At 40.4% G+C, this 72089-nt stretch overlaps 1 protein-coding gene across 2 annotated transcripts; it reads right to left on the reverse strand.

Moving 5' to 3' along the window:
- Positions 1-9985: 9985 nt before the first annotated feature.
- Positions 9986-55517, reverse strand: NCEH1 (neutral cholesterol ester hydrolase 1). Of its 2 annotated transcripts, XM_081829683.1 has the most exons (6): positions 55148-55517; positions 28648-28876; positions 26552-26621; positions 15595-15766; positions 13181-13664; positions 9986-12812 (listed from the first exon to the last, which is right to left on the reverse strand). In XM_081829683.1, the coding sequence occupies exons 1-6, from the start codon at positions 55283-55285 to the stop codon at positions 12763-12765; spliced, it is 1143 nt and encodes a 380-aa protein (XP_081685809.1). In that variant the 5' UTR covers positions 55286-55517; the 3' UTR covers positions 9986-12762. The 2 variants fall into 2 exon arrangements, with proteins under 2 accessions (XP_081685809.1, XP_006733659.1); XM_006733596.3 differs by having other exon boundaries at positions 9986-13664; positions 55148-55515.
- Positions 55518-72089: the final 16572 nt, after the last annotated feature.

Consider the following 72089-nt stretch of genomic DNA (forward strand, 5'->3'; position numbering starts at 1 on the left):
TACTTTGAAAAGTATGGCACAATTGAAACCATAGAAGTTATGGAAGACAGGCAGAGGGGAAAAAAGAGAGGATTTACTTTTGTAACTTTTTTTAAAAAAGATTTTATTTATTTGACAGAGAGAGAGCATGAGCAGGGGGAGGGGCAGAGGGAGAGGGAGAAGCAGGCTCCCCGCCGAGCAGGGAGCCCGATGTGGGACCCGATCCCAGCGCCCTGGGATCATGACCTGAGTGGAAGACAGACGCTTAACTGACTGAGCCACCCAGGTGTCCTGTTCTTGTAACTTTTGATGATCATGATACAGTTGATAAAATTGTTGTTCAGAAACACCACACTATTAATGGGCATAACTGTGAAGTGGAAAAGGCCCTTTCTGAACAAGAAATGCTGTCTGCTGGATCACAAAGACGTGGTGGATCGGGCAGCTTGATGGGTCTTGCAGGAAACTCCAGGGGAAGGGGGGCTCTGGGGGGGGTGGTGGCAGCAGAGGTGGTGGGAATCATAAGGATTTTGGGAATTACAGTGGACAACAGCAGTCAAATTGTGGACCCCCAAGGGGGGGGCAGTTTTGGTGGAAGAAGCTCAGGCAGTCCCTGTGGTGCTGGTTATGGATCTGGCGGTGAAGTGGTGGATAGGGCAGCAGAAGGTTCTAAAAAAAACTCAGACTAAAGGGGCTACGGTTCTCAGGAGCAGAGAGAGCGAGGACTTGTCAGGACAGCTGCAGGTTACTTTGAGACAGCCGTCCCAAATGCATTAAAGGAACTCTAAAAATCAGCCACGGAAGGAACGGCGACCCATAGTCAGAAAAGTTACTGCAGCTTGAACAGGAACCCCTTCTTAGTCGAGGTCACAGCCGCACTTTGCAAACAGTGCAGCTATTGATTAAAGCAATGTGGTTATCAATTACATGTACATTCCTGAGGTCTTTTAGTGCTGTGACTGTTTCTTTTTCTTTTTCTTTTCATCACATCTGATATATTGCCCTGTAAATTGTGGTGGTGGTACCAGAAATTAAAAATTAAGGAATTTTTAACTTTTCTGAAAGAAAGAAAGAAAAAGAAAAAGAAAGAAAGAGTGAGCCAGCTGATCATCTTATCAGTATGCCTGGAGAGATACATTTAAAAATATCTAACATTTGTTTAACTTACAACTTTTAAAAATGCCCTTCTATAGCTTATTATTTATAAAATAGTCCTTGGAGGCGTGCAGTAGGGCAAACGCTGTAACTCATGGATTTAAAGTATGGATATACTCAGGTTTAAAATTATGTTCTCAGTTTTCATTGAGGCTCATTAAATAGTTACGTGCAAGTTCCTATTGGACTTGCTTTAAAATATTTGAAGACATTATCCATAAGCACACATAGGAATTTTCTTTTAGAATTTAGTGCTAGGGAAAGACCGCCACCCCCGAGAAATTAGAATGCTTCATTACATAGCAGGCTGAATCACTGACCATGGTTTTCACTTTTTGCCTCAACCGCCAGGGTACTTGGAATCAAATCAGAAATTAACCAAAGCAACTGATTTTTCTTTTTTTTTTTTTAAAGTGTGCCCCATGCCCAATGTGGGGCTTGAACTCAGAACCCCGAGATTAGAATCAAATGCTCTACCGACTGAACCTGCCAAGCGCCGCAAAGCAACTGATTTTTCTAACTGGAAGATTTTTATTCTTTTCCTTGGCTATGAGCTCCTATTTCTATGTCACTATATCATTGTATATTTTGTTTAATTATAAGCTGCTCCAAGTATTTTTGTGAAATTGTTACGGGCCTGACGGAAGAACCAAGGGGCACCCAGAGATCTTGGAGGATAGGAGGTTTATTTAATGCCGGCGGGCTCAGAGGAGAGTGGTCTCCAAAGGTCTGAGCCCCAAGCACAAACAAAGGGGGCAGTTTATACATTTCTACTTCCACATACTTGGCACTTCTGGCGCGTGTGCAAAGCGGGGCAGTGAGAAGGACCCAGATTGGTGCGCGCGGGAAGCAGAGCAGGGAGAAGAACCCGGAAGAGCCCCGGGGCAAGGACTGGGACTCTCTCCCCGGCTCGGCTGGCCATCTTAGGACATAGAATTTCCTTATCAGAGTAAAGAAGAAGTTTAGATAAATATAACCTTTTAAATGGTAGAACCAAGGCGCAAACGAACACTTACCTATATTTGCTGAGATATTTGCTGGCAGAGCTGGAGATGGAATTGTGGTTTACTAACTGCTATTTCATGCAATTTCCTCTGTTCCATGTGAGCTGAGTGAGTGGCAAGCTTTTTCCCCTTAACCATAGAACATATTATGTTTTTAAAAGTATGGCAGTCCTGCAAATATCACTGCTGAATGTTCTTTGAATTGAAAATGTGCTTTAGCTTTTGAAGGCCACCTGGCTTGCCTTAGGTGTTGTTTTCAAAGGCAGTTTCTTCACATCTAAGGACCCATCCAGTGCTGGGTGCCTGGGGTTTGCCAGCAGGCACAACAAAAGATAACGGTCCTATATTTTCTGCTGAACTAAATGGTCTTTCAAAAATGCAGAACACCATTTTTCTGTCAGCTTCTTTCCAAATGGATGGCAAATACCTACCTTGAATAAAAACATGTAAGAAGAAAAGATAAACACTTTGGTGGGCCGGGAGGTGAATCACGCTTTAACAAAGATCAATATAAGTCCTTTTTCTGTTTTGTTTTGCTTTGTTTTGAGAATTCAATCATTCTCTATCAGGTACTTAATGAGGATTTTAAAATCTCTCTACTTTAAAAAACTACCCAACTTAATTTATTCTGTTATGAAACATAGCATGGCTTTTTATTTACCTTTGATAAGTATAAAATGTTACAGAAAGCTACTGGGAAATCTTTTTTTTAAAATTCCAGGTGAAACACAACAATGTGGAGGATGGTTAATGCCATCTACTTTCATGAGTTGCCTTGAATTTAAAAATATTCTATGGTAGGCTTCAGGATTTCATTTGTTGACCAAGTAAGTTTTGTTTGTTTGTTTGTTTGTTTTAACAATTAGGCCTGTACATCTTTATTTTATTTTATTTTATTTTATTTGTTTGACAGAGAGAGAGAGAGCACACAAGCAGGGGGAGCATCAGAGGGAGAGGGAGAAACAGACTCCCCACTGAGCAAGGAGTCCTACGGGGACGCGATCCTAGGACCGCGGGCAGAAGGCAGATGCTTAACCGACTGAACCACCCAGGTACCACGACCAAGTAAGTTTTTAATGCGTTACTAAAAAGAAAAAAAAAATCTGCAGAAAAACAAAAACAAAACAGATTTTGTCTGAAGGATATCAATAAGCAAATATATTAAATATAACAGTATCAGGCATAATTTTATGTTAGGAAGAGAACACTGTTTTACTTTGTAGAGCATAAGAACATTTGTTCAGCAAAGATTTCTTGCGTGGTATTCTGTGAGAGGGACTGTGTCAGCCATTGGGGTGACGAAGGTAATGCTGGCATGACCCCACATCAAGGATCCCACAGTCCTGTGAGGGAGTCAGGACTGCTAACAACTACCACGCGCTGTGGGTTGAGTGCAATGTGAGACTGATGAAGGATATTGGAAGGCAGCTTCCCCCGCCCCCCCAAGAGGAAACAACCTTTGAAAGGATTTTGCCCCACCCGGGAAGGAGCCCTCCACCCTTTCCCACGTGATAGATAAATGACGAAAACCTAATTGGATGAGAGGTGCAGGGAGGGTTAATCAGATTATAACAGCCTGTCAACAAGCCCATAAAACCCCCTAGACTTACAAACTCTGGTGGCAACCCCTTTGGGTCCCCTCCCTCCTCCGGAGCTTGGTACTGTCACTCTGCTATCACGCAATAAACTTTGCTTTGCTGCCCACCACTGTGTCTGGTCTACCACTTTATTCTTCGAAGCCGTGTGACCCAGAACCGCAGGCATTCAGCGAGGGAGAAAAAGAATCCTGCAACAAAACCAAGGAGGAGGGATGCCTGAATCATCCCGAGGAGGGAGGAGTTAGGAGAGGTACTCTGGAGGAGGCTGGGAAAGGAAGATGAGGAAAGGACAAAGGGAAGAGAACACATAGCGGGTATTTCGAACCATGATAATAAGTTCAGCATTGGCGGGCTTATAGCTTAGCGCAACATACAGGGCTTGCCAGGAGATGAGGTTGTACAACAGCGGAACTCCAATGTTTTGGTCTCAGGACTTTACATTCTTAGAAATTATTGAGGACCCAAGGAGCTTTTGTTCCTATGGGCTTTATTTATTGATGTTTACCATATTAGGAATTGAAACAGAAATTTTAAACATAGTTATTAATGTATTTAATTACATGTTAAGTTTAAAGTATATTTTATGGAAAACGAAACGCTAAATTTTCCCAATACAAATGAGTGAGGAGTGTGGCATTGTTTTACATCTTTGCAAAAACCCTTTTCATGTCTGGTTTAATAGGAGCAAGCTGGATTTTCATATCTGCCTCAGCATCCCACCTGTTGAAACACTACATGTCTAGTAGCAGCTGGGAAACTCCACTCATGAAAGGAGAACAGTGGTGAAGGCAAGTAACATCATAGTATCATTATGAGAATTGTTTTGATTCTGTGGGCCCCCAGGTGTGCCTGGACCACACTTGGAGAACCGTGGCAGCACAAGTCTGCAGGGGCGGGGCCATGAGGGGGAGCGGCCATGAGGAGGCGCTGTGCATGTCACATTTGGTGCCCTGAACCTAACCAATGGCCTGAAGGACTTTAAGCTTGGAACTAGAGCAGAGTGTCCAGGCATGGAAAGAAGGCAATGGATTTTGCATGATTGAGATATACATATCTGATATATAAGTATATTTTTATACAAATATCTTATAAATATTAAATACATATATTTTACCTACAAAATATTTGGGAAGTAGAATTGATTGGACTTGGTGACTGACAAAGTTGAAGGACTAAGGGGCGCCTGGGTGGCTCAGTCAGTTAAACATCCGCCTTCGGCTCAGGTCATGATCCCAGGGTCCTGGGATCGAGCCCCATGTCGGGCTCCCTGCTCAGCAGGCAGTCTGCTTCTCCCTAGGGTCCCCCCTCCTGCTGCTCGTGCACATGTGCTCTGTCTCTCTCTGTCTTTCTCTCTCTCTTTATAAAGCACTGGGTGTTATATGAAAACAATGGATCGTGGATCACCACATCAAAAACTAATGATGTATGGTGACTAACGTAACATAATAAAATAAAATTTAAAAAAGAATCTTAAAAAAAAATTTGAAGGACTAAGGAGATAAAGGCAACCCGCACAGTCCTAGCTTGGGTGACCAGAGAGAGGGCACTGTGACCAGTGAAAGATAGGCCTAGATAAGGCTGGCCGATGCAGAGGGAGAAGGCAACGCAGGTATTTAGTCTGGGACTTGTGTACCAGGGCTATCAGATGGCCCAGGAGAGGCATTTAGAATGAGGGTGAAAGCCTGAATCTGAATCTTGTGCAGGGGCAGATTTATCATAAAACTTGAGCTTAGGGCTCCTCACATGCATGGGTCCCATTCAGGGAACTAGAGGGACCCCACTCATAAGTGCACAAGATTATTGCCTTTTTTAAATACACAAAAGTTAAAATACCTTTAAACTGCAGTTGGTTAGTGTCAGTGACTCCACTCCAGTTTCTCCATCACAAATTCCCTAGGTGTTAGATGCTTAGAGCGGCTGCAGACATTTTGGGGGATCCAGTCAAGGGGAAAATTGAGCTGGCGGTGCATTTAGCTTGGGTTTAGTGGGATATATTTATGTGATTCTCAGCTTCTTCAGCTATTGCTGACTTATGCAGTAGGGGAGTAACTTCCAGGAATATCCCTGCCCCTCCCTCTGCTGAAGTACGGGGCCAGATGTATTAAAATATGAACTATTGCACCAGCACCAGAAGTTCAAGGGGTAGTGGAGGAAAAACAAGGTTAAAAAAAAAGAATGTACGGGGTCAGAAGTAATCTATGGAAAATTCTCCCCATCATCCGATGTACTATAAATGTAAGCAGAGGATTTTGTTCTTGTCAATGACTTGCTGAAATGAAAATTCTCTCCAGGCAGGAACTGTGGTGCATTAAAGATGACTTTAATTCTTTGTCACTCCTTCCAGTAAGCAGTGGTGTCTGCTTCCCCTCCCCTTGAGTCTGGGCTAATCCTATGATTTGCTTTGACCAATGGGATATGGTAGAACAATGCTGGGCAACTTCCAAACCTGGATCTTAGGAGGTACAAAGCTTCCCACTTTTGCACACTCAGAATGCTCCCATCATGAAATCCGTATGCCATGCTTCTAGAATTCTAATCCAGGAGGAAAGGGCTTGTACAGGAGAACCGAGTCACCCAGCTAATGGCCGGCAACAAATGCCAAGCACGTAGGGAGCCATCATGAGGTTCCAGCTTAGCAGAGAGCACTCTGACTACAGCCCCAGCGGATGGTCCGCGGGGCTAAGCTTAGTCAACCCAGAATCATGCAGTAACAAATGGCTAGTGTTTTAAATTACTCAGCAATAGGGGCACCTGGGTGGCTCAGTTGGTTAAGCGACTGCCTTCGGCTCAGGTCATGATCCTGGAGTCCCGGGATCGAGTCCCGCATCGGGCTCCCTGCTCAGCGGGGAGTCTGCTTCTCCCTCTGACCCTCCCCCCTCTCATGCTCTCTCTCTCTATCTCATTCTCTCTCTCAAATAAATAAATAAAATATTAAAAATAAATAAATAAATAAATAAATTACTCAGCAATAAATAACCAAAAGAGTATTGCAGTGTTTGGATCGGAAGGAAGATAAAATGGAGATAAAGGACCAAAAGAGAGTTTCTTCTGGACAGGACAGATTTGACTATCTTTATAGAGCTAAGACGAAGGAGTGAGTAGTTCAGTGAAGAGTAAAAGGTCCAGGAGAAAGGGGAGGTACTTTAACATGTCCTTGAATGAGACAATAATGAATTGGTCAAGGAGGCAAATTGAGATACTGGCTTGATAGAAGACGGGGAACTTCATTCTATGAGAATGGTAGAAATGAAGTCAGCAGGGGTGATATGAAGTTACTTAGCTTGGTAAACCTTTTATCTTCCAGAAGATAACTTAAAATAAGTTTTTTTTTTTAAAAAAAAGATTTTATTTATTTATTTGACAGAGACACAGCGAGAGAGGGAACACAAGCAGGGGGAGTGGGAGAGGGAGAAGCAGGCTTCCTGTGGAGCAGGGAGGCTGATGCGCGGCTCGATCCCAGGACCCTGGGATCATGACCTGAGCCGAAGGCAGATGCTTAACGACTGAGCCACCCAGGTGCTCCAAAAAACTTAAAATAAGTTTAATCTGTGGCCAGCAAATAAATATTATTTATAGCATGATTTTTTTTAAGTTTTTAAATTTTTTTTTTTAGTAATCTCTACACCCAATGTGGGGCTCAAACTCACAACTCCGAGATCAAGAGTTACATGCTGTTTCCAGCTGAGCCAGCGAGGCGCCCCTATTGCATGAATTTAACTGGAATAAAGAACATAGAATTTGATTCCCTATTAAAAAATAATGAGACCAGAAAGAAGACAATCTCCTAAAAGTGGTAGAATTGCTGTAAGTGGTTTAAACTTTCTCAAGTTCTTAAGTTGACTTCCATGGAACACTTGGTGAAATGTGTTATATGGATCATTCTTTAGGGCAGTTTGCAACAGTTTTACTTAACACAGTAAAAACCTCAGTCAGTATCTGTTAAGAAAAACACAGGAAGGACTTGAGCTATGGAGGGAAGGAAAATAAAAAGACTTCATTTTAACTGATGTGATATAATGTTCGGTGTCCAGGAGCGAACGGTCACGAAAGAATTCTTGGGACACTTTCAGTGCAAAAAACGTGGTTTTAGTAAGGCATGGGGACAGGACCTGTGGGCAAGAAGAGCTGCAATGGGGTTGTGACAGGTGACTGATTATATACTTTTAAGTTGGGAGGGGGTTAAGGATAGTGTATGTCTCTAAGGAATTTGGAAGCAAGGTTTTCAGGACCTTGAGGGGCTAGCTGCTGTTTAAGATAAGGTCATTTGCTACCGTCTAGTAAAACCTTAGTCTTCAGCGCCTTCACATATATATCAGCGTCATATGTTAGGAAGATGATTGCTACATGTATCTTGGGGGAGGAGGGTAGAGATAAAGCAAGTTTGCAAAAGGATTTTTATATGTTAAAGAAGACTCACAGGATCCTGGAGGTCAGGCTAATGTCAAGCTTAGGTTGCCCTTTGCCTCTAGCAATGTATTAATATTGAGGCAGTTGAGTTCCTGCAGGAAGGTCGCCCTGCCTGTCTTTTAAGTACTTGTCAGTGGGCTGCAAAGGAAATTTAATTTTTTTCTACATTTCTTCTGCCTTTGTTCTCCACATCATTAACCATGCTCTCAAAAAATTTTTTTTGCTTTAAAATTTAGTGGTTAAAAACAGGTATGAGATTACTTTGAATTATTTAATTTTTCTTGGGAATGTTTAGTTTTTATGATAAGTAATTTTAGTCTAAAGTAGTTTTTTATATTTGACATAAACTTAATTTACTTCTAAAAGAAACACATGAACAATAATAACCTAATTCTTATAAGCTCAATTTTTCTCAGTGAGGATTTATTTGTTCAAAAATGCTTCTTGAGGGGCACCTGGGTGGCTCAGTCGGTTGAGCATCCAATTCTTGATTTTGGCTCAGGTCGTGATCTCAGAGTTGTGAGACTGAACTCGCAGCAGGCTCTGCACTGGGAATGGAATGGAGTCTGCCTGGGATTCTCTCTCCCTCGCCCTCTGCACACACCCCCCCCTCTTTAAAAAAAACAAAAGCAACACATTTTGATAGTCCACTGTGTGCTCTGTTCTAAGTGCTGAGGAAACAGGAATGAACAAAATAAAGTCCCTGCCTTCATGGAGCTTACATTTAAATACGAGGAAAACAGAAAACAATCAAATACCGAGAATTGCAGATGGAGAAGTGAGATGGCAAACGGGCAGCAATCGACAGCAATCAGAAGGGGCTGAAGAAAGCCTGGTGCCTGGAAGGGTTGGGTCTCGTTGGGGCAGACAGCCTCTCCAGAAGGTGGGGCTCTCAACCTCCTGTCAACAGTGGGCCAGCTGTGAGAAAATCTGGGGGAGGAGCCTCCCACACAAGACACAAGAGATGCCAGCCTCTCTAATGACACAAGATGCTTGTTCTAAAGTGACATGGCTACGCAGCCCATGTATGCCTACCAGAAATCACATTTATGTTGCCAATCTCTGAGATCTGGGGACATTGGTACTGACACCAGCATCTTCTAGATGTTTAAATACAGGATCTATTGGTAAGTAGGAGAGGGTATTAAAAAAAGTGGGGGATAAAAAAATGCCAATCACAAGAGAAACAATACTAATACACACAGAGTACATCTTCAATGCTCCAAAGAACTGCTGGAACTGTTAGTGGGTCTCTCCAACAAAATACAGCCCTACCCCAGAGATTTTGCTGGAGAAGATGAAAGAAACTATAATTGAGTAGAAAAACATAATTTACACACAGGTATGTGACCGTTTAGAACCAATATGAACAATTCACTTTGAATTTTAAAACATTCCTATAACATTGATGTAAACTCAGCGTAATAAACTCAAGTGTGAAATTATTAGATTTGCTTGTAATGTCAGGGTCAATTTGAAACCTTGCCTCCAGTGAAAGTGATACTTCTGTGGCTAAACTACTTCAAATCTAAATTCATTTGCACCGGGGTCATCCCCTTCTAATATGTGTACTAAAAGTCCCCAAATAGTCTCAGGGCCTGCCTCACTTTGGAAAAGATTCTAGCCAGTCCAAAAGGATTCCCCAACATGAGCAGCACATACTGGATCCAGACACAAAATGAATGTCATCAAGGAGGCCACTGACCAACCTCTCAATGATCAAAAGGCAGCTGGGGGACTTCGGTGGGCAGAAGATTTGGGCAGAGCTGTGCCTAGGGATCCGAGATACAGAGAGAGAGATAGGAACCAGAAAAGGAGACGAGAAGAAGTAAAAGAGGCACATTCCCAGATGGAGCCATTTTATTTCTAAACTTGAGTCGAAACAGATACAGACTTTCCTGCCTCCACTGTGGATTTTCACCTTATAAAATAGATTTGCTACCAAAATCCTTCATAAAATCTGCCTTCCTCTTGGCAGTGGGAAATAAGCAAAAAGTCAAAGGTTAAGAGGTCATGCATAAAATATCATAGCCAACAAGATAATTATACAATGGTCTCAAATTCTTCACAAATAAATGATAAAACGTTAAGACTAATTTACACTCCACGATATTCGCAGCACTTAAAGGTTTTTTTCTTCATATATTTATGTTCATATATCACAAACAACAATACTACAAAAAGACTATCAACTTTTCCATAAAATAGGAAAACAAAACAAAGCCATCATACTATAAAATAAATCTGCAGAGCATAAACTTTTTAATATGAGAACAAAAATTAAAAGACAGCGAATTCACCCCAAACTAGGATATCTTCACCATAAAATCTGTAGGCTTCCCAAAGGAGTCCTTAGCACTCAGATTTTTGGTTGGTTTAACCTGTCCTGTACCTACTGGTTTTTGTGTATCCTGATCCCAACTGTTATTATTCCAGGAAGAATTTCAAGAAAGAACTTCAAGCAAGGTCTGAGGTGGGATCCAGTGCAAGTCATTAGACAAATTATTCACACACATAAAAGCTTTAATGAAACTCAAGTGTTTCATTCGAAACAGTGGTTGACCCTTTTTCTTTCACTCCCTTCTCATCCAAGAGAACCCTTTAAAGATCTAGAATCATTTGTTGTCTGTAATTACTATAGCATTTGACTCATAATTCTGGGGGAAAATATGCCATTTAAAGAAACTCTTTGCGTGTATATTTTCCTTGCTTTCTAGAGGTAGATAACCTCAAACTAAGGCCCAGACATTGGTCCCTTCAAACGGTATTAAAAAAACCAATAGTATTAAACGAGGAGAGTAGCTGTCAAAGAGTAAGAACCAAAATCCTGGCTTTTTAGAAAAACAAAATCTTTGATGAGATTTGTGTCTATGTATATGAAAAAATGACCTACAAAAAAAACCCCTAGAAAACAAACAAACAAACAAAAAACCACTGGAGAAGAAGCCAATACAATTTTCCAGTCTGACAAAATGGTTGGAATTTACAGTTGGAAGAGACCTCGTAGATTAAGTAATTCAAATCACTGATTTTAGAGGGAAGGGGAAAAAGGCCCAGAAATGGTCAATGACTTGTCTCCGGCCATTAGCATGTTAATCGGCATGATTATTTTTTAGACATACACAGGCACACATGCATACACACATATTTTGTACATAAAATGCTACTGGCTTGTATAATAAATGAAAAATAAGGGTGCACATTTTCATTGATTTCATTGCGGAAGTGGGAAGTGCCCCCCTTTCAAACAAGCTAAAAGGTTTCACTTTCTCTCCACTCCATCCTGTCCACTGATGGATGGGCCGTATCATGACCTGCTGTCCTGCTCCCTTCTGCAACCCCTGCAAAGGGCAGGGGTGGGGGGCCGGGGGGAGCGTGGTCAGAATGGCAGGAAGGAGGGCAGGGGTACTCAACCCAGAACTGGAGTCCCTTGCAATTCTGAAGATGTTCCCACTGGCAGTGAAGGCTTTACATGAAGTCAAGGTTGGGCTATCGTAAATTTGAGACCAGGTTGGAAGGAGATAAAAAGAGGTGAAGGCACCAGGTGCAGATGTATGTGTCACCCAGGAGAATATGAGTTAGTGTTCCTCTGACCATCGAGGGCAGAAATGAGCAGTGTGTGTCTTACCTAAGTTACTGAACTATAAACTTAGATGACTCTACCAGGTGTAGTCATAGTTTCTAATTATTTTAATTTGTGATTGCTTGTGAACATCAAAATATTTAAGCCTAATGTGCAGTAGTATTAATAGCTACTTTACCTCTTTCCATAAAATTACATGTGGATCTAATTCTAAGGTAGTTGTTTTAAAAAATATTATTTTTAATATTCATTATAGACGTTATTCTGAAAAATCTTAAGTTTGCTGCATATATTAACATTAAATAACTTAAAAAATAAACAATACATTATATATACCAAAATAGCCCCATTTTAAAGCCATGTAAGTGAAAAAATTGAGTTTTTAAGAATAAACTAGACCCTCTGAAGGTATTTTTCATAATTTCAGTATTAAATGTATCTTCTTTTCTGACTATGCCAAATATATTACACACTGCTCTTGGTAATTTACATCAGAAATATTCATTATGGAAATAAATAGGTTGGTTCATTTGTCTATTTTACTTGTTCTGTAATGGAAAATTTATCCTACAGCTAAATGAATTTACTCCCAGAAGATCACCCCCACGGAGATAGCATAACCAAAAAACTTAACAATGTAAAGATATCCAGTCCATGTGACTCTATATTTTCCAATAATAGTGGTAAAAAGTAACTTTCAAGTATCATTCTAATCCAACTGGACTTACAGATAGCTATCACATAAAATTAACGCTCTAAAGGAAGAAAGTCATTTGAGAAACTTGTCCTTGCTAGAACACCTTTGGTGAAATTCCCATAGGAAACAAAACCATCTATCCATAAAGAACAGAGGTCACTTGGTACCCAGCACGGACCTTTACGTGCACACCAGTAACACTGCTCTGAATTTAAAGCAAACCCTAGCAAGTTGAAGAGCCCACATTTTCTTTACTCATTAAGGGTCACTATGTCATCCACAGCTGGAAGAATTTCTTCTAGAAAGAATTTCTTGATGAAGACAGAACCCAAAGCTATTTCAGCTCCTCGTCCTGCTCTCTGCAGCCGTGAGTACTGGTAGTAGTCTGGCTAAAACAAAAAGAACAGAGTCACTAGCCCACTCTGAGAACCAGCTTCAGACATTTTGTATGGACGTTAGTCAACCACATTTCCAAAAATTGAATTAACATAAGGTATGCAAGGAATAGAGATTCCATCACTCAGAAGTCACAAGGGGAAATCAGTCAACGAAAAAGCGCATCTTTTTCCAAAGCAAGTGCAGGAGGTCAAGAGGGGCTCAAGCATTCTAGAAATGTTACTTGTTTACAGGTTTTGATCCAGCCACTTGATGTAACTATCCCTAGTCCGGATTCCCACTGAGAAGTTGGTGGGCCAGCTGGTGAAAATCATGCAGCCATGGAAACCATCCTCAAAGTGATCTAGGGTCACCTGCACACCTGCGCTCTCCAGGCGCTTGGCATACATGATCCCATCGTCTCTTAGGACGTCATGCTCACACGTCAGAATATAGGTCTTTGGGAGATGCCGCAGGACTTCCTGCTCTGCGATGAGTGGGGCTGCCCGGGCATCCAGCAGCTGAGGGATCTCCTGCACAATCCTGGTGTTGCCAGTGGTCTGCATGACAGGCTTGTAGTCCTTTGTGATGGAGGCAGGCAAGAGGGACGTCCAGTTTAGACGGGCCCTGAGGGCAACCGCCTCTTCCACATCAAGTGAAGTGTGGTTGTTAACTATCATTGCCTGGACAAAGTCATAGTTGCCTTGGAAGTAGTCCACCCAGTACTTCACCATAACATAACGGGGCAGGATTGGTGTGTTCACATTTTGCTGATAAGAGGGTGTGTTAAAATCTAAAGCTTGAAGAACCGGGTAAATTAAAGCTTGCACCTTGAGCTTGTTTTTGAGGCTGGCATCTTGAGTAAACTGGAGAAGAGGAAGCAAACACATTATTTCTTTTTGCATGGCTCATTTTACAGAAACCACACCTTATAAAGTAGCTTGATGCCTTACTTTGCATCAAAGGGTAAAAGTATGAAATTTCTACCAGCCATGGGATTAAGTAATGTAGTTTAAAAAATAAAACTTCCCTACCACTGACCACTACCACCACCCCAATCAAGCTGCTGGATATTTACTAAGAAAGATATGATATTTGAGTAGACCCTGCAGATGTATGCAATCTCTTAGGTCTTCAAACCCCCATGCACACTTTACTTGTCTCTATTCTTTGGCACTAGCACACCTTGCGGGGTAAGACGGATGGATAACGTGTGAACCTTATTTAGTTCAGTATTCTCTGCAAGGCCCCAAAAGGCAATGGCTTCCTGGAGAGAAACAAACTAGTCTGACCCTTCCAGAGGAGAGGGGTAGGAAAAGCTAAAGGAACAGACAATGGGACTCCAAAGGGTCTGAGAAGGACCGCGGGATATCTCCTCTGATGAGCAGTTAGTACTCATAAATGGGTGAGAGAGAATTTAAATGGTGCTGGTAACATGCCGTCCATTCTCCTTAATGAGCATGCGCCCAAGAGTTGAGGTTGAAATGGGAACGTGAATGCATCCCCTACCTCAGCAGATCTCAAGTCCCCCAAACCCCCGCAAAATGCGAACATACTGCCTCATTTTAGACACTAGAACTGTGTCTAAAATGATATATATTTTCATGTAACCTCTGAGAGGCAGCTAACTAGGTCACTGTGTTTTATAGGCAACTAAACAATCTTCAATGTCACTTTAGCCACATACAATTTTGTTTCACGTCAGAGTTTAGAACCCCATCCCCAGGGAAGATGTAACTGCTTTGTCAAAGCAAAAGGAAATGATCGGTTAATGGTACTATTGATACGTGCCAGGAATTGTTTATACATCATTTCACTAAGTTCTGGCAACAGCCCTGCAATCAGATGGCATTATCCTCATTTTCCTGTGGCTTAGAGATGTTAAGGTGCTTGCCCAAAGCCCTATAGCTCTCAAAGCAGGGGGACTGGCTTCCATCCCAGTTCTCATCATAAAGCCCATGATGCTCTCGCCCTGCTACCTCAGCACTTTCTTCTTACCACATTTGGACACAGGTACAGCAACCCCGCCAATACCAGAGAACAAAGTTCTTTACATACACGTAGCAAAGAAGAAGAAACCAAGGTGCACCACAGATAAAAAGGTAGATGCTATTTGAGAATACCAAAAGAAATTTGGAGGCGAGAAGACAAGAGCGGGTGTTCTAAACTTATTTAATCCATCACAGGAAGAAAATGTACTTATCTTTGAATTTATGCAGCTGCCCAAAATTCTGGGTGCTCTTAGACCTAGATAGTTTTCAAAGAGTTTAACCAGGTAAGCTCAGACGAACTTGTGGGATAACTTTCGAAGCGGCTGACCCATTTTAATTTTTTTCGTTTGTATTTAAAAAAAAAAAAAAAAAAACTCCGGGAAACGCTTTTTAACTTTTCCATTTACCTCAAAGTTCTAAGGAAGCAATCTTAGCAATTGGAATTTAAGCACAAAGACCCCCATTTTTCAGGTCCAACATGGACAAGAAGCCAGGGATACTTGATTTCCATGCATATCCCTGAGCAGCAAGAGAGCTCTATAAAACAGTAGCCCTTTTTTTCATATTAATCGTAATCAGGGCCTTTCCAAGGACTGAGAGGTGACACTTCTTTCCTTGACCCCTCTTCCTACTTCAAAAAGATCTGAGAGCTCTCCAAGTGCAGGCTTCTGAATAACTTGGCCCCCTACCGACCAGCCCACCTGCTACGCCTTTGCCATACGTGGTGGAGAATATTTGTCCATCTGTCTGCAGGAGGTTAGCCGGCGCCCTCCTACCTCCAGCACCGAAGGGCAGTATCTGTTACCTGCTGGCCCAGAGCAGCGGCCAAATTCCCACCAGCACTGTCACCAGAGATGCCAATTCTGTCTGGGTCAACCGAATACTTGTGTAAGACTTCCGGCTGCAGGAAATACTTCGTGGCACGCATGACGTCGTGAATTTGTGCAGGAAAATAAACTTTTGGAACTAGCCTGTATCTGTGAAGACAAAAGTTGTATTCCTTTAAGGACTTCACCAAGTCTTTATAGGCCATTTAAGGCTTAAGGGGAAACTGGCTCTTTTGACACAGAAATAAGCAAGTGAGGAATTAGAATAAATATAAAGGGGCGCCTGGCTGGCTCAGTCGGTACAGCATAGGACTCTTGATCTCAGGGTTGTGAGTTCGAGCCCCACACTGGGCACAAAGCTTACTTTAAAAAAATAATAATAATAATAATAAAATAAATATCAAAATGAACCATTCATTTTCTTTTTTTTTTTTTAAGATTTTATTTATTTGTCAGAGAGAGAGAGAGAGCGCACAAGCAGGGGGAGTGGCAGGCAGAGGGAGAAGCAGACTCCTATCCGAGCAAGAAGCCCGATGCGGGGCTCCATCCCAGGACCCTGGGATCATGACCTGAGCTGAAGGCAGACGCTTAACTGACTGAGCCACCCAGGCATCCTGAACCATTCATTTTCTTGCAAATCAAATACTTAGTTTAAGAATGTAATGCTTTTGTATTAGCAATAGTCCTCCCCCCCCTTTTTTTTATTATCAGCCACCAAACAAAACAAACACCTAGACCACCACAATGGAAAAACAAAATTTCAAAGTTAAAGGTGGGTGTTGATTATTAAGATATGGGTAGAACCACAACAGATTTTGACATTTTATTTCTGGAAGTCAGTGTTCCAGTTCACAACACCGATGGATTAGAAGGTGACCTGGCAACATTAACCATTTCATTAGTCTCATGTTCAATGGCTCCATATGGTATCCTTCATGATTTACCTGAGAAATATAGTAAAACTGTACTCCGATGAAGAGGTCATGCCAGCCTGACATGAAACCCAGGCAATGAATTCACTCCCTGGGAGGATGGAACTGAAAGGCTAGTTGCCAACCAGCAAAAAGGAAGCCAAGTCTGCCAGATGGCCAGGACAGGCCCTCTGGGACACTTCTGAGGCTTCTCCTATCACCCCACTTTGTAATATCAGAGTCCCTTTGGGACCCTACTCTGTATACTTTGTAGGATTCCTATGCCCTTAAGAGTTCCAAAGAACCTAGTTTTGTCAAACGCCCCACCCATAATATCATTTTACAAATCCGTATTTGCTGGTAGACTGGGCCTGGAGGATCCTCTCAATCTCCTCCTCCTTTCCTCCTTAATTCTCACTCATCCTTTAATCCTTATGCAAGGGTTTGGCCACCTCCAGGTAGAGTTCCTTGATTAAAACTCCACTCACTTTCAGGGCTGAGCTGGGTACCACTCCTTGATAATTCTACGTGCTGGGGTAGATTACTGTTCTTTCTGCCTCATCTTAAAATGATTTCTTTATGTATTTCCTCTAAAAAGTGTGTTCTCTGATATCAAGACTGTGTTTTATTCATCACTGTGTTCCCAGTATCCATCCATGTGCTAGGCACATATCATCCATACAGTAAACCCTTTTTGAGAATTAACACCTTCCTTTTGCAGACAAAAGAAACGAGGCACCTACAAGTTACTTGATTTGTTTTTTTTTTTTTTAAGATTTTATTTATTTATTTGAGACAGAGAGAATGAGAGACAGAGAGTGTGAGAGGGAGGAGGGTCAGAGGGAGAAGCAGACTCCCTGCTGAGCAGGGAGCCCGATGCGGGACTTGATCCCGGGACTCCAGGATCATGACCTGAGCTGAAGGCAGTCGCTTAACCAACTGAGCCACCCAGGCGCCCCAAGTTACTTTATTTGTAAAATAAGTCAAGCACAGATAAAAACAAGGTGGGATAGAAACTAATTACTTAAACTCTAATAATATTAAGAACTCAGGTCTTTTAATTTCTATTTTATAATTAACATACTTATTCTCGGAAACTAATTTCTCCCCCATCTAAAATCCAACTAGTTAATTAAGTATCTTGACATTCAGTACAGATACAATCAAATGGACAAATATTTGTGAAATACTCCAAGAAGTAGTGATCATTGATCTGGTTACTCAAGAATGACTGCATTTTGAAAATTCTAAATGCAATAAAAAAATTCCCTTAGTGGTTGCCTTATAACGGACTAAATGATTTTTCTAACTTCTTTTTTATTTTTCCATCGGTGGATCAATTAATCATCCAAAATGTGTTTTTCTCCCGTTGAATTTCATCATGTCCTACAGCGCCTGCTATACTGTTGGTTAATGAGTGAAAGGAGTAGGATTACACCACTTTTTCCACTAGATGGCGCCATCTCATAGGATTCCATTTACCCCCAGTTGTAGGACAAGATCTCAATTTTCAACTTCAGTTTCACCAAGCTGAATTTTTTTTTTTTTTTAAGAGAGAGGGAGAGAGAGGAGGGAGGGGCAGAGGGAGAGAGAGAGAGACAGAATCTTAAGCATGCTCCACGCCTAGAGTGGAGCCCTACATGAGGCTCCTCAATCTCACAACGCGGACATCACAACATGAGCGGAAATCAGGAGTCAGTAGCTCAACTAACTGAGCCATCTAGGCGCCCCTTACCAAGCTGATTTTTTTTTATTAAGATTTTATTTATTTATTTGAGAGAGACAGAGATAGGGACAGAGACAGTGAGAGAGAAAGCAGGAGATCAGGGGAGAGATAAGATCCCCTGTAGGGAACCTGACCCAGGACCCTGGGATCATGACCTGAGCTGAAGGCAGCTGCTTAACCCACTGAGCCACCCAGGCACCCCCAAGCTGAACTCTTAATTCTTTCAATGAAATAAAAACCAATGCACTTCATGACTCAATGAAGTCATGTGACAATAAAGTCACATGTGTGACAATAAAGTCAATGTGACATGTGACAATAAAGGCTATTTTGTCTTAGCAAGATTCCATATATCATGATAAACTGTTTTCCAGGTAGCCCAGGATGTCAGAACATATTCTACCAGTATACACACATGAATTGAATCTTCGGATGTTGTTTCCCTAAAGGTCTTCGTGACTTTGAATCAAGGGAAACTGGTAATCTAAAAAAAGCCTTGCTACTGCCTCAGTCTTATCAGTCGATTAATAATTGGCTCAGATAACAAAGTAAGCAACGAACAGGTCATAATAGAGTCTTCCTGGTACCCTTAAAGATCTGCCTCCTAATCCGTCCTATCTTTGTTTAAGCTGGAAACTTTCTCTAGTTTTATTCAATAAGAAGGGACACTATTTTCATAGATTGGAAAATAGAGTGAAACTATATACTTCTGAGGTCACCTAGTGTAAGATAAGCCTTCAAAGTAACTTGAAATTGACCTGAGAAGTACAGCAAAAGTTCTGTAATATTTTTGGAGACACAGAAAACTCAGAGTCAGGAGAAAATTTATGAGTGCTAGAGCCAAAGATAAATAAATTTTACATATATAGGTAAATATATATATTTATATATATTTATTTATAGACATATAAATATATATATTTACTTATATATATAAACAAATATATTTATCTGATGCTTTTGTTTAAAGATACGTTCCTGCAAAGTATGAAAAGAGGATTCTGACTTTTTTAAATTTCAAAATTATAGATCTTGAGTTGAAGCACCTGCTGAATTTGTGGCAAATATGGTCTTAATTTGCCCAGCTCACTGCAGGGATAGATAACTCTGCAGAGCTGGCTTCTGCCTATCTGTTATTGCACACACCTCCTTCTAGCAAAATTTGGTTGTGAACCCAGGAATGAAGCTTAATCAATTTAATTAATGCGTACACTCTATAAATATTATCTTATTCCTGCTAGGTGAGGCACCCCCCCCACCCCCTGCCAAGTACTCTGTAGATGTGTTTCACCCAAATCGCAGGGCAAACTTGTGGGTGTAAGAATGAGAACGTGAGGCTCAAGGAGGGGTAACTTGTTTACAACAGCTCGTATGGGGCAAAGCTGTGTGGTGAATTCACCACTGACTTCAAAACCCACGTGTCACCCCCGCCTTAGAAAATATTCTCCTTGGGGCGCCTGAGTGGCTCAGTGTCGGCCTTCGGTGTCAGGTCATGATCCCAGGGTCCTGGGATCGAGCCCGCATCGGGCTCCCTGCTCCAGGGGAAGCCTGCTTCTCCCTCTCCCTCTCCCCCTGCTTGTGTTCCCTCTCTCACTGTGTCTCTCTCTGTCAAATAAATAAATAAAATCTTTAAAAAAAGAAAGAAAGAAAGAAAGAAAATATTCTCCTTCTTCAGAAACCTACAGCCTTATAAATGTGTATGAGTACATGTGTTTTCTCATTACCTCACCAGAGCAGTAAATTCTCAGAACTACAGATTTCTGACATCCCAGAATGTGTCTCATGATTTCAGTGGTTTTGCGATATTCTCAAACAAACCACCTCCCACAGTGCCTGGCACATGGTATATCTTTAATAATATACTTTTCTTCCTTCCACACAAAATTTTAAAGATTTATTTTGTAGCTTTTACATATAAAATATGTCATATAGCACTTTCTGTGGTGAGACAAGTAATAAGCCATATGGCTTTAAAAACATAAAAAAAGAAATTGTTCCTAACCCACCCACTCCCCGGACACATCTCCAAGAACTCCACTTCTTGTATTCTAATGCATAGCTCAGAGTTTCTCAACTCTGTGTGCACCTTACGATAATCTTGGGAGCTTTACAAAAACACTGAGGTTTAAGCCTCTCTACAAAACATTCCAACGTATTTGATCTGGTGTGGAGTCTTGCATATCTGTATTTGAAGGGAAATTCCCCCCAATAATTCTGATGCACAGCCAAGGTTCAGAAATATCACTGAGTCCAGCCATACTGTCACTGTTGTCTGAGCAGTTTTCCTGTTCCCATTCCCAGTGCTTTGTTGTCTCCATCCTCTGCCCTTCCCCAGCAAGTCTTCATCCAATGTGCCTGTCCTGTAAGTCTCATCTCAAATGCCGCTTCGCTGTGAAACCTTCTGGAGAGCCCAGCCAAAAGTCACTCTCCTTCCTTGGAGCCCTCAAAGTCTCTCTGACAATAGGTCACATCAAGGACACCTCTGTTTCCTCTAGTAGTAGATGGAAAGTCATAATTGCATACTAAAGACTTTGATGTCGGCCCCTGCGATAGTTTGACCATAGTCATTCAGCAAGGGAGAGCTGAGATTAGGGAAGGCTTGACCCATTGGGTAAGAATGACATTCAAAAGAACTGACAGAGGTCAGGATGCTTTGCCAAAATCCTAGGAGTGATTGAGCCTAGAACTGGGATCCACTGGGATCTGTTTAAACAATGTGATTCTCTGATGCACAGTTCACAATTGAAGACTTATCTAAGTACACCGTGGGGATCTCCCCAAGCTCTAAATGTGGATCTAAACTACCTCCTCCCATTCAGATGCAAATTTTGCTTATAACCTCAAAGGTAGATAAAGAGCCAGAGCACTCCCAGGTGGCTACAAAAGCCCAAGTAGGCTTGGTGCCTCCTCCTCCTGGCCTCCTCTCCTTGTGTGACTTCGGGAGCTAAACATTTTCTCTAGTCCAGGTGTGGCTGGAACTGGACTACACACCTGTGGGGTGCCTTGTAGTCATGGTGCGCTGCAGCTACAACTCAGACTTGTTGTAAAAGCTCCCATTACCCCCCTAACCCCCCACACCCGCCGCTCCCCTGAAATTCTCGAAGACCTAAAACCACAAGAGAGAAACCAGTGGATTTTTCATGTTACTAGAAAACAGAGCCGGAAGACATTAGATGAATATGTCTAAAGAGGAGAGATTCATTAGTCAATGACAGGGAAGAAAATAAAACAAGCTACGTCTTAAAAGAAGCACAACATTAGCTTTCTCTAGTTTTAAATTATTTGTGATGCTGGCCTTTAGATTTGCTGAAGTTGGCCTAGGCTGAGTGAAAGGAAAGTTTTTAGCAAATCTTTCCTTTCTTGGAGGAGAACGCTTAGGAATTTGGTCTGCCCACCTTCCAGGGCTGCCCAGGTAGGAGTGACGCATGAAGATTTCTAGGCTCGGGACTCAGAAGAAAGCAGGAAAAGGCACAGAGAGAAAGTCACAGCTAGGTCACCATTCACTCTGCTTTACTGAGTACCTTATTCGTACAACTATTTACTGCGATTAGTGTTGTATTGGGCCTCCTAAAACCACTGTGATTTTGTCAGCTTGCACTCATCTAATTTTACGGATTAAAAACAACAGAAGCATAAAAATCCCATTGCTTATAACTCTGTTAGCAGCAAACTTAGATAGGTGCTCCAGCTTCTTTTCTGTGTACTTTAGCAACATTCTTTATAGCTCTGTAAAGTTTTAAGGGCTCTGTGCACAAGGCCACCTGACATTTGGTGGAATGGGACTAGGTCTCCATCTACATAGAGAGTTTGAGTGTAGTAAAGATTTAATTAAAAGCAAAACACAACTTAAAACAGTTTCCCATACCCAAAAAGCCACCTAAATGCCTTGTAGAATTTAATTATAGAATTAAGTAGATTTATTAAATAGAATTTAATAATATCCAACATGCCTACTTTGCTATTATCCTGCATTCTATCTTAAAAAAAAAAAAAGAAATTAAATCTTTCTTTTCTCTTATGTCTTATGGTTCTAGTACTGTGTCTTATTATATAAGCTACAGGTAAAAAGGTGCAATGTTTAGCTAACCTGCACTAAAATTTATGAAAATAGGTTTATGAATATAAAAATAGGACCTTCTTAGATTATATAAATGAGGATACATCCATGTATCTTGGGTAGTATAAGATGAACTTTTGCATTTATTTAACAAATACTTGTGCAATTAATATGTAAAAGCAGCATGGTATTATAGAAGCAACTGAGCAGAGGCATGGCCTAGTTTTATAACTTGAGACCTTTATCTACCTTAGTTGCTGGGTCCCCAGAATTGTGCGTGAGCCAACACCAGCAACACGAATGGAGATGTGCCAGCTCCCAGTACTGGCTTCGTGGGAGCGATTCCATTACTGGGGCTGACCCCAGCCCTTGCCTACCAGCTTCCTCAGGTTATAACCCTCCCCAGGGCCACACCACACAGGAACTAAGCCATGCCACCACCATCTAACTCCTGTGGGCCTCACGGATAAGGAGAAGTTGCCCCCAGACAGCTCCCTGCTAGAAGGTAGAATTCCAGGAGAACCAAGGGTCTATCATCCTCCTAAGGCTCTCAAGATCATCTGCTTTTCTTTCTTATTTTCCTTAGTCATCACCAGAAACCTCTCCATCTGTCTTCTCTCTTGTTTTGTTCCCTTAGGGCTCTCTGCTTCCTTCCCTTCCTCCAAGCCCTCTCATTACACCACTTTGGACTCTCATGACCAGCTCATTTTGTCGAACTAGATTCTGCTCATTTTTAGGAGCTCAATGCAAACATTGCTTTCTTTAAGGGATGAATTTTCTGACCCTTCAAACTAGGTAAGATCTTACCTATTTGATGCCTCCTTACTACTTAGCCTTCTACTTCACATCACTTATCACAATGTAACATTACTTGTTCACTGTTTATTTTCTCACCTAGACTGTAAACTCCATGAGGGCAGGAATTATGTCTGTCTTACACTGTGATGTTAGCAGAGTGTAACATAGTAACTGGCACATAACAGAAGTTCAATAAATATTTCTGGAATAAAAGAAAGGGGAATGAGATGAAATAATGTTCCCAAGGTAGACCTCTGAATATACGTTCCAAGAGAACCATGATCACGTGATGTTGGCTATGCATGGTTATGTGGCTCTTTGTGGGCTGGCTAGCCTAGATTCTAACCACTTTCACTCTTGATTTCTGCAAAGAGAGCTGTGAGCTCCAAACAGGTGCTGATAAATAAATTTGTAAGTTGGACCATTCCGTTCTATGGACTACAGCACTAATCCTCCAGACTTGTCTAGTGCTTTAGAGTATCTAAAGCCCTTTTACCTCAGTTGTCCAAACCAATTCTCATGACAGTTCTCTGCAGTCATTAACCTAACTCAAAGTATGTTTACTTAGCATATATGTTCTAAGTCTTCAGCTCAGTGATGGGAACCAGAGGAAGGAAGACAGGATTTCTCTTCCCAGTAGCTCACATTCTAGACACACAGGAAGGATTCCTCAGCCCAGTTTGCACATGACATTAAATGATTTGCCTGAAGTCAGATGGTCATGGGTAATGGTCCTTGCCTACTGCTGTGGTGCCTCCCAGTGATAAACTTGTGGATACCGTACCACCGACATGGGGCAGAATGGAAAGTTAAGATGAAAGCAGTCCCTTCCATATTTAAAAGAGATCTTCTTAAAACATCTTAAAATATCCCATCCATCCTTATATGTTGTGTAATAAGCCTAGACTTTAAGAGAACACCTATTTTCCTGGAGACAGATGCTCACAGGTGGGGACGGGCATCGAGGAAGAATTTAGACATGTTGCCCATTGTTTCCATGGGATGGTAAGATCCTGTGTGGAGAATCCTCATGGTGCCAAGTAAAGCAGGTGCAGTCTCCCTCCCCGTCCTCAGGCCTCTGAGGAGTCAGAGCTACACAGGAAACTGCTGGAAGGCTGGTTCTGCAGCTCTGAGCTATAGGGCCTTGCTCCATAAGGGAGCCCAGCTACTTCAGCAGACTCTGCTTTCCCCCGGCCAGCTGCCCTGGCTAGATGCAAGCCTTCACTAGAAGGCTCCTGCATTTCAAAACTGCACCACGGGCCCTTTGGTGATCTGGGGGGCCTGTGGAGAGGTCAGAGCTAGCCAGGAGCTGTCCAGAGCTCTCTAGGAGGCAAATCTGCTCAAGAGGCAGGCGCCGCACTGCTCTGTGTGACTCTAAGTCTCATGTTCAAGGGTCATCGCTGCCCAAATGACTTGGGAAACCAGCCCTTCTGAGAGACTGCAGATGAAAGGATTCTCTTAGGTCTCAGATCTGAGGCAGGCACACAGAGGGGATGAGGCATGAACAGAAGAACAGCGGGCAGAGAGAGGCAGAGGGAAGAGGAGCTCTGGATAAGCTCGGAGTGTGGAAGGTGGTCAGTGTGATCATAGCCCTATCCCTTGGCATTATCAGCGTCCTTCAATACTGGCTGGACACTGGGTCAAAGAGTATAGGAGCCTCAGGATGTGGGCTTAAGCCTCACTCTATTTATATAACTGGCTAGCTCTGTGACCTCATTTCCTCATCTAAGAGAAAAATATAAAAATATTTATCTTGAATGATTTATATGAGAATTAAGAAAGACTCCTATTCAGGGCGCCTGGATGGTTCAGTTGTTAAGCGTCTGCCTTGGGCTCAGGTCATGATCCCGGGGTCTTGGGATCGAGCCCTGCATCGGGCTCCCTGCTCAGTGGGAAGTCTGCTTCTCCCTCTCCCACTCCCCCTGCTTGTGTTCCCTCTCTCACTGTCTCTCTCTCTATCAAATAAATAAATAAATAAAATATTTAAAAACACAATAGGGGCTCCTGGGTGGCTCAGTCGTTAAGCGTCTGCCTTCGGCTCAGGTCGTGATCCCAGGGTCCTGGGATCGAGCCCCGCATCGGGCTCCCTGCTCGGCGGGAAGCCTGCTTCTCCCTCTCCCACTCCCCCTGCTTGTGTTCCCTCTCTAGCTGTCTCTCTCTCCGTCAAAGAAATAAATAAAATCTTAAACAACAACAACAACAACAACAAAAACAAAAAGAAAGACTCCTATTCATTCGTTCCATAAACATTGGTTGAATGCTCACTATCTGCCAGGGATGTTTCCAGGCGCCAGTGATTAACAATGAACAAAACAGGCCAAAATCCCCAAATTTTCTGTCTCCGCAGAACTTACTTCATCTATTTCAACCCAGTACAATAAATACCTAATAAGTCAAACAGATGATCTCTCAGAGGTTGATGACAGTTTTGGAGAAAAATGAAACAGAGGAAAAGTGGGTTGCAATTTTAAATAGCAGGATCAAGGAAGGTCTTGCTGGAAGGATGATATTTGAACAACGATCTGAAGGAGGAGAGACAATGTATGTAATAGCACCCATAAAACACCTGCTACAGAAGAGGCAGCAGGGTTTTGTATTATTGCCATCACCACAATTGTTATAATTCTTACTCATATTCTTCTTAATACGATGAGTAATGATGACGACAATAACTGCATTGACCGAGATTTGTTGAACACATTCTATTTACAAGGTCTGAGTTACAGAATGGAACTCCAGGGCATGGCTTTTCCAACTCTGGATTGGTTTTTAAATTTTAAAAGGCAGTAAGCAAAATCATTTGCTGTAGATAACCGATTGCGTATTTTTCTTAGTTTCAGTTAATTCCTTTTCCAGAAGTTTGCAAAACTAAAATAAAAAGAGAATTCAAGGTGCTATAAAGCTAGTTCAAGAAATTGTTGATTGTATCAGAAATCATTTTGTGTGACCTTGGGCAAACCCCTTCATCTTTTGTGTATTTTGCACTGTATTTTCCTGCTTGTAAAATAAAGTAAGTAGATGGCTATCTAAGATCCCTTCCTAAAAACTATTTTTTCTATGACTAGTATTTTTCTTTTTTTTTTTTAAGATTTTATTTATTTATTTGAGAGAGAGAGTGAGAGCGCATGAGCAGGGGGAGGGGCAGAGCGAGAAGCAGACTCCCCACTGAGCAGGGAGCCTGACCCAGGACTCGATCCCAGCACTCTGGGATCATGACCTGAGCTGAAGGCAGACACTTAACCAACTCAGCCACCCAGGTGTCCCGTATTTTTCTTTTCAAGAAAGAGTATGCACAGGGAGGCGGCGGGGGTGGGGGGTGGGTGCGGGGGTAGGCAGAGGGAGAGAGAGAGAGATCTTAAGCAGGCTCCATGCCCAGCGCACTTAACCCACTAAGTGACTCAAAGCCACTCAGGTGCCCTCTTTTACTAGTATTAATTACTTACTCAATGGAGACAATGACAGCATTCAGTTCTTCAGCCATTGCTGTACACAGTTCATCATAATACCGGATTTCTAAAAGAGACAAAGGAACAATCAGTATTAAACAAGTTACTTAATACTGTCAATTCTTAAATTCTGCTCATTGTGGATTACTTTGAGACTTGGACTTAAGATATTAATAATAAAACTAATAAAAAGCAAATGTGAACATATGTCTTATTTATAGGGTTACATATACAGATGTAAAAATTAAATCTGGTTTCTGATAAAATGTAATTAGTATAAAATAACAGGAAATTCACATTAGATTACCCTTGAATGTGTTTTTAACTAACTGGACATGTATTTCATAGTAGACTATATGAAATGCACCAAATTAATTCTGATTTTGTAGCTCTTCAAACGTACGCCTTTCCAAAAATCACAGCAAATAAACAGTTTCCTCCTTGGAGGAAATTTTTGTTTTAATACCTTCATTTGCTGCAATTCAATTGCACTCTTCCAATTTAAAGAACAGCAAATTCTGTTAAAGCCAACACATAAAAACTAGAATTTTAGGAAATCTTAGCATTTCTTAGAAGGAGGATCCAAAGGTTTGCAGTGACAGAAACAATTTTAATAACTACATAACCATCTGCATAGCGTCTCCAGCCTGAGCTCTTCCTCTGGCAGGAGTGATCAAAATCATGTGGACAAGGCCAGCTGGATTTGTAATCCATGCCATTCCTGGTACTTACACTTCCTGGCCTCCAGAGGAATGTCTCACTTGGCAAGTGTCCAATACTATAGATGCAATCCTTTCTGTTACTCACTTCTGTATCCTCACCCCCTAGCACATATTGGGATAGCCACAGGTATAGGTTTGTACATAACTGTTCGAATACTGAAGTCCCGAACCCCAGGAAACCCCGCAGTCCTGGCCAAACCTATGTACTCCATAAACATCTGTTGAAAACATGAACAAATCCAGGAATAAAAGAATAAATAATGAATATGAAATGTGATTACTAGAAAAAGTTATACTTTTTTGGCCTTTGTCACATTTAAAAAAATGCTATTTAAAAACACAAACAAGGGGTGCCCGGGTGGCTCAGTTGAGCTTCGGACTCTTGATTTCAGCTTAGGTCTTGATCTCAGGGTCGTGAGTTCAAGCCCTGTATCAGGCTCCACGTTGGGTGTGGAGCCTATATTAAAACAAACAAAACCCACAAACAAACTAGAACAAGTTGTCATTACCTTTAAACCTAGGGGATGCCAGGGCACCTGGCTGGCTCAGTTGGAAGAGCATGTGACTCGATCTCGGGGACATGAGTTCGAGCTCCCGTGGAGCGGACAGTTTACTTAAATAAATAAAACTTAAAAAAAAAAAAAAAAAGAGCCATAGGGGATGCCAGTAGCTTTGGGCTGAACACGAGAAAGTAGCTCCATGATAATTACAGGCAGAGATAAGGCCCTTACTTCCTCCTTGGTATGCTTTCTGCTAGGCTGTTGCACTTGGCTGCCTGCCTTTCATAACTCATGAAAGTTACCAAGCACCAAAGAGAATATTCTTGAATTTTGCAACATTGTTTCCTTTTAATGGTGGTATACCTTTTATATTTTCATCTTTGGTTTCATAAGCAGATGAAATGTGGATGAGTTATCATGTATGTTCATAAATACTGGTCCTACTTCATAGAAAAATGTTTTCAAAACACAAGTCGGCAAAAGATAATTTCCTCATATTCTGGCCCAGTGAAACTTTGGCTTGTTTTGGTGCTGAAAGCTATCGTCAGCACTTCACATAAGTTAGCCTAGGATATAGGTCACAGGAAATATTTTCAAAAGAGTCTGCCTGCATTAACAAGCAATAAACAGGTAGGCAAAACCTTTATGTAGGGTAATCATATAATTAATCATCCAAGACAGGACCCTTTCGAGTGTGAAAAGGGGACACTATTAATAATTCTGCTGGGGTAATAGGAGTAACTGAGACTGTTCAAGGGAACCAAGTCAAATGGTCCTCCTCTCCTCACCCAATAAGGAAGTCAAACTCAATCACACATCTTGCTCAGGGCAAACCACAGCCCCAAAAGACCCGAAGGTGACTAGGACGTACTTGCACTGGCCAAAGCCCAGCCGCCTCCGTGGATGTAAACAACGCTGCGTCTCAAAGGCTCTTCTGGCTTTGGGGAGCCCTCAAACACTCTGACTTCCACACCGTCAAAGTCAGTGTCGGTCACCTTCACCTGGGCCGATGACCACGCGCTTTTCTTGCCAAAAATAACGATGATAAAATTCAGTGCGAGCAGATGATGGCTCAGGCCCAGGTTGTGTATCAGGTTGCTCTGCAGGGCAAGGGAGGGAGCACAGAGGGAGAACACGAGTCAACTTTTTCTCACCAACTCCTGGTGTTTGAATTATTACAAGCAATTGCCAATACTCTTCAGGACTCACTGGCCACTTTTAATCCAATAACAAATTATATTTACTTTTTGCCTTTAGCATTTGCAAAGTATTTTCATACATGAGATCGTATTTTTTGGATCAGCTCTGAGAGGGGCATTGGACAGGTATCATCAGTCCCATTTTATCAAGAAGGCTTAGAAATTAAGCAAACATAAACATTTAGCTGGATAAGTGGTAATTCTGGAACTTGTGAATTTTAGGATTTAGTCCTTTATTCTCCCCTCAATCAGCACATCACAGTGCCAATAAGATACTAAGACTAGAGGAAGAATACTTTATTTAAATGCAAATAAAAGATATGGAAGTTTCATATTTACTGTAATTATTTTTAAAGTGTTTTACAGCTTATCTACTTAAGCGTGGCTGTTATTTTGAGAGTGAAGCAAGAAATGAGTGTGTGAGAGGCCAGGAGCAGAGGTAACTCTGGTCCTAGCACTGAGAAGCAGAACACCTCAGACATTACCAGGAGCTTTTCAGAAATGTGCAAGGAATAAACAGTCTGCCATCCTGTCCCCTTGGAACCTGAGGGCATTGAGCTCCACATTAAGTCTTTGCAGGAAGTTATCTGGTTGGAGAAGGAGCAAAGAGAGAAGAAACCCAAGTCATCCACCCAGCAAAGATCCTATAGAGTGTATTCCCCTCTTTCCACATCTTATACAAGGTCTTCCTGTTGAGTACACTTATACAACTGACCTCCCTGTAAGACTTAATGGACATGCTTCAAAGCCAGAGAACTGGAAGCCATCAGGCAGCCAGTGGCTAGTCCAACGGAGAGGCTCACAAGTGTCAAAGAGTGACTGGAAACTTTCCTGGCACAGGTGCATGAATTTAGATACTGTATCTCCTAGTGGCTCTCAAACCTAGGGTAGAGGGACAGCTAGAGAGTAGCAGTGCCCTTCTGAAAAATACGAAACAGAACACTGATGATTACTGAAATATTTAATGCCATCATAAGGTCAAGGAAACAATGTTACTAGTAGCAGAAATCAGGACTATAAAAAGTCTGTGATACAGCATAATACGGCTTCCCGGCATGTGCCTGAGGCACACTGGTGTGCCATAATATTGATCCCCTTACCCCTGGGGAGCCAAGCTCCTGAGAGCCCCTTACCCCAGTGTCCCATGTAAAATATTATTGTTGTATACATATGCCCAGCCATGAAAAGAGTTGGAAATCACTGCATTATAAAACCATTGGCCAGTGGGATGCCTGGGTGGCTCAGTTGATTAAGCAGCTGCCTTCCACCCAGGTCATGATGCCAGGGTCCTGGGATCAAGTCCCACATCGGGCTCCTTGCTCAGCAGGGAGCCTGCTTCTCCCTCTCTCTCCCTCTGCTTGTGCTCTCTCTGTCAAATAAATCAAATCTTAAAAAAAAAAGGAAAAAACCCACAAACCTTTGGCCAGTGTTTATGAAAAATGAGAACAACAGGCAATTAATCTAACCATGAAGAGCTATTCCAGTAATTTCATTAATATTTGTTTGTTTGTAATATAAGCAGCAGAACAAATAAATATTAATAAAATAATTCAATTTGTTTATCAATTGCCCAAATTTATTGAAAAAGTTAAACAACTGATAATGTGCTTGCTATGAAAAAAATGTGTGTGATATGAAATAAATTCACACACACACAGAATTTGAACCATTAATTTAAGGTTTTGTCAAATTGGGAAAAGGCAATCATCCTTTGAGTTTTGTGGTAAAATGTCAGCTTACTGGGGAATATTGATTTCTGCCAGGACATAGCTAAAAATCACTGCATTCACTAAGATTTCTAGAGTTCACACATAAACCCTTCTCAATTAACAGAGAACACACAGGATCCATCCCATTTCTCACAGAACAAGTAGCTTGATAAGCATGAAATAATGAATATGAAGAAAATCACAGGCTTGGCTGTGTTACTTTCTGGACTTTTTTTTTTTTTAAGTTAAATGAAGATTACTGAATACTTACGACAAAGTATATATGAGTTTCTTCAACTATAGGAAAGCTGTAAAACAGGTGAATTGTCTTTACAAGACAGATTAGAGAAGATTGTTCATTTTACAGAGTCCACCTCAGGTTTCCTTTATGCACTGCATGCTCTGAGTGCATGCAGACTTGACTCAATTTGTCCATATCTTTCCCAAAATACTTCTGCCATGTCAGTTTATGATCATTTGCACTAACAGAATTTCTGAACAAATATCTGCCTTGTTCACAATACTGCCAGGGTGGGGTGGGGGCAGAAGTGTTGATTCAAGGGGCGCCTGGGTGGCTCAGTCGTTAAGTGTCTGCCTTCAGCTCAGGTCATGATCCCAGGGTCCTGTGATCAAGCCCCGCATCGGGCTCCCTGCTCAGCGGGAAGCCTGCTTCTCCCTCTCCCACTCCCCTCGCTTGTGTTCCCTTTCTCGCTGTCTCTCTCTCTGTCAAGTAAATAAATAAAATATTAAAAAAAAAAAAAGAAGTGTTGATTCAAGAAGGGACAGTTTATATGGGAAAAACAGATGAGCAGATGGGGAGTCAGGTAGGGTCAAACAGGTGCTAAAAGTCGTGCTAATGTTTGGAATTGCATTGATAAATGAGAGAATGAAAAATAGTTATCCTCCAGAAAATACCAAGATTATTTCAAAATTTGAAAACAGAGATACTCAAACAGTAATCTGTCACCAAACACTCTTACTATTGTTAATAATAGTGATCACTGTCTAAGTGCCTACAGTGCTGGGGTAGTGCTCGCTTCGGCAGCACATTACTACAGTGCTGGGGGAGGGTATTCCTATTCAGTATGGGATGACATTCGCATGTCTGGGTGATATCATGTGGCATGATAAAATTGTAAATATTATCTAACTTTTCCTCCAATATCTACTGTTTCCCTTAGCTCTTTTTTTTTTTTTAAGATTTTATTTATTTATTTGACAGAGAGAGAGAGACAGCAAGAGAGAGAACACAAACAGGGGGAGCGGGAGAGGGAGAGGTAGGCTCCTGGCTGAGCAGGGAACCCGATGCGGGGCTCGATTTCAGGATCCTGGGATCATGACCTGAGCCAAAGGCAGCTGCTTAATGACTGAGCCACCCACGTGCCTCTCCCTTAGCTCTTCTCACTATCCCAGTCTTTCTGTTGTTGTTACTTCAGGGAAGGGGTATGAGAACAAATAGCAAAGAAGCGGGAGTGACTTCATACTTTTGATTTTCAAAGCCTATATCCTTGGGAGAATTAAAAAATAGACACTGATGTAGAAGATCACATGATGAATAAGAAGTCTCCTGGAATAGAAAATGATTCTCCAAACTAAGTAGTGGGAGAGGGGAGGAGAAAGTGTTGGAGATGAAGTGAGGAATGTATGGATTGATATCTGAAATCCAATCAAGAGAGACCCCTGAGACACAGCAACTCCCAGATATGTCTGTGGAATCTGAAAGCAGTAGATATATGCCCCATGCCCAGACAGAACCTTGGAAGGAGGCAAGATCCTAGGGAAGAGTGGCTGCAAGGTATGTCTAAGAAGATGGTGCCTCAAATGACCTCAGAGAGTTCCTCAGGCCTCCACTAGTGCAAGAGCAGCTGAATGATTCCATAGTCCAATAAAGGCATAAAAGTGGCAAGGGCTGCATGAGTGTCTTGCAGATGGACCTGAGACCACCTTTCCATTAGCCATGGCCCCTTATATGCTCTCAAGGGTCCAATGGGAATAGAGGGAGAGCACTAATGAACCTAAACTGCTCTTATAAATTAGAACAAAGGATATTCCAGGGCAATGTATGGGACTCAAACACCAAAGACTGCATGCAACAAAGATGTAAGCCAAGGATGAGTACCCAGATGGCCTCCCCTACTCGTTATGCCTCAACATTATACAAGACCCTCCAAAACCTAAAAGTAAAGAGCAATTAGGGGGAGTTTATGGGAATGAAGTTCTACCTTAAAAATGTAGACTCGAAATACAGATGAAGTTTTATTTCTTGCATCCTTGAGTTTGTGAAGTGGGATTCAGATCCACCCCAAAAAACATTCCTGAGTTAACAAAGTTTCCTGAAATCTCCTTAGAAGTAGCTGGAAAATTCCAGTAGCACAAAGAAGCAGGCCAAGTTTTTAGAGCCCCACAGGTTGAGAATTGACCAATTCTTGGCCAGCTGAAGGACTCTAGGGCAGTGGTATGGGTCTTAAACTTGCCCCCATAATCATTCCAGGATCTGGGGGAGAAATTCTGCCTGAGGACATGGAAGGGATAAGGGTACTCATTACACCACAGTGGAACCAGACACAACAAAATAGGTGGGCCACTGGGTCCCTACCCAGGTATTATGGCCGAAGATCAAAGGACAAGCAAGAATCAAAGGAAGCAAAGCAGAGGCTGTACTCCGTTTACCAATATACAAGTTAGTTGTTATGTTTGTGAATAGGGTTGTTTTCTGTTAACTCATTCAACACGTAAATTATGAATTCAATTCTATGGGCAGGAAAGCTTAAGGGGGAAGAAAGAGACAATCTTCGGGAGCTTAGGGAAATAGAGGAGAACCAAGAGCTATTGTTAGTTGGCTAAGCAATACAAGCAGTAAGGGAGATCTAGATAAAAGGTTGCATGAGCTCAGAGAAGGAAGGAATTACTTCTGTCTGTTCTTCCTGGGATGAAATCCAGTAAGGTTTCTAGCCTACATTGTGGCTTAATGGAAGATGAAGCACAGGTAGCAAAGAAAAGGGTTGGAAACCAAGATGTAAAGGTGTTGGGCAAGTGCTATAATTCAGACACCTACAGGAAGATCAGGTACATAAGGGAAGTGAAGGCAGGGGGAGTGTAGAAATAAAAGGCTCAACCTAAGAGGCACGTATAGTGCCAAAGTCAACAGCACAGACTCCAGCCCTAGAGTACCTGAGTGAAAAGCCCAGCTCCCCCACTTTACCAGGGGTGGGATCTTGGGCAAGTTACTAAACCTCTCTGTGTCTTGATTTCTCATCTGTAAAACAGAAATAATAATACTAACTTAGCCTGTGGTCAAATTTCAACATGAACCAACAGCATTAAATACTTAAAACATCTATTGTAACTCACTACCCACGTCATTTCCCATATTCAAAGGTTTAACTACTTTTAATTTGCATGGAGAGCACTCCACGGCCTCTACTTCATCCCTCCCCCTTCCCTACTCATTCAGATCATAGCACAGTGTTTCATGGTGTGCACTCTGAGGTCAGTTGGCCAAGGATCAATTCTGGTTCTGACACTTTCTAGCTGGGTGATTCTGAGCAATTCACCAAACCTCTGTCTGCCTCAGTTTCTTTATCTACTTTATAGAGCTTCTCAAAGGATACCTGACATAAAACTTAGAATATAAGTGCTCATAATGTTACCTCTTTTTATTTGCTTATGTCAGGCCTTCATAGCATCTTAGCCTGTCATATAATGTAGTCTTGCTACATTAGCTTGGAAGAGCCAGGCTAAATCACCAGCTGCATGTTCCTAAACTGAGTGATACAGAAGGACTTCAAAGTAGCAAAGCTCTTTAACTGATATAAACCCCATCTTCAAGGCTTCCTCAGAAGAAAAGGCTGTGAAGAATCAGTTTTCATTATCCCTGACTTGAAATTCTTTGAACAAGGGCAGAAAGGGTTAAGGAAAAATGATTGAGAAGAAAGAGCACAGACTTTGCAGAGAGACAGATCCTGGCTCCACCATTTATTAACTATATGACCTGGGCAAGCTTCCTAAGTTCTCTGGGCCCCAGTTACAAGATAAAAGAGGAAAAAAACTGCATGTGAGGAGGAAATCCACATTACTTATTGTTTGTTCCCTCTCTGCTGAGGTCCTGAATTGGCAGAAGCCTTGCTCAGGTCTTTGGCAGATCCCCATCTGGTAAGGGACCCCTCCTACACCTGTCCTTCCTCTCTTATTTCTTTTACCCAGTATTATATATTTGTATATTATATATACAAAAAAAAATAACTTTTGTCTCACACTCTGAGAGTAGGCATGGACCAAAAGAGTTCAGGTTGGGCCACAGTTGCACTCTCTCCATACAGCAAAGCACTGGAGAGAATTATTAAGCCAACCTGTGAAACACAAATATAATTATGTAACAGTAGGATTCTCTGATGAGATTGTTCTATTACAAAATTTCAAATTGGTTTAGCCTCCTATTCAAGGATTTCATTACAAGCTACAAAGCAAACCTGAGGAGAATCTCACTGCCATTCAATTAGCAAGGTAACGTAGAACTATAGGATCTGACACCTTCACCCTTTCACACTAAAACTTTCACCTTGTCTCTCACTCCCAGGGTTGCAATTCAATCTGGGGGAGCACAAAAAGAACAGGCTTGTCTCTTTCCAGTTGCTAAACTTTTTTAGTTTTTACTATGACCCAGAAAACAAATAATTCTACATTGCCAAGGTGCTTGCTTAGCTCCAAAAGCCTCCTACATCCTATCAAGGTACATCAAGATACATAATGGCTCACAACGTACTGATATCTGCTCTCTGCCAGTCACTGTTCCCAGTGTTGGCGGAGTCTCAGACCAAGTCACACAGGCAAGAAGTGTGGGCTGGATTTGAACCAAACATTCTGGTTCCAGAACCCTTAACCATCACCCTCAACTGACACTCAAGAGTCAATGTAGTTTCAAACATATGTCAGAAAACTGGAAGATTTTACATCTGGAATAACATTTAGCCTCCCGTATTACACAAAGGGAAACTCAGGCCTGGAAAGGATAGGATACATGACTCGCCCAGGGTCAGCTGCTCTAGCACAGTCTAGCCTTGACCACTCGGGCCGAAGAGGCACCCTCCATCTCCCCCTTTCCTCCAACTCTTCCTCACCAGCACATTTCTCTCTCTGGGGTCCTGTTTCCTTTCTCACTCTTCTCCATACACACACCCATGAACAACTGAAATGAGACTTGAAAAAATTACTTTGCGTTCTTTTTTTTATTAAAGATTTTATTTATTTATTTGACAGAGAGACAGGGAACACAAGCTTTATTTATTTTTTGGACAGAGAGGGAACACAAGCAGGGGGAGTGGGAGAGGGAGAAGCAGGCTTCCCGCCGAACAGGGAGCCAGATGCAGGGCTCATCCCAGGACTCTGGGATCATGACCTAAGCCCAAGGCAGACGCTTAACGACTGGGCCACCCAGGCACCACTTTTGTGTTTTTATTCACATTTCTGTTATCTTTAATAGCAATAACTAATTGTGAGCTCCTTAGGACAGACACGGTCGGAGTCTTGGGGATCAAAATTTTTTTCCAGTGCCCCATGTACAGCTGGTCATAAACAAATGTCCTTCATGAGGCTACTTGAGCTGCTAAAAGCCTCCCTTGACTGCCAGGACAAGAAGCATTTGTTTTCATTTGAGTGTTCCAAATAGCAGCTGACTAAAGACAGCACAAAAGAACGAAACTTCACAACAAAATCTCCCAAACTCCCTTCTGCTATACAATTCAGAGCTAGCCCACTCCTGCCTCCCGCCTGACTTCACAAGTGTGTTACACAGGATAATCCAGAAATTGGGGTAATCTTCTGCTTTAAGTAAAGTGCAGGAAGCAGCAAATTAGATGTGACCTTTGAAAATTGTTTCTTAAATGTCATATAAATCCAAAAGATATAAAGCAAATGATTTTTATAGATATCTACAGATGTCTGAAGGGCCAGATTCAGATGATGATTATAATAAATTAAGACTCCTTTGTGTACATTCAGAACATGATTATAATAAATCACTGCATACTATATAAGACATGTAATAAATTATAAAAATCATAATACTCTTTTGTACAGTGCTTTGCAGTTTCTGACCGCTTGAATTTTCACCAGTTTGAATCTCACAAGGACCTGTGAAATAGGAAGAGCAGGTATTACACACATTTTATGCTCATCTGAGGCTTAAAGAAGTTAAATGTCTTGCCCAGGATCATAAAGCTCAAAGTGACAAAGCAAGTACTAGAATCCAAAAGCCCAACTGACTGACCCATCATGCTCAATGTTAATACTCAGAGTTCAGATGAAAATCACTAACCAAACCATTATTTAAAGCCGAGTCTCTCCCATCACACAGGTTTTGAACACTTAAGAATGAAAGGTTTAAAATCAGGGTGGGAAAGGGAAGTAGGTCATGCAATGTATCTCAAACTCTATTCTGCTAGAGGCATATTTGCCAGCAGATCTGCTAGGCTGGTTAGCAGGACCTGTTTGCCAACTTTAACAGTGCCTAAGAAAATTAACAGTACAAGAGCTTTACAACACTTGGAATTTCTATAGCCAGCAGATTCAAGTTAATGTAGCTCAGTCATTCCTTGGCCCATCAGTCCCATTGTGATAGAATCTGGAGTCCCTAAAAATGGAGGTTTTTACCTCTGCCCCAGGAGAGGTTTCTCATTTTAACAGACTCAGGAAACAGAAAAAATTTACTCCTTACAAACATTTAGTCAAGATCCACAATTGCAACAAACAATCTAATGTGTTTAATATCTAAAATATTAAGTTTATTTTTGAAAAGATTTTATTTATTTATTTTTGAGAGAGAGTGAGAGACAGAGAGAGAGAACAAGTGGGGGAGGAGGGTGGGGCAGAGAGAGAAGCAGACTCCCCGATGAGCAGGGAGCCCGATGTGGGACTCGATCCCAGGACTCTGGGATCATGACCTGAGCTGAAGGCAGATGCTTAATGGACTGAACCACCCAAGTGCCCCTAAAATATTAAGTTTAGATAAAAGTATCTATACACCAGATGACTGTATTGCCCTCCTGAGGTGAATTTACACGTGAGATATCCCACTACAAGGAAAAGAGGATGAATCTATTTGTCATCCACTTGTTCAGCAACATTTGAATGTTTATTGCATACCAGACCCACCAAGACTAGTAGGGAGATAGGGGTAATACAAACATAGCCTCCATCCTTAAGAAGCTGACACTGCATAAGGTGGATATATGCAATGCAATACTGTGATAAGTACCAGGGATACATACACGGAGAAAGAAATAACAATTTCTACCCCTAGGAGCTTGCAGTGTGTCCACAGCATTGGTGACATTTGAGCTGTGTCTCTAAGAACAAATAATTTGCCAGGAGAAAAGGGGGAGAAGGACATTCCACCCAGTGGAATAACATGGTTAACACACAAAGGTACAGAAGAGCAAGGCTTATTGGAAAGTTGGGATGGACTACTGTTCTGTGGCCCTAAGAAGAATAGGGTTGGCACTGTATTTTAACGTATTGAAATAGCTTTAATTTGATTATTTTGCATCTGGTCTTTATGATACTTTTTAAGAACATCTGTTCCGCCACCCCCATCCTATCCCCAGGACAAAACCCAAGGAAGCCGAAGTATGGCTCCACTAAAAGAGAGAGCTCCCAACTGAAGAGACAAAAGGAGCTTCGCTCACCAATAGATTAGCAAATCATTAATTTTAAAAACCCACCTGTTTTAACAAATTATTAAGAACCAGTTTTACCTCCGGCGCCTGGGTGGCTCAGTCGTTAAGCGTCTGCCTTCGGCTCAGGTCATGGTCCCAGGGTCCTGGGTTCAAGCCCCGCATCAGGTTCCTGTTCAGCGGGAAGCCTGCTTCTCCCTCTCCCACTCCCCCTGCTTGTGTTCCCTCTCTCGCTGTGTCTCTGTCAAATAAATAAATAAAATCTTAAAAAAAAAAAAGAACCAGTTTTACCTCATCTCTATGATCACTGTTAAGCAATCATACAAATTGTCTAATCCAAGGCTATTCAAAGGGTGGTTCAAAGACTAGCAGCACCTGAATGCAAATTCTTGCTCCCCAACTCTACCTGTTTAATTAGTATCTCTGGGGGTGGGACTTTGGAATCTCTCCAGATGGTTCTTTTCCACGTTAAAGTTGAGAAATATTGGTCTAGTTCAGTATTTCATTAAACAAGTTGTGTTTCTTTGCTCTTTTTAATATCAGCTCTACACCCGAAGAGGGGCTTGAACCCACAACCCTGAAATCAAGAGTCACATGCTCTACTGAGTTAGCCAGGTGCCCCTTTAGCCAGGTGTCCTAGAGAGCTCTTGTTACTGATTTTCATTGCAACCGTAATGGGTGAACGGGTTTGGGACAATGTTGCTAAGAGCAGGGCTTGCAACGCAAGGCACCCTAGAAGGTTTGAAGGAGCACTGCTGGCCTCCCTCAGGACTGAACGGTCCGTTCCCTGAATTCCTATTTATCCTTCCAGACACCTCCTCTGTGAAGTCCCCCACCCCCGAGCCGCCCCTGCTCCGCAGAGAACAGTCCCGCTCTGCAGGCTCCGTGTGTGACGACGTGGCTCGAACGCGTCTCCAATGTCGCACCTCTCCGTTCTCCGTGCGAGGTTTGGTCTATGTCTGTCTCCCCCGCGATCTCTGAGAACGGAACCCCGGTTGCGGCCGTCGGCGCGCACCAGCCCGGAGGCGGGCGAGCAGCCGGGGCGGGGGGATGAACGGCTGCGGGGAGGGCGTTAGGTCGCCTAAAAGCCGACGGGGACAGGAGACAGGGGAGGCGTCTCCTTCCTGGCTTCTCTCGCAGCGGAGGTTTGGTGCAGCCTCTGGGTCACAAAGGCCGGCCGCTCCCAGCGCCTAGCTCCCGCTCGGCCGGCCCCTCCCCGCCGGGGGCCCTCACCCTTCCGGCTCTGCCTTTCACCTTTAACTCTCGTCCTCCAACTTGGCCGAGACAGGGAGCTGGGAGCTCTGGAGCGCCGCCAGGCGGCCACGGAGGTCAGGCGGGCAGGCGGAGCGAGGAGCTGGACACTTGGCCTAGGAGCCCAGGCCCGGGCAGAGAGGGCACCAAAGCCTAAAAATGCCTTTCGTGAGAGCCCGCCTCACTCTGTGAAAGGCCCAGTCCTTGCCCTCAGAGCTGCACGAGCAGCGTGATCAGGTAGAGGCCAAATGTAGTAAGAGTTTCAGACTCTGGTAAACAAGTACGATGACATCTCTTAAGATGGTACTTGTTAAAATCCATGAGCTCACGGAGGATGGAGGGATAAGGATGGACCTTACAGGCTGAGGGCCTGACAAGGTGGGAACAAGAAGACGAAGAGGAAGAAGAGGTCCAGTCTAATGAGGAAGATCTCCACTCTGCAATGTCTCAAGACTCAGAGAAATAAGAGGGGGCAGAAATTGAAAAGGAGAAAGAAAATGAAAAAGAAAAAGAAAAAACAAACACTAAAATATTTTAAAATATTGTTGGACTTTAAAATAACAATAAAGAATATAATAATGTGATATAAACAATGAATATAATAGTAAAATAACAATGTGAACCTATTCTGACATTGCTAAATTATATTAACTGGAAGCAATCAGATCTTGGTCAGCCCTTTAGTTTCAAATTTGATTTTCATTTTGAACACAATGTATCCAAAGTGTTGGAGAAGAGTTAAACTTACTTTTTAGCCTCCTCACACCTGTAACAGCCCTGCTGTTTTACAAATCAAAATTTAAACTGAATTTGAATGAATTGAATGATTTCCCTCTATTTGGGGGCCAGAACCAGGGCCCCAATCCAGCTCTGAGTCCCAGGCAGGGCCTACTCTCTGTTATTCTAAGTATTATTTCTCCTCTGCTGGATCCAATTCTTTCTGGTCTTCGGCATGTCTAGTGTCCAACCCTTTGCTGGGGATAGACTACAAATGTTCACATAGTGTTCCCATGGGGGAAGGTGAGAAAGGTGGATGTTTGATTTTATCTCAGCGTGATCCTGTATCTAATTAGAACATAGGACTGTGCTGGGTTTCCTCAGTTAGCCAACTTCTTTTTTTTTTTTTAAAGTCTATTCTTTTTTTTTTTTTTTTTAAAGATTTTATTTATTTATTTGAGACAGAGAGAATGAGAGAGAGAGAGCACATGAGAGGGGGGAGGGTCAGAGGGAGAAGCAGGCTCCCCGCCAAGCAGGGAGCCCGATGCGGGACTCGATCCAGGGACTCCAGGATCATGACCTGAGCCGAAGGCAGTCGCTTAACTGACTGAGCCACCCAGGCGCCCTGGTTAGCCAACTTCTGTGCAACACTCAACACTGTAGAAGCCTTAAACTCATGTCTTCAGGGGCCACAGCAGCTAATGCAAATGAGTAAAATAGGTTATTAGACATCAGAGAATGGGAGGCTTGTGGCAAACTGGAGAAACAAGGCCCAGAATAAGGATGAAGCTGCTGCTTTCCCTAGGTGATTGTGTGATATGGAAATTCTGGCCTACTATTGCCAGATGATCTAATTTTTCAAGAGAAGCAGGAAGCCCAGATTGTTGTGTGAAACATTCTGAATTTTAGGTGTTGGCAATGAATTTAAAAATGTTTAATATACAGGGGCACCTGGCTGGCTCAGTTGGAAGAGCATGCAACTCTTCAGCTTGGGGTCGTGAGTTCAAGCCCCACGTTGGGTGTAGAGATGACTTCAATAAATAAATAAATGTAAAAAAAATAAAAAATAAAAATGTTTAATATACAATGTGGACCAAAAATAACATAACTGCAGGTCCGTCTGTGGCTCTCAAGTTGGTGGTCTGAAAGTCAGAACATATTTTTTCATACAAACAATATGCCTAATTGATAGTCTTCTAACTCCAAACCTGGATAATAATAAATAAAACCAAGGCATAAAATTAGAAATATTTGATTGTGGGTTTTGTTTATTTGGCATTTTAGGTTGCGATGATGCATAGAGGCAGTTTAGAGAGCAATGACAATGGATATGGGAATTATGGATAATCTGAGTGGGACTTATGGGTTCTCTCAAGGACTACAGAGGCTGATGCACTTGTTTCTTTTTAGGGCGCCTGGGTGGCTCAGTTGGTTGAGCGACTGCCTTCGGCTCAGGTCATGATCCTGGAGTCCCGGGATCGAGTCCCGCATCGGGCTCCCTGCTCAGCGGGGAGTCTGCTTCTCCCTCTGACCTTCCTCCTTCTCATGCTCTCTGTCTCTCATTCTCTCTCTCTCAAATAAATAAATAAAATCTTTAAAAAAAAAATAAATAAATAAAAATAAAAATAAAAATTCTTTTCCCTTCAAAGCACATAGATTTCCTTATCCCTGATTTGAGTATAGTCTTCTTGTCAGAGGTAATTATAGTCATTCTTAGGGGATTACAAAAGAAATGGGGGATAAAGATTAATTTTACTGAGATAATAAACTGGGTTAGAATTAGAAGACAAAAGGGAAATATGGGTTTTTTTTTTTAAGATTTATTTATTTATTTGAGAGAGAGAGCGTACACAAGCAGGGGGAGGGGCAGAGGGAGAGAATCTCAGACTCCCCGCTGAACTCAGAGCCCAACTTGGGGCTTGATTCCACAACCCATGAGATCATGGCCTGAGCCGAAACTGAGCAGTTAAACCAACTGAGCCACTCAGGTGCCCCATCTTTTTTTTTTTTCAAAAGGGAAATATGTTAAAGAGAATATAATATGATGTAGTATAAGTATGAAAGAAAGTGCAAGCTGCCTAAATACTGTCTCCTTCACCACCACCCCCCAAGGATGCCAGGAAGTGGACTATTTACAACTGGGTGTTATAATGGTAGGTGCCCAGTACTATGCTAAGGGTCACTGGTCCTTCTCCTTGAGGTTGACAGATATGTTAAACACTTGGAAGTGCTCTTGACATACAGGGCCCTACAATATAAGCAGGGGTGGAAGCTAACAATCCTCACATAAAGTGAAAACCAAAGTCTTTACTTATTCTTGAAAAATCATACTTTTGTTGTATGTTTTCATAATTTTCATAATTTTACTGTTAGCTTACCTAGAGTTAGCATAATTAAAACAGTGAAATAGATCCTAACACAAGACTGGGACTAGTTCTACCCATGGTTCAGCTACATAAAGATCTCCTTCAAACTTCTTATACCTTTCAGAATCTCAACAGAAGTAGCTTCTGGTAGGCACCATGCTGGCCCACCTCAGAACTGTACACCTGCTGTTTTCCTGGAATACCCTTATTTCTGCATCTGTTTGCTGTTTTTTTTACATTCTTTCAGACTCAAAAAAATGGATGGTGTGGGGAATGGCATAAAGACATTTAAACACTGACAACACCCAAATGAAAGTCCAACTTTTTAAGCAGTTAAAGTTCTATGATTTACCCAAAAATAGGCTTTTATGGATTCGGGAAATCATGTTTTTAGAGGAATTGAAAATCACTGCCAAACAGATTCCTTCTGTAGACATAACCAATAATAATGTTCTTGTTTTTATCCAAAATATCTTCATTTAAGTTGCAGAATTATGCCAGTTTGAATTTGCTATGTGAAGAAATAAGACTGACAAGTTACTGGTTTTAGTCAGTAAGGGCTTCTGTGGTTGCTAACTAAGGCTCGAATCTAGCACATGGTGTGTCCTAAAAAATACTGGCCCACTGTTCTTGACAAAAGTGTAGTATGTGCATTTTTATGGTATACTATTAACTATAGAATTAATAGGCATCAACCTACAGGGGAGAAAGTTTAATATTCATCTGATGTGAACCTCATTTTGAAGCAGACAGAAAAAGCTACTTAGCTTTTTTTTTAAGACTCCACATTTTAAGATAGGTTTCCACATAGATGAACCAACCAACATAAATTTAAAATTAGCTCTTTCGGGAAATTAGCTATTTTACTTTTTCTTTCTGCCTTTGTTGGCACCACCTCTTCTCATTCAACATCATTTTTATTTTTAAGCACTCTCCATACCCAGCATGGGGCTCGAACTCATGACCCCGAGATCAACAGTCGCCTGCTCACTGACTGAGCAAGCCAGGTGCACCTAAATTTTTTTAAACAAATATTTTTTAATCTACTAAATAGTTACATGTATATAATTTTTATATTTATTTTTATATATAGCTATTTAGTACCTCAGTAATATCCATCAGTAACTTCCATCTCAGGTTTTAATCATAAGCTATAAAGTTTATTTTGGCTATTTCCTGTGAGAAATGATAGCTCAATAAGATGAGCATTACCAGTCAAAACTTAGTTTTGGCAGACATCCTTGAAATTATTCTAACAAACAGGCTATAGATTGAGACCCTGAAATGTAAAATCCACAGTTGCTTGGGAGTACATCTGTGGCTGATACCTTGAGGAGAACACCAGGATGTAGAGCTGATGGGCCCCATTCCATCTTCATGTCCCTCAATCTCTCAGGAGAATTCAACACAGTTTACCACCCTTTCCTGATACTACTCTTTGCTGGTTTCTTTAACACTTTATTTCCCCAGTTTTCCTCATTGTTCCCTGTTCTGTCCCCTTTGTTGGTACCACCTCTTCCCATTCAACATTGTTTCCAAAGGGGATTTCATGTCTTTATAGGATTTCAATTACCATCTGCCTGCCAACAAATTTCTCCATATTCACTATATTTTCTTGCCACATATATTTGGCATTGGATTGTAGCTTTAGGAAGGCCAAGTGCCGTGTGTTTTGTGAACTGCTATCACCCCAAAGCCCAGTATATGGTTGTTACCAAATGATAGAGGCCATTGTGAATTTCTTCTGTTATGGTGTTCGACTGAAGACACCTGCCTTTAATAACTTTAGAAGTCAAAGTCATCTTTTCCATGGGTACAGGAAAGATCTCTACACCCAAAAGATGGCAAGCATTTGAGCAAATCCAAAGCCCTTTGTTGAGAAAAAGATCAACCCTGCTTGCAAGTACTTCTTCACCACTTTCACAATGTGGCAAGATGGCCCACCACTGAGACAGAATTCAAATAAAGGACTTTAATTTATATAACAAAATGTCATGTCACCAACTGTATCTTAGATACCTAAAGCCTAAGGAACTCTTTTCAGGTGACATCATATTCTAAAACGAATTGATACCTTGGCAAACTCCAGTGGAGATCTTTGATATGAGACAGTGAAAGCCTAAGAGACATTCAATTTCTTTGACTTTTAGAGCACTAACTACAAAGACAGAGTGCCTGAATTAGAGTTTTGGCTCTGGGTGTGTGACTTGGGCAAGATACTTAACCTCTCTGTGCCTCAGTTTCTTCATTTACAATATAGGAATAGTAATAGTACTTACGTTACAGGATTCTTATAAAGATTGAGTATATACATAAAACAGAACAGTATGAGTTAGCTGTGAGGATGATGATTCATAGATCTATTCAGTTAGAACATCAGCAAACTCAGCCCATAGACTCTAAAACTTTAACCATAGGAAGCAGTTTTTAGTCTTGCTTTACAGCAAGGATTGTGCAAGAATTTTATATATGCAATCACACACAGTCCATATAACAAGCCTCAAGGGATGCATTATCATTATCTCACTTTTATAGGTGAGAAAACAAAGGTTAGAGTTCAAGTAACTTGCCTAACTAGTTTCACAACTAGTTAGTGCTGAAGCCAGGAGTTAAACCCAGTAGCCACAGCCAGCAGAAGTTTAATATAGATTCCAGTCTACCAGTAAGAGCAGTAGTAGACTGACAAGAATAACCGTGAAAATAAAAGAATACAAAACAGTATATTACTACTGGAGTATATTGCAGACAGTTGTCAAAACTCAGATCTGGACTATATGTATATATATATATATAGTCTTATGTGTATATGTCAGATACTGTTTCAAGTCCTTTACGTATTTCTTTAAAAGATTTTATTTATTTATTTATTTATTTATTTATTTATTTATTTGAGAAAGAGTGAGAGAGAGAGCATGAGCGGGGGGGGGGGGGGGGGAAGGGAGGGCAGAGGGAGAGGCAGAAGCAAACTCCCCGCTGAGCAGGAAGCCCAATGCAGGGCTAGATCCCAGGATCCTGGGATCATGACCTGAGCTGAAGGTAGATGCTTAACTGACTGAGCCACCCAGGTGCCCCAAAAGCAGATCATTTTCTACCAGCAGAATTGACTTGCTAAGAAAGTCAAGGAAACAGGAATTATTGCTGCCGTGGACTTGCTTCTCACTAACAGGGAAGAACTGTGCCATGAAATGGAAGAGCCTGCAAGCATGGGACAGAATGATCCTAAGAACTGAGGCATAAACTAGGAAGAGTGAGATAAACATCTTGCATTTTAGAAGAGTAGACTTCAGAACAGTGACAGTAAAGGTAATGTGAATCCCAGAGCAGGGATGATATTATGGAACAGGCAGCACAGAACAGGGTCAGTCAAATTAATTTCTCATGAAGCATTTGTCAATTATCCATTCAAGAGGAAAAGGGAAAGGTAGAGCAATATCAAGTGAATGTGGCATTCACCAGTGATCTTTTTAAGGGGGTGGCCTAATGTTTAACTAGAAGCAGCCAAATAAATCATTACAAATTCAAAAACAAGCATCAATCTGCAAAAATAATAATGAGAAAGTTAGAAATCCAGAAAACAGTGAGGCTTGCAAAAAAAAAAAAAAACGTTGCAAAGGGTAGCAAAAAACCGTTTGGGGTTAAATTCAGAGTCACAGGCACATGGGAGCACTAAGTCTGCTCTTTGGGGCAAATGAAGTAATATAGAAGACTGAAAGTAAGCAGAACCATGAATTCCTGTTTTATCTACAATGGATGATCTTCAAACCAAAACCAAACCCTAAAACAGGTAAGAGGGGAATTATGTCTATGATAGCTGAGAAAGCCTAGAATTTGGTGGGGAGCTTGTACATAAAGAAACATCCACCTAAGGAAAGAAACATACATGGGCCCCACACACATGAATACCAGCAGAGTATACAGGACAGAGAGATTAAGGCTCACTGGGGAAAAAGGAAAGTTTCTAAAAGAGATACTTTTTGAGTGGGTATTGAAAGATGTGTGGAATGTTAGCTAAAGGCTACAGTGAGAGGGCATGGGAGGCAGTAACAGGAAGAAAGTTGTGAGATACAAGCGTGCAGACATCGTGGGAACACTGAGGCTAGATTCAGCAATGTGGGACTGACTGGCAGGACTGACTGTACGTGCCACTTAAGGAACTTAGTGGTTGTATTCTGCCACTATTGCAGGGGACAGGAAGCCAGGGGGTGAGGGAAGGGATGGGGGGTGGTTCACTGGAGGGTTAACAGTCAGATTTGAGAAGATGGAGCCCAGGAATCATTCTACAACTTTGACTTGATTATGCTAAATGTTGGCAAGTGGAATAAAAGTAGACTGGGCCTCTGTCCAGATTTGTTTGGGAATAATTCTGGTTTAAAACAGTTGTCCTGGCATGATTATTAATAGCAGCCTCTATCACTCTTAAAAATGTCCTGGTTTGGACAATAAGTTATAGGACTACCTGGATAGATGTACCTTGGGGACTATCTATGTTCAATAGCAATAATAATGAACTTGTATTTAAATAGTTATAAACTGTAGAGAGGAGAGCTTCCCAACAGGTGTGCCACAAATGGATTACAGGGGGGCCACAAGACATTGATGTTTCAGTGTTTCATGGAGGTAAAAACTCAAAACCATTTTTTATAGCTACTCAAAATTGATCAGCATCCATATTCTATTTGAGAACGATTTGTATAATCCTCTATATAAATCTCACAAATTCTATCATTCAAGCCCATACAGATTGATTCCCTCCTTATTTCCTCCAGTTCCCCCGGCATACTTTTACAAATGTAATCAAGCCTATGGCAGGAAAAAAGATTGGGAAGCACTACTGAAGATTAATTTAGCTGTGGGAGCTCAGAAAAAGGTCAGGATTCAGTGAACTAGTGTCAAAGTGATCATGAGCACTCCCACGTGTGTGGCCGCAGCTAGGAGGGGTGAGTCAGAGACAGCACCAGAGACAAAAAGGGGAAATCCATCATGGAGGACTTTGTTTTCAGGTCAGCCTGGCTCAGCAAGTGAGAGCAGGAAAATAGGAATCCAGGACATTTGATTCTAGTCTCATGAATCATGTGATCTTGGGGATGTCACTGACCCTCTCTGAACCTCAGTTTCCTCACTTGATAAATGGAAGTAGTTCATGCCAGCCAATTATTCATCACAAAAATAAAATGAAGGGTAGGGCACCTGGTTGGCTCAACTGGTGGAGCATGTGACTCTTTTCTTGGGATCGTGAGTTCAAGACCCACATTGGGCATAGAGTTTACTTAAAAAAAAAAAAAAAACTTAAAACACATCTTTTTTTTAAAGATTTTATTTATTTATTTGACAGAGAGAGAGATAGCGAGAGCAGGAACACAAGCAGGGGGAGTGGGAGAGGGAGAAGCAGGCTTCCCGCGGAGCAGAGAGCCTGATGCGGGGCTCGATCCCAGGACCCTGGGATCATGACCTGAGCCTAAGGCAGACGCTTAACGACTGAGCCACCCAGGCACCCTTAAAACACAGTTTCTAAAAAAGATTTATTTATTTTATTTGAGAGAGAGAGGGGTGGGGGAGGGGCAGAGAGGGTCTTAAGCAGATTCTACAATGAGCACAGAGCTGGACTTGGGGCTTGATCTCATGACCCTGAGATCATGACCTGAGCCAAAACCAAGAGTCGGATGCTTAACCAAGGGCACCACCCAGCCGCCACCCAAACACAGATTTTTTTGGGGAAAAAAAAAAAGAGATTAAGTGAAAACTTTTGTAAAATCTAGAGCACTATATAAATGTAAAATATAATAAAAAATCATGTTCGTCAGGGTCTCATTTCTCCTCTCCCTGTGTGGCCACTGGTATCCCCCTGAGGTATTCCTGGTAGGATCTCTCACTCTCACTCCATTCCCCCTACTTCCACCACCACCCATTCACCGACCATTCCCAAATCCATGTCTCCAGCCCAGCTCTCTCTCTCCTGGGCTCTGGTCTTGCACATGCAAACTATTTATGAAAAGCTGTCCTCAGACTAGTCCCACAGACATTTCAAAACAAGATCCAAAACTCTACGATCTTCACTTTCAGATCTGCTCTTCCTGAATCGGGGTCATCGTCACTACTCAGCCAGGTACTCCAGGGTCTGTCTCAGGAGCCACCATGAACTCCTTTCTCTCCTTCACTCCATACTATCTCTCCGTCAGCAAGTCTGTCAGCTTCACTGCAAGTTCATGCTCTCACCTCTCATCTGGATTGCCTCCTCAGTGGATGCTCACCTTCATTTACTTTCTTCAACTCCAGTCTCTACACTGTCACAGAGAAAGACTGTTCTAGAACACAAATTTGACTATGTGATTTCCCTGTGAAAAATCTTTCAGTGGCCCCTTTCTCAGCCCACAGAGTCCTTCTTTATCTGGCTTATGCTTCCTTCCAGCCTTACCTCTCTGAGGTCTAAACCACTTGTAGTTCCTTAGCTCTATCATCCTCTCCCATTGGAATGTCCCTTCTGGCCAGAATGCCCTTCCACCCTCCTTTCTCCCCACCTCTTCTCCTCCTCCACCTCCTTCACTCAGCTCCTATGGAAAGGCAAGCTAGTACAATGGTTAAACTCTTGAGCTCAGAGTGAGACAGGCAGGAGTTGAATTGTGAGTCTACCTCTCATAAACTGTGTATCTTGAGCAAGTTAGTTTTCTTTGCATTTCAGTTTCCTCCTTTGTAAAGGAAGGAGATTAAGGACATCCACCTCATAGAATTATAGCATGGCCTAAATGAATTGCATGCAAAGCACATAGCACAGTATCTGGCACAGAGTAAATGCTCATTGTATGCTTAAGAAATGTTAGTTTTTTTACTGTAAACAATCAACCTTGATAACTCAGATTAGATGCCAGTGTGAGAGGGAAATAGTCCTCAATGCCTGTGGCCTGGGTCTACATTAGAGGCCCTTTTTAAGGCTCTTGGAGCAACCCTTAAAGCCTCTGTCAATAACTCTGTCATTCAAGAACACACTCTGTAACTGCCAATAGGCTTATCTTCCCTTCACTCTACTGTAAACTCCTTGAGATTAGGCATGTGTCTTTTTCATTTTTGTTTTGCCAGTTCTTAGCACTGGTGTTCAGTTAATATTTACTGAACGAGTGATGACTTCCGAAGGGTAGGATTTTAATTTTATTCTGGAAACACTGAAAGATAGATTGTTAAAATTTCATAATAGGATACAAATTGGGTGTAGAATATAACTAGGTTTGCCACTTGGACATTCAATTACATTTCTTAATTCTTTATAAACATAAAATGGAGAAAATAGGTATTGATCTCCCACATCATTTCATTTAGCAGTGAAAATTTATACTCTGTATTTTAAAAGAAGTAACTGTGCATTAACAGACTGTTTAAGAATGATTACTGCACTTCCATACCTTCCAGAAATGTCTTCAGATCAAGCCCAAGTCACATGTTAGAAATAGAATGTCCCACTAAAATAAAGTAATATAGCATTCCTGTGCTGAAGGCTATATTTATAGAGGTCTAGGAAAAATAACAAGGAAAGCTATAAATTAGGCATTGTCTAACACATCTGGTAGCTGAATCAATCTGACCTTAATTTTTTTAAAGATTTATTTATTTATTTGAGAGAGAGAGAGAGAGAGTGGGGGGGGAGGGACAGAAGGAGAGGGGGAGAGAGAGAATCTCCAGCAGACTCCCCACAGAGTGCAGGGCCTCATGCAGGGCTCAATCCCATGATCCAGAGATTAAGACCTGAACCAAAATCAAGAGTCGGTCACTTAATGGACTGAGCCACCCAGGTGCCCTGCCCCTAAAGTATTCTTAAAGCATTTCTGCTGCAAGGTGTTTATAAAAATTCCATCAAGTTAGCTAAAAATTATTGTGATTGGTGAAATCTCTAATTAAATGAAGAAATATGTATTACAGCAAGTCTAGAAGGCGGCGGACAAAACTTACTATTTACTAATGTTTTTGAGTTAAATTTACCTGACAACAGTAAACGTTCCAGTTCATGAAAGGTTATGAAAAAGGTTTGCAAATTGGAGTTCTGCATGGCATCCAGCTGAGCTGGATTTAAACCACACTTTACACAGCCCGAGAGTGCTCGCTTCGGCAGCACATATACACAGCCCAAAAGTACATTCCTGCATGGAACATCCAGGTTAAGTCATGTTGCATTTTGATGTTTGGAGACATTTTACAAGATGAAAAACCTTGTTCAACTGGTTCAAAAGCGCTGTCATCCATAAGAAACAGGGGGAAAACATTCAGCAAAAACACCTGTTTTACATTATGTCATCAAAAAGATACATAGTAGAGGAGGGCCTGGGTGGCTCAGTGGGTTAAGCGTCCCACCCGAGGTCATGATCTCGGGGTCATGGGATCAAGCCCCGCATCAGGCTCTGTAATCCTCTCGGAGTCTTCTTGTCCCTCTGCTCCTCCCCCACCTGCACCTGCTCTCTCTTTCTCTCTCTAAAATAAATAAATACAATCTTTAAAAAAAAGATACATAGTAGAGGAATTACTAAATTGGGAAATGATCAAGGTAAGCCAAGTCCAGCCCTTGCTCTGAACTCTCTTCAGATAACCTATTGCCTTTAGCCGCCATCTTTACCTTCCTCTAAACCGTACATAACCTCTCCCTCCTATGAGCTTCTGGAACTGTGCCTCTTCAGTAATGCCTGTCAGCAAGTACCTTTTTAATAGCTATATATTAACATGTCTTCTCCATTTTACCAGGCTATAGGTTCTTTTAGGGCATTTTGGCATATCCCTAAAACCACACATGGTGGGCTTTCCATCTGTGTCACATCTAAGTGACTAAGCATGAAGCATGCCACTATGATAGCTGTATCAGGGGATCCAGGATGCTTTTTTTTTTTTTTAAAGAAATCTGATTTTCTTACAGAGCAATTACTAAAATAGTAATCACATTGGTATGTGTGTGCACATCGATTCCTCTTTAGAAGTAGGAAACCTACAAAAATTTTTTTAATAATTTCTTATTACTACACATTCATTGTAGAAAAGCTAGAATATATAGAAGTGAAAATTGAAGATGGCCCAGAAAAAAAAGGCACTACATTTTAAATCACACCCTTCCGCTTTTTCTCTAAGTATAGATAAATCGATATATAGATGTACATAATTATATGTTTTGGCATATAGATATACAGAACTATATGTTTTGGTATATATAAGTATTTTAAATGGGATAATGGCATATATGCTGTTTTGTTGCATTTTCCCACTTAACATAAAGTACGTATCTTTTGTAGGTCTTTAACATTATTTACGACCTAAATGTTTTGACTGTATAGTATTCAAAAAATGCGTGTTCCATAATTTATATAATCTCTTAATTTTTTGCTTTCATTTTTTTAAAATGATGCTGCAAAACAAAACAAAATAAAACAAAACAAAACAAGGTTGCTGAATGTTCCCCCATATTTCTCATGAAACAGCAGTGCTGGGGCACCTGGGTGGCTCAGTCAGTTGAGTGTCAACCAACTAATCTGATAAACTAATCCATGTAATGCAAAAGGGCTCATTTCCAGCAACATGTGTGCAAGATAACTAGTGCAATTTAAGGAATATATATTATCTGATCTGCAAGGCCTTTGATTTACCTTAAAGAGCAGTGGTTCTCAAATTTTACTGCACATTGAAATCACCCGGGGAGCTTTTAAAATTGATGCCTGGGTCTCACCTCCCAGAGATTCTGAGTAAATCTGGTATAGGACAGAACTCGGGAATCAGGACTTTTAAAGCTCCCTAGAGGATTTTAATGCAGCATCCGTGTTGGAGATGACTTTAGAGAAAGATCTCAAGTAGCTACTTCTTAGGCAATATTGGAGGATCCCAAGGAAAAAAAAGTACAATGAATAAAATCTCAATGATCTGACTCATCTGCACAAGAATAAAAGCAGCATTCATATTTCTTGATGCTGGGCACGTGCCTACTGTGTTAAGAAGTAGGCCAAGCTTCACCTTCTGAAGTAGCTTCGGTGGCTTCTGTAATTGAGCAAATCAATTCTAACGAAAATTGCTTGGGTAACAAACTTTATGCCATGCAATTTAGTGGTAGCTCCCCAGGTTTCAATGAGATAATTCCCTTCCAGTTGACATTTGTTTTACTGTTTCAACAAAGTTGGCCAATCCCACAGATTCTCTCCACAATCCGTAGTGGACCTTTGGAACAACTCTTAGAGGAATAACTACAAGTTACAGGTATTTAAATACATTATTAAACCTCATGGCAGCCTTGTAAGGTAGATGTTAAGCCTATTTTACAGGGAAAACAGAGGACCAGAGAAGGTTAGTAAATTGCCTGGCCTCGATGCCAGTAAGTGGCCTGGTTGGGATGGGACTCAGGGAGGCATACCTCTAGCAGTCATGTTCGTATTCACTTACAATGTGTCAAGTCACATTGCCTTTTCCCCGGCACAATTTGAAGTGACATTAGTAAATTGCTTTACTGGGTAGAATATGCTAATAAGGCCTGAATGATCTTTCTGATCTTTCACAATTTAGAAGAAAAGTGATGAGAGCCACTTCTGGGCAAACCCACTCTCAAGCCACAGTGTCAGGTGAGGATAATTGGTTACCTCATTTATCTCCATGACCTGGCTTTACACACATTATCAGTCCCAAACATCAACTGAGGGCACATTCTATATAGAGGATCATAGGGTACAACGGCCTTGCCTTTGATGGGTTGACAGCCTATAGTTGGGGAAGAATGGCTTTTCTCCAAACCTGGCTATTCCCCAATGACACATGATGGGGAAGACCTCTTTGGTGACCTGAAAACTAAGAATAATCTCTGCAGCCAACAGAGCAGTTTGATCCTTTTTTCATGTTTTTCTTACTCTTCTAACTAGTTCTTCTTCTTCTTCTTGTTGAAGGCCATTATAACCCACCCAGGTAAAGACCATTGTACCCCAGAACCTTTAAAGGATATCACTCCCAAATTACATAATTTCTGAAGGAAGAGAGGGACTTCAGGGGTTGCTACAAGAAGACCACCTTTCTTGGGACAAATGCTAGAGAAGGGGATGGTCATTCTTCCACCATGTCAGCATTACAGTCAACAGGAGGGAAGGAAGGGGCTGTATAACTTCATAGACCATTCTTAAGAGACAAGAGGGAATGGAAAACATGGCTGGATTTAAGAAAAACAAATCTCTGGGGTGCCCGGCTGGCTTGGTAGGTGGAGCATGTAGCTCTTGATCTTGGAGTTGTGAGTTTGAGCCCCACATTGGGTGTAGAGATTACTTAAAAATGAAGTCTTTTTAAAAATTAATTAAAAAAAAAAGAAAAACAAACCCTTAGTAGGAATGTGCTACAATACCCTACTTCAGGGGCTTTGTGATAGGACAAAGCCTCAGAGACTCAGTGATTTTACACACAATTAGAATGGACAGGGAAAAGAAACATCAACCCTCTAGGAAAAATCATGATTTTCCCCCCTCTTTCTCTAGTCACTCCTGAAAAAAAAAAGGAGCTTACAAAAATAACCTGAGATTAAGAAGGGTTAGAATAATAGAGCCCAGCCTTGGCTGCAGATTGTAGTTTAGATTTTAGATTCTCTGGCACTAAAATTAATGTCTCTTACTGTAGAAGAAACTGCAGACAGTTACATTGTATGGTCTACGGGGAAAAGAAATCCATAACCATGATACAGTAGACAGAAATGTTACCCTGCAAGGGTAAGCAGGAGTATCTTGGCCCAGGTCAAGATCATCTCCTTGACAATCAAAGACAGAAAATAAATGCTGCAGGGCAGGCGGAAAACAAGTGCATCATGCAAACCGCGGCTGCCGCCCCCTCCACCGCCTTGTCTTCAGCCAGGCCGCCAGGCCTCCTGGCCTCCTTCTTGGGCTGAGCTGATAAGCACCACGCACAAACCGGAGATCCCTGCGGTTACTCAAGTGCTTACAGGAGCCCTGCCTGCTGCCCCCAAGAATGGAGAGCTCCACAGTCGGGGGACCTCAGAAGATCGCCGGTGCCCGCTTCCGCTTTTAAGGTGGCTGCACACTACCCGGAATCAGAGCCTGTTTTTCCCCACAGCCTTCCTAAAACATTTAACTCACTCTCTGCTGGCCCCTACAGAAGAAGGAAAATGGGGAAGGGTGGTTTATAAAAGGCTGAAAGGTGGGTTTTTTGTTTTTTGACATTGCGAACCAAGAAAGAGGAGCGATATTTAAGACAGACGAAGGGTTAAACAGTTGTCAAATTCTATTCAAGAACTTCACCTTCACGGTCACCAACGCAGAGAAGATACAGGTCTAGCCCGCTGCTAGCAAGGAGGCAAACGCGAAACCCTGAAAACGCCAGACTGAACCACCTTAAAAATTGATCGCCTAATTGCGTTAGAAAAATACGCGTTCTCGTGGGACGCGGTCCGGAAATCTTGCTTCCCCCTTCAAATATTACTTAAGAAGAGGGAGAGAGAATCAGCTCTGGGATGCGTCTCACCACTTGCTGTGCGCTCCGGAAAGTCGCGTCCAGCAGCATCAGCTTCCAGGGATCCGACACGGAGCTGGGCAGGGGGATGTAGATGTAATAGGCGGCCAGCGCCACCAGGGCGGTGAGCAGGACACAGGACGACCTCATCCTCCCGTGGCTCGGCTTGTCGGCGGGTGGACGCGGAGGAAAGGTCTGTGCCACCCAAAGACCTCCAGCAAGTTTCTGTAAGGGTCAGCGGCTCCTTCACCGGTTTCTTATACGCCTAGGAGCCAATCAGAGGCGGCGTCGGGAGGAAGTAGGAGCGCTGACGTGCCTCCTCTTCTGTGTCCTTGCAAAGTGTTGCGGACACGCAAGGTTAGAGACCCGCTCCGGGGCTGCGCTAGGCGCAGCACAGCGGACTCTGGAGGACACAGGTCTATATTGCACGCCTGTGACTAAGGGCTCCCTCCGCAAGATCCCAAACTGAAACCCAGAATAGTTTCAATATGATGAGTTTCTGTGTGTGTGTGTGTGTGTGTGTGTGTGCAAAGTCCGTGGGCCACTCTGACTCACAGTGGAGATACTGAGAAAGATAATAAAAATCCACTGTCTTCTAGAGCCAGACTTGCAATGGAATGTAAATTCTAGCTGATACGTGGTGAAAAAAAAGATAATAAATTCCTATAGCTCAGTCAGGGACAAGCCAGTAGTATATCTAGCATCCAAGTCTTGGTTTCCAAATTTCATTTGCCAATAAAAAGAACCAGGACTGGGGCACCTGGGTGGCTCAGTCGTTAAGCGTCTGCCTTTGGCTCAGGTCATGATCCCAGGGTCCTGGGATCGAGCTTCGCTTTGGGTTCCCTGCTCCGCGGGAAGCCTGTTTCTCCCTCTCCCACTCCCCCTGCTTGTGTTCCTGCTCTCTCTGTCAAATAAATAAATAAAATCTTAAAAAAAAAAAGAAAAAAGAAAAAGAACCAGGACTCTGCTGGCTCTTTGGGGAAAAAGGTGATTCCAAGGCTGGGGCAAGTAAAGTACAAGACGAGTCTGTTGTGCTAGAACATAAGGAAGTGCTCAAAAATGAGGGGACTGGTCAAAAGGACACAGGTGATAGCCTGAAGGATCTCCCAATAGTTAAAGCTGGGGTAATTTTAGCATCAAAATAAATAATTAATGGATTATAAATAACATAAAAACCGGGAATCTATACTAATATGCATGAATAAATAAATAGGGAAATGCCACCTGAAAAAAAATTCTTTCAGTGGGTCAATGAGAGCAGAAAAATCATTTGAATCCAGATTTCCGATGGGGGAGAGGGTAGGTATAGAATGAGACAAAGAACTTCACCAGCAGAATTAAAACCAGAGATCCAGGAGGAAAATATTTGGGAGAACTGTTTTAAGGAGGTGGTATGAGAACAGCTCCAAACTTATTGAACAAGGACTTAAAACACCAGGTACACATAATTTTGTACCTTAATATAGTCATTTAAATTTAATCTGATCCAAAGGAGTGAAATAGCCGTAAGTTTGGGACTGAAAATGAGATTATTAGGAGAAAATGTGTTTCTTGTTCAGAGTTGGAAGAAATAAAGGGCACACTTCAAGCATTCAAAGTTGAGATCATCGTTTGTAGCTGTTGTTGTTGTTGATGATATTTATTGCTTAAAATGAGGCACATTCTATTTTCTAAGAACTGCTGTGCTCTCCAGGGAACTGAATGTTATTTTCGTGTCCTTGGTGGATCTACCTATGAGAAAAGGTGTGGCCTATGTAGATGACTGGGCGTAGTTGTTGGTCCTGGGTTGTATCTGATGGAAAGTAGGGAACTGGTAGTAATTACAGTTCCAGGCAGTCACCTGTGAATTTGAATATCCTCTTCAAATAAATTCCAAACTCCTTTCCAGACCTCAGTCTGGGCTGGGCTGGCTGCCCCTGCCTACCTCTGTAACTCACCTCTTGCCCTCCCTACCTGTCTTCTATGCTGCAACCACACTGGCTCCCTTCCAATCAGATATACTAGGGCTTTTCTGCCTCCGGGTCTTTATGTATGTCATTCTGTGCTGTTTCCTCTGCCTGGCACTCTGCCCCCTACTTTCCATCCTAGTTGGCTCATTCTTATTATTGAGATATCTGCTTAGATGTCACTTCCTCAGAATGACAATATTTTGTAAGGTTCAGCATGTAATTGGGCCCTGAAGCTTGTAGGTACCTTCTATAACTGCTACGTAACCACCTCACAGTGAGAGTCTTATCTTTCTTACAAAGCTAATTTAAATGACCCACCTCTGAGGGAAGATGGAAATGAGTTAGATGGAAAGAGAGTTATGTTGTTGGGTATTTATATCCTGAAGGCACCTTTTTAAAAGTAATTTTCAATATTTCTGAAAATACTAAAATGATTTTATTTCAGAATCTTGTTTCAGAAAGACTATTGAATATTTGCCTGCTTAAAAGCCAGTCTTTTAGGAGTGTTCTGGTTAAGTATCTTTTCTCCATTTTCCATTTTTTGCAGATTCTCAGACTGATGCAAACAACTCTGGGTAACATATTTAAGGCTTATCTTCCTATGATTCCCGAGAAAGTGACCTCATAATTTTTTGATATAAAATGGCTGCTTCCATTTTATGTGTACATTCAAGAACCAGATATCTTTTCATGGCATATGTATGAAATTATGTATCAAGGAATTGGTCATATTCAAGCTTACATAACATCACAATGTGTTATAATTACCTTATTATCTTTGGACGTAGATGTCATTTATTTTTTGACATTTACCAATGACCTATTAAGTATTGAACACTGTATCATGCTTGGGGATGGGACAATATCCTGCATGGGAGGAGTGCTCAGTCTAGTAGAAAAAAAAATAGTAAACAGGAAAATAAAAGAAAACTTGCTAAGTGCTATATAATAGAGGTGTAGAAAAAGTAGTCTTCAAAGGTGAGTAGAAGCACACCAGACAGACAAGGGGAGAAAGGCATATGCAAGCATACTGTGTAATCTAAGGTTTGTGGTGAGAGCATGATACCTTCAGGGAGCAGCTTCTGTAGATTTTATGAACAATACAAAATAATAAAATTTATCAGCAGAAGTTTCAGGTCTGTTGTTGTTGTTGTTTTTAAGTAGGCTCCACACCCAATGTGGAACTCAAACTTGCAACCCAGAGATCAAGAGTCACATGCTCTACCAGTTGGGCCAGTCAGGCACCCCTCAGGTCTGTTCTTAACTGAACTACCAGTGGAAAAAGAGATAGTGATATACAATCAGAATTTATTTCACTGATTTAATTGAATTTATATAAATCAAAGATAGGATAATCTGCACACGCTTCTCAGGAATAAATGACTTCTATTGATAAAATATACTTTGTAATAATTATTTAAAATATCCACTGGCCTAAGTTCTTGTAATAATTATTTAAAATATCCACTGTCAGGATGACATTTAAATTTTAGCAATTAGACATCCTAAAAAATAAATCAAGTGGGTTATATATTTCAGTTAGGTTTCTCTACTGTTTCTTGGTTTTTAAATATGTACTTATCTCAGAAAAATAAACCATTGGTTAGTTTGTTTGGGCATTTACTTTTGTTAGGTCCCTAGAGTATTCCCAGAAGTTATTCTTTTCAAAAATTTGAACCCAGAATTTAATCTCTTACCTATTCCAATGTCTGCCCTAAGCTCTATATCCAGGTCCCAACTCAGTCCTAGCCACATAGCCAAAGTTCAGTAAATATGTATAGCTGATAAAGTCTAATACTGAGATCTGAAGGTCTGACAATGTGAAAAAGAAATCATTACCTCTCTTCCACAGCTAAATATCATCAGGTAACAAATTGAATATGACATAGTAACTAGAACAATATGTTTACTAAATTCGAATCTGTTTTTTATGCATGTATAATTTTGGAAAGTAATCCAAAACTTTGAGTATCTCCTCTGAGAGAGAGAGAGAGCACTTGGAAATACCCAAATCCTTTTTTTTTTCTTAAGTAAAATTTTTATGCCTGTGTGTTATTTTTTCCAGATTTATTGAAATATAATTGATATGTTACACTGTATAAGTTTAAGGTATACAACCTGTTGATTTGATACACTTAAATATTGCAAAATGACTACCCCCAAAGCATTAGCTAACACATCCATGGTGTCACATATTATCATTTCTTGTGGTGAGAACATTTAAGATCTACTCTTCCTGCAACTTCCAAGTATATAATACAGTATTATTAACTATAATCACCATGCTGTACATAAGATCCCCAGAACTTAGTCATTTTATAACTGGAAGTTTGTACTTTTTAAGCAACATCTCCCCATTTTCCCTACCTCCTCCCCAGGCAACCACCATTTTACTCTCACTCTCTGAGTTTGGCTTTTTTCAATTTCATTGAAATTGTCATTCAGCATTTTTCTTTCTGTATCTGACTTAAAACTGGAAGTTTGTACCCTTTTACCAACCTTTCTCTATTTCCCCTACCTCCCAGCCCCAGGCAATCATTTTTCTACTGTTTCTGAGTTTGACATTTTATTTTATTTTTTTAGATTCCACATACTAAGTGATATCATGCAGTGTTTGTCTTTCTCTGTCTGCCTGATTTCAGTTAGCATAATATGCCCCCAAGTTCCATCCATGTTGCTGCAAGTTGCGGCAGATTTCTTTCTTTCTCACGGTTGAATTAGTCCACTGCATGTGTGCATACGCTCATGCTTATAACAGACCTTCTTTATTCAGACATCTGTTGATAGACAGAGATATTTATGTTTTTTTACATATCTTGGCTATTGTGAATAATGCTGCAGTGAACATGGGAAGTGCAGTTCTCTCTCTGATATTCTGTTTTCATCTCATCAGAGATATTGATCTCTAGCTTTCTTTTCTTGTAGTGTCCTTATCTGGCTTTGGTAAGGTAATGCTGGCCTGTAAAGAGAGTTTGGGAGTGTTCCCTCCTCCTCAATTTTTTGGAAGAGTTTGAGAAGGATTGGCATTAATTTTTTAGATGTTTGGTAGAATTCTCCAGAAAAACCAACCGGTGCTGGGCCTTTCTTGTTGAGAGGTTTTCTTATTACTGTTGTCAATCTCCTTACATGTTACTCATCTGTTCAGATTTTCTATTCTTAATGAGTCAGTTTTGGTAGTTTGTATGTTACTAAGACTTTCTCCATTTCTCCTAGGTTGTCCAATTTGTTGGCATGATTGTTCACAGTCGTCTCTATGAAGCTCTGTATTTTTGTGGTATCAGTTGTAATGTCTCTTCCTCCATTTCTGAGTCTATTTATTTGGATCTTCTTTTTTTCTTAGTTTAGCTAAAAATTCAATTTTGTTTTTCTTTTAAAAAAAAACTAGTTCTTAGTTTCATTTTTTTTCTATTGTCATTTTGGTCTCTGTTTCATTCGTTTCTGCTCTGATCTTTGTTATTTCCTTCCTTCTACTAACTTTGGACTTAGTTTGTTCTTTTTCTAGTTTCTTCATGTGTAAAGTTAGGTTGTTTATTTGAAATCTTTCTTTTTCTTAATGTGTTTATTACTATAAACTTCCCTCTTAAAATAGCTTTTGCACTATCCCACAGATTTGAATATGTTGTGTTTTCATTGTCATTTGTTTCAAGATATTTTTTCATTTCCATTTTGATTTCTTTGGCCCCATTGGTTGTTCAGGAGTGTGTTGTATAATTTCCACATATTTGTGAATTTTCCAGCTTTCCTCCTATTATTGATTTCTAGTTTCATATTATTGTGTTTGGAAAAGATACTTGGTATGATTTCAGTCTTCTTAAATTTGCTAAGACTTGTTTTGTGACCTATCATATGATCTATTCTGGAGAATGTTCCGTGTGCACTCAGGAAGAATGTGTATTCTGCTGCTGTTGGATGGAATGTTCTGTATATGTCTGTTAGGGCCATTGGTCTAAAGCATGGTTCAAGTCCAGTGTTTTTTTATTGCTTTTCTGTCTAGATGATCTATCCATTGTTGAAGTCCCCTGCTATTATTGTAGTGTCTATTTCTCCCTTCAAATCTGTCGGTGTATACCTAATATATTTAGGTGCTCTAATATTGGGTCCATATATATATAGGATTATTACATCTTCTAAATGAATTGATCCCTTTATCATTAGGTATGGATATTGTGTCAGCACTGTTTTAGGATCTTTTTCCCCTGAAGTTTGTTAGTCAGTTGTGATAATTTGATATACATAGTAAAAAATGATATGGCAGACTTTTTGATGCATTTCTTTAAATATTTTAAATTTCTGTTATATTAAAGTTTATATCAATATACAAATCCATTGATAATGTAAGTACATTTTAACAATCTTTATATTCATGTGGCAGAAAATACAGTCAGTAAACAGATACACAGGAAAATGTTTAACCTTACCAAGAGTCAAGGAATGTAAAACAATTTTCAGGGTCCTGTTTTTCCCTCCAAAAAATTATGATGAGAGAATAGATCATAGATGAAAATAGATGTTATGAAAGGTAGTTAAATACATAGTATCCAGTTTCATCTTATAAATGATGCCATGAGTCTTTATGTAGAAAAAAATTCCTTAATAAAGATTATTTTTAAAATTATATATATTTAAAATATATAAAAATAAGTTTCTTTTACATATTAAAATAAGTAAACATTGTATCTAAATGTACATGGAACACTTAGCCCTTAAAATAATTTAAAAAGCAGGATACTACCACAAACAATTGCTTAGGTTATAATAAGTAAATATGTATTACGACAACAATTAAGTTTAAGGAAATGCAAAAAAGTTTAAATACAACTGGAGGTAAATATACCCAAACCTCAGATGCATTTATGTTTATGTAGTAGAACTATGAATAATTTTAATTTCTTTTTATTACTTTGAGTTTTTCCATTTTCTTCATTCATTACTATATAATAATGTTTTAAAAATAATGTAGAAACAGAAGTTAACAAAAATACCTAAGACAATTGGTATCAGAACCATCCCATACCAGATAAACCTGAATTTTTATTTATTTTATATTTTTTAATTTTTTTTTTAAAGATTTTATTTATTTATTTGAGAGAGAGAATGAGAGACAGAGAGCACGAGAGGAAAGAGGGTCAGAGGGAGAAGCAGACCCCCCACTGAGCAGGGAGCCCGATGTGGGACTCGATCCTGGGACTCCGGGATCTTGACTCTTAGTTTCTTCATCTGTAAAATAATGGTTTGGACCCAGGATCTCTAAGATTCTTTCTAGCTTCAAGAGTTACCAGTTATATGAGAATGCAAATACAAAGTAAACATATTACAAAAGGCACTTTAAATAAGGCTCTACAGCCATACTTTTATAAGAAAAATGCAAAAGCTACTGGGAATAATTAATTAATGTGTGAAAAAAAACAAGGAATAGTTAAGATACAGCATTAACTCAATAAGTGATCATGATCAAATCATAGAAATGTATATTGGCAAGAAATTCTATCATTGGGAAAAAACATAGAACATGATTAAAGTCTTCCAGATTCACTGGCCTAAAGTTATTTTTCTTTTCCTTTGGTAAAATAAATCATTCAGTTTTTGCAATATTCATGATTAACTCATTATAAATTACTTTATAGGTGTGTGTATACACACACACACACACACTAATATATATACACATATACTGTTAATTGTATATAATGGCCTATTTATATTAAATGAAAATCCCATTAATTTTAGAAATTATTTGATAATCTACTTCATAATAGCTGCACCTGACTAGTTTTTTTTTAAATTATCTTTTGGGCTTAGTCGGTCCAGCGTGCAACTCTTGATCTTGGGATCGTTAGTTCTAGCCCCACGTAGAGCTTACTTTAAATAAATAAATAAATAAATAAAAAGAGAATTATCTGACTTTTCATATGTCTTATAGTGAATATGTTTGGGGTCATATGAATGGGACATCATTCCAAAGAAAACTTGCATGAGCATCATAGTGAGCATTTGCTGTATCTGTGGCCTCCCAGAATCTTTTGAACACTCTTGATCAATGTTGGTAATTTCCCACATTGTGAGTCCTAGGTCTGCAAGCTGGAGGCTATATATGTCACTTTCCTAGTCTCTCTCATATCTCAGACACCCAGCATGTCCCCTAGATCCTGCCATTAGCAGCGCTCATGGAATGCCTTTGACTCAAAAGAGCATCATGAAGAAGGAGGTGTTGTGTGGAGTCTAGCTGAGAGGCACTGAGTTCTTAGTGGCAACAGAGGTAAGAGTAGCTGGTAGTGTCTGTGCTCCTTGTTCCCAGAGCACCATGGACAATCTAGTGGTGGCTTTGGGTATTGTTCCAAGCAACTTTGGCCTCTGAGAATGATTGGGGTTTTTTTTTGTTGTTGTTGTTAAAACTAGCTAGTGTGCCTTGGTTTGTTTGTAACTGAAAGCCACAATTATGGCTATCAGTTTTGTTTCTCTCGTCTCTCACATTGGTCTTCTTTTTAATTGTCAGCATCCTTGGTCATGACTATAAAATTATGATTCCTAGATTATTAAAAAGGGTATCTTAATAGTCTGCTTGCCACCAGTATCTGATTCCTTTTCTTTTTCTTTTCCACATTTAGAAAGTGGAGTGAGCAGAGACTGATTTTAAGGTGTTCTTTAGCTCTAATATTCCATGATTTATTCTTGGCTGCTCTTACTGATTCTGACTCTTCTCTGCTTGAAATACCTTATCCTGAATTTCACATTAGAGTCTTTGCCACAGAAGTATAAACTGGAGATCAGTAGCTAGGATTTGAAGCCAGGCCCAATACACTGACAATCCAGATTCTGTGACCTTGGCTACCTTGCACTGACATTTTTTGGTTGTTTTATTTGGCACTATACCCCACAAGGTAATTAATATTCTGTAACCCTAGGAAGGCAACCCCTAAGAGGAATAAGAAATAATAATAAGAATAGTATAGAAATAATGAAAGCATAAATTTAAATCCATAGTATTAATACTTTTTTAACTACTTGAAGTATAAAAGTAGTAATGTTTTATAATCAATATAATTTGTGTGTAGTTTGATAAATGAGTATATAATATTTAAGAAAATCTGATATATCAGACTTGTGATTTTTAACTAATAATTATGAAACTTCAGTTATGTGTCTCAGTGTTTCATTAAGTAAATAATCAATGTTTAAACTTAATTCATTTTGATTTAGTATCTCCTAACTCATGTTTAAATAATTAGTGTAGTGGGACACCTGGGGGCTCAGTCAGTTGAGCTGGTGTCTCTTGATTTCCGCTCAGGTCATGGTCTCCGGTCGTGGTCTCTGGGTGGTGGGACCCAGCCCTGTGTAGGACTCTACGCTCAGCAGGGAGTCTGCTTGAGATTCTCTCTCTCTCCCTTTGCCCCTACCCCCCACCCTCCCCTCAAATAATAAATAAATCTTAAATAAATAAATAAATGGTATAGTAAATTAGCATGAAACAAAGTACATGTAGGAGCGAGCGTTCCTTTCCAAGAAAAGCTCCAGGAATTGAAGGTCCTCTGAGCACTCTCCCATTTAACCTCAAGGAAGTAAGCCATTTTGTTTTGGAAGCACTGGAGGGAAGGAGAGGGAGAAAACAGACCAGTTCTTTGAGGTGAAGATGGATTCCGACTTCTAGTGCATTTTTCCTGAACATGGTGGAGGCAGTTCTTAGAGGGAGGAAGATCTCAGATGCACTCTCATGCACCACTCCTAGAGAAGAAGCTGCTGAGTACGCATAGTTTGGGGATGCGTGAGGACTGAACACCACACGTCGTGATTTGGGGAAATGAAAGATATTCTTGTTCAAGCATGGCATAAAAGGAGTAGAGTTATCTGCCTACAAATGATTTATGCAGGGATCAAGAATTAACATTTCAAAGGTGATCAAAATGGACTGAAGACTAGTACCCTTTCTGCCTTTTTTTCCTAGATTGTATATGATGACCCAGATTATTTATGACCTAGAGAGGGGGTGGAGCCCATCTGTCCTATCTTCTTTCTCCCATAAAATCAGTTAAATAAGATGGATTAAATTTCCCATTTAAAATTCCCTGATGAATAGCAAGCTTAGGCAGATATATCTAATTTAGAACACTAAAGAAAATGGTTTTTTGTACCCAGTACTGTGGAGCAGATTCACATCCTTTATAAAAGTAGTGGAACCAGAGGTTCTTGGCTGGCTCAGTTGGAAGAGCATGTGACTCTTGATCTCAGGGTTGTGAGTTCCAGGCCCATGTTGGTTGCAGAGATTATTAAGAAAAAAAGAAACAAACTTAAAAAAAAAAAGTAGTGGGGCCAGTATATTTTGACTCAGCCTAAGCTATTCAAGACCCATGGGAAAGATACCACTGTGAGATCCCTGGTTCCACAGAATGTGTCCACATTTGAGAGGAGATATAAAAAAGTGAACCAACTGAAGCAGGTGGAGGCATAGCCCAGTAATGTGCTATAAGCCAAGGACAATGAACTAGAACTTAGCTCTTCATTTGTATGGCTTAGGAAACAAAGCCTATGCTTAAATCCCCTTCTCTTGGTTCAAGAAGAGGAACTGTACTATAATAATCAATTTTTTTCTGTCCGGAGGAATTTTAAAGTCAAGTCAAGAAATCAAGCCAGAGCTTCCTCAAGACAATACAATGTTGGTTTTACTAAAAAAAATTCCTTCCTTTTGATAATCTTGTGATAATCAAACTCAGTTGATTTTTCATTAGGGAACTAAGATAATAAGATGGTAAATATATTCATTATAATTCTAACAAGATAATGGAATAGACTAATAGACTAGAAACTCAAGCTTTTTCTTTTGTTTTTGTTTTTGAGATTTGCACTATTACTTGTAAAGTTTATGGATAGATGATTTAATTTCTAATTTTAAAATTTCAGATAAATATATGAATTGTGGTTTCTACCACAAGGTATTCCAAGAATTTCCAGGAAATGGGTCTTTTAACTTATGTTTCTTAGTTTCATAGCATGGAAACATATTTGTTCTATCTGCTTTGGGGGAGAGTTGGTAAAAGACCTTGAATGTTCATGGGGCAGTGCTTGGATGTATGCTACTGATAACAGGGAGTCAAGGGTTTGATAAGGAAAATGGCACAATTGGGGTACTTTTTTCCCCTAACTTATAAATTATAAAAGTAATCTACATTTACAATTTTAAAAATCAAGCAATGTAGAAGTGCTGTCTAGAGGTATCTACTGTATGATAACATATTGGCTTTTAATTTCATGTTGGTGTTCCCAAGAGCAGTAATTTAATACATATAAATTCTTTGGTGAGTCACATTCATGCGAAAAGGAAAAGAAGACAAACAAAAAATATTTTAATTAGGAAAATGAAACAGTGTAATTTTAAAATCTTGATAAACATCTCAACTCCATAGAATACTATACATAACAGCTCCATTTAATCTTCAAAAAGAGAAGCAGGCAAAATTTTAATGAAAAATTAAAGGAAATTATGCTTAATGAAGGAGAAAATAGCCTAATATTTTAATCGCCTCTATAAAATAAGTTTAACTGTGTGTGAAAGAGAAGATAAAAATGAGAGATAAAGGATTAGGTTTTTTTTTTTTCACATCTGTGACTATATCAAGCATCACAACTTTCATGTTAGTGTGCATTAGGGAAACATTTTTCTATTTTATACATATTACCATGAAATTACCTCTCTACTATAGATGGTTAGGATGCTGTATAGCCTTGTGAACTCCAGTTGTACAAAAAGAAAGGTGGTAGGATGAAATAGGGATTGTTTAGATAGGGCTCACTAAACTGAGCTCTATGAGGGCAAAGTCTGCATCAGCTTGTTTCTCAGTTGTATCCCCAGTGCCTAGTACAGTGCCTGGTGTATACTAAGTACCTCATAAATATTTGTAAGATAAATAATAATAGCAATAGCTAGCATTTATTGAGTGCTTTCAGTGCACTATTCTAAACACTAATATTATTTTATGCAGTCCTCACAAAAACTCACAAACTACTTCATAGCATATCTATTAGTGCAGGAATTTACAGTTTACGGGATATGAGTTCAAAGGCACTGGGACCTATAGTTAATTCACTATAGGGCAAAGGTTAAGAACTTTTGGAATCATACAATTGCCTGAATTTTAGGTTTCTTCTCATTTACCATTGTCTAAAATATGGAATTGCTTTTCCTGTCTGTGCTCTTTGGTCCTTAGCATCTCACACAGTTTATTTGGTCCCATATGCTTGCTACAATTTCAGTAGCTCAGTCATCATGGGTTTAAAACTTCTCTTTGGCTTTCAGCAATTTGACTATGATATGCAAGACTTTCTTTGTATTTATCCTAAGTTGGGTTTGCTGATCTTTTGGAAGTAGAAACTTTTTCTTCTGGCAAAAGCTATCTATGTCTTTTGTCAAATTTGAGAAATTTTTGGCCATTGTTTCTTAACAATGGGACTCCAATTATATGTGCTGTTTTCCCACAGGTTCCTGAAGCTCTCATTTTTTTAATCCAACATTTTTCTATCTTGTTGTCAATGTTGAATAATTTCTATTAATTTCTTTTCAAGTTAATGGACTCTTTCCTCTGACACCTACATTCTACTGTTTAGATCATCCCATTAATTTTGGATTTTAACTGTTACATTTCCCATTCTAGAAAATTTTAAAAATGGAAAACAGATTCCATTTTGTTCTTTTTAAAAGTATGTTCATTGAGGTATTACTTACATATGGAAAATTCATGAGTTTTGACAAAGGTATACATTTGTGTAACTATTACCACAATCAAGACATGAGGACTCCCACTATCCCCAATAGTCTTCTTGTGCCATTCTGTAGTAAACCTGTCTCCTCACCCTCAGCCTCTGTCAATCACTGATCTGCATTTTTGTCCCTATCTTTGTCTTTTTCAGAATGCCATATACATTGAATCATACAACACTTAGCTTTTTGTTTCTGGTTTATTTCACTTAACATAATGCTTCTGAGAGTCATCCTTTTTGTTGCATGGAAATTGCTTAGTAGTAGTCCATGTTTGGGATGTACCACTATCTGTTTATGCATTCGCTAAAGCTATACATTTAAATTTTTTCCAGTTTTTAGCAATCATGAATAAAATTTCCTCAAAGATTCTTACATGTAGGAATGGGATTGCTGGGTCTTATGCAATCATATGTTTAACTTTTTTTTTTAAGATTTATTTATTTATTTGAGATAGAGAGAGAGTGTGAGCAGGGGGAGGGACAGAGGGAGAGAGAGAGAGAGAGAGAGAGAGAGAAAGAAACCAAGCAGACTCCCCACTGAATGCAGAGCCCAAAGCGGGAACCAGACATGGAGCTGATCTCACCACCATGAGATCACCAACCGAGCATAAACCAAGAGTCAGCCACTTAACCGACTGAGTCACCCAGGCACCCCTCTTCCCCTATTTCAATTCAGCTTGGCTTTTATATGTTTTATATATGGGAGTTCACTGTGATGTTTCATTTGAAGAAATATTCAAAAAGCTTGAAAACTTGACTATAGAGAACAAATTGATGGTTACCACAGGGGAGGTGGTTGGGGACATGGGGGAAATAGGTGATGGCAATTACAGAGTGCATTCATCGTGATGAGCACCTGGTGATATATGGAAGTGTTGAATCACTAAGTTGTACACCTGAAACTAATATTACACTGTATGTTAACCAACTGGAATTTAAATGAAAACTTAAAAAAAAAGCTTGAAGACAGTTGATAAATGACCAAATTGTCATTATAATATGTAGATAATATTTAGAAACTTTAAAATCTTTCCTCCCATCCTCCCTTTCATTTTTCATTTCTTTTTTTGCTTATTCTTTATTTCAAAAAAATTTGAGTACCTAATATGTGACAGGTACTGACCCAGTTACTGGAAATATACCAGGGAACAAAACAGACAAAACTCTCTGCTGTCATGGAGCTCACATTCTAGTATGGAGAGACAGACAATCAATGACATAACTGCTGATAATAATGGCTATGAAATAAAAAAAGAGCAAGGCAAAGGGGACCAGAGGTGTTTGGGGAGGGGCTGCAGTTTTGGTTGGGGTAGCTACCTAAGCTGATTGAGACAGTGCATTTGAGCAAGAATTGAAGGAAAAGGGGAAAAAAGTCATGCATTTATGAGAGAAGAACATAAAAGCAGAGGAAACAGCTTGACTTAGGAGCATGCCTCCCATGTGCTCCTGACAGGAGGAGGCAAAAAGGCTGGCTAGCAGCAAAGAGGTGGCTAGAGGTAAGTAAAACTGTGAAGGGGAGAGGAGTAGGGATGATGTCAGTGAGGATTGTGTTGGGGCCATAAAGTCTATTGTGAGAATACTGGTTTTAGAATGGAAGAAATGGGAAGCCATTAAAGGCTTTTGAGCATAGTGACAAGATCTGACTTATGTTTTAACAAGAATGCTTCAGCAGCTTTACTAAGAATAGACAGCGGAGGTTTAAGGGTGAAACTGAGGAGATGAGTTAGTAGCTACTGCAATAACTCAGGTCAGGGAAGATGGTAGTCTACAAAAGGGCTAAGAACTGGTCAGCTTCTGGATGTATTCTGAAGGTAGAGCCGACAAGATTTGGATTTGTAAAAGCAATACATCTTGGCATTTTTGGTTACAAGCAATAGAAATCAATTCTATCTTAAAGGAAAAAAAAGATTTATTTATTTTTTTTTGCAGAATCTGTGTAAGGATCAACCTTGGGCAATGGGTAAGAGCCAGAGAGGAGGAGTAGTAGGTAGTAGAAATACTAGCAAAGATTATTGCACTCAAAGACTCTGGTCTGCACACTGCTGTTGCTATTGGAATGCATATGATCCTTACTCCTTTCCATATCTTCAGCACATGCTAAACATTCAAAGTCCTATGAAGAGAGCATCTGATTGGCAGAACTTTAATCATGGGAAGAATGCGGCCCCATTTATACCTGTGGTAACAGAGAAGCACTACCTCTCACTAAAACCAATTCCATGAGGGATTTCTCAAAAGGGAAATCGGACTATTATTAGGAAGGAAGGGTTAAACGCTGAACAGCCAGGAAAACAACAATTGTCCACTAAAACATGATGATAAAATATTTGAAAATTACCAAAAAAAAAAAAAAAATGGAAAGGAGAGGGAGAAATAATCTGAAATGCTATTGGCCAGATACAAACAGTAAGAACATTTTTTTTATTTCTTCATAGTTAATTTTTTTCTACACATAGGATTTATATAGAGTTGCATTGTGCACTTAAATATCATTTAAAGTCTCATGTTTTAAATAATTTTCCCAATGAATTTCTGTTATTTCTTACATGTAATTTTTTTAAAAAGATTTTATTTACTTATTTATTTGAGAGAGAGAGGGCACGAGAGAGGGGAGGGTCAGAGGGAGAAGTAGACTCCCTGAGAAGCAGGGAGCCGGACATGGGACTCGATTCAGGGACTCCGGGATCACGAACTGAACCGAAGGCAGATGCTTAACCGACTGAGCCACCCAGATGCCCCTCTTACATGTAGTTTTTCCTTCATTGTTAAACCCACAGTTAAACTGCTTATTGCAAATGGGCATACAATTGAGGTCAAATATTCACCATTTTTGGATGACCTGGTCTCCATTTTTATTTCACCTGCATTAACAATTCCATTTTTTCCCATTCATTTGAACAGCAGCAACAAAAATACTGCTAAGTACAATCAAAGTATTCAAATTGTTGCCATAGCAAATACTACTCTACAAAGATGAAGTTGCTGTCAAGACTAAACTGGCAGATAGTATTACTTTAGAATACCTCAGATATTTACAAGTTAGTTGATAGTGTGGAAGAGGTAATTTCTGAGTGTCAGTGTATAATGTATAAAGGTGCAGGTTGTAGGAAAACTGAATTTTTGATATGGATAATTGCCTATGTTCATAAACTATTAAGTCTTACCTGAATCAGTTCAATACCATTAGCATTAACTCTCTTCCACTCATAGCTGGACTGGCTGTGGTACAAAAGTCATTCAATTCTTGGGTAATGTACTTGAATATCAAAGATGCAAATTATTTTGTCCTTGATGTAAATTTATTAATTTTGGAAACATGCCACTTAATTTTTCCTGAAAAACTGTCATAAATAATGGGTTAGATAAAAGTAAAAATAAGAGGCACTTTCTTTAGTATCTTTGGAAAAAACATCACTGATATTATAATAAAAATAAGTTCATTCATTCATTCATTGAGTTACTTGTTATTTCAACAAATATGTAGTTGAGTGCCTTCTGTGTGCTAGGTACTGTGGTTAAAACGGTTCTGATAGCGTGGGTAGTTAGGAAAGACCTTCTGAGAAGTGGCAAAGTGAGCAAATGTTAAAGGATGAATAGAAGTCGCCTACTCTAGGTTAAAAGACTGGGTATCAGAGGGATTGGTAGAGAGAGGAGCAGGTGCAAAAAACCTTGAGAAGGAAAGCAGGTATAGAATTTAAAGAAAGTGAACATGGTGTAAGATGAAGCTGGAAATGTAGGTAGAAGGATTGAAGGCCTAGTAGGATTGAAGTGTTTTAAAGAGGTGGTGCTAGACGATGAGTTTGTATTTGCATAATGTCACTCTGAATCCAGGTGGAGAATGGATTAGAAAGCAATGTGTATTCTTAGGGATCAATTACAATGTATTCATGAAACACCTACTGTATGCCAGGAACTGTTGCTAGGTGCTGAAGATACATAGGTAAACAAGACCAACAAGGCTCTTACGTAATTGAAAGTATCTTAAGGCTTTCAAAGGTAAAAAAGAAATATATATATATATATATGCATATATATATACATATGCATATATATGCATATATATATAAATATAAGCATTATGAATAAAGATATTGATACTTTTATAAGTATGTTGTAAAATATAAATATTAATATTTTAATAAAGACAGAATAGCTTAATGAAAATAAAACATTTGATCTTGATTTTGCCACTGACTAGTTATGTGACCTTGGCAAAGGAATATAACCTCTGTGGTGCTGGCCTTGGTAAAATTCTTCTG

The sequence above is a fragment of the Leptonychotes weddellii genome, chromosome 1 (genome assembly GCF_054177405.1).
Source record: "Leptonychotes weddellii isolate Sample4059 chromosome 1, ASM5417740v2, whole genome shotgun sequence".
NCBI lineage: Eukaryota > Metazoa > Chordata > Mammalia > Carnivora > Phocidae > Leptonychotes > Leptonychotes weddellii.

What these genes read in the sequence shown, in the direction of transcription:
- NCEH1 (XM_006733596.3), bottom strand. Translation starts at nt 55,285, where the DNA reads ATGAGGTCGTCCTGTGTCCTGCTCACCGCCCTGGTGGCGCTGGCCGCC. An exon ending in GCTGTCATTGTCTCCATTGA is followed by an intron (nt 15,767 to 26,551) that starts GTAAGTAATTAA and finishes TTGTCTTCACAG; the next exon opens with ATACAGGCTAGTTCCAAAAG. An exon ending in CCGCTGCTCTGGGCCAGCAG is followed by an intron (nt 13,665 to 15,594) that starts GTAACAGATACT and finishes CCTCTTCTCCAG; the next exon opens with TTTACTCAAGATGCCAGCCT.